The sequence below is a fragment of the Lactuca serriola genome, chromosome 8 (assembly GCF_051521515.1).
Source record: "Lactuca serriola cultivar US96UC23 chromosome 8, Lser_US96UC23_V15, whole genome shotgun sequence".
In the NCBI taxonomy this organism is placed as follows: domain Eukaryota; kingdom Viridiplantae; phylum Streptophyta; class Magnoliopsida; order Asterales; family Asteraceae; genus Lactuca; species Lactuca serriola.
In genome coordinates this window covers 142,737,559-142,809,647 of record NC_136415.1, presented here as the reverse complement: position 1 = coordinate 142,809,647, position 72,089 = coordinate 142,737,559, and positions in this window count along the sequence as shown.

The following is a 72,089-nucleotide window of genomic DNA, read 5'->3' as shown; positions in this document are numbered from 1 at the left end:
GCTATCCACCCTGTTTCATTTTCCTCGATTTGGATGTGGTCTGGTGGGATATCGGGTACTCTTCCGAAGGTCGTTTAAATATTAATTATATATCATATATACATATATAGCCATAAATGTTCCATCAGTTAATTCAGTTCCAACACTCTTGGGTAGCAAGGGTGTACAAACCTACTAGGACACTCATCAATTACATTCTAGTAAACTTTTATAGGAATAGTTTAGGGGATACAAAACATTATCCCTATTATAAGAAATTACACCAGAGTCAGTTCATTCATGAGTCTAGACTACATGCTATATGAAGGGATACTCTTAAAGAGATTCCTCTTACATGGATATACTTATAGGGATACTCTTACAGAGATCTCCGCTTACATGAATACGTTTACATAGATACGCTTACATGAATACGTTTACATAGATGCGTTTACCTGAATACATTTACGTAGATAATATATGATGAGTTACTATTACATATTATATGTGTAGATACTGTTATATAGTTATCCTTCTTATCTTTACCTTGTGATACAATCACATAATCGACGAGATAGATTGGACTTTATATCCTAGTACAAAAAGATACTTTGTGGGACTAACCATTCCTATAGCCACTGTTAGCTACAGAGGATAATGACACCACTCCTGATGTCTACGGTTAATACTTATACTAGGAAGACATTTAAGGAACTAACCATTCCTTCCACCTGCTGTTAGCTACAGAGGAAAATGAACATCTACGGATATTCACGGTGAGAACGTTTCGGCAGTCGTGATGTCATGTTTATCCTAATACAAAAGGATAATACTTATATGGCTATATTTTCCCTATTACTTTTATTTTGTGATACATTCACGTAAACGATGAAGTAGACTATACATATTGTTAATAGTAGTCATAAAGGGGAAAATCATATTTGTTACAACAAAACATACAGGTCTTGGTAGAAGACTACTTTCAAAACAGTTAGGTTTTTGGTTAAAGACTACTTTCAAAACATTCAGGTCTTGGTAGAAGACTACTTTCAAAACAGTTAGGTTTTGGTTAAAGACTACTTTCAAAACAATCAGGTTTTGGTTAAAGACTACTTTCAAAACATTCAGGTCTTGGTAGAAGACTACTTTCAAAACAGTTAGGTTTAGTTAAAGACTACTTTCAAAACAGTCAGGGTTTGGTTAAAGACTACTTTTAAAACATTCAGGTCTTGGTAGAAGACAACTTTTTATACTGGCAGAAAATATGGGATTTTCTAGGAGTTTTCAAAACATATACAAACAATTACATTGAACGATTTCAAATGTTATCATCAAACTTATACGAACAATGACATTAAATACTTATGAACTCACCAGCTTAAATGCTGACCTACACTTTCAAAATAACTTGTATTCTCAGGTCACCGGTATACAGGTACGATGACCAGGTTTTGCGAAGACGGAGCAGTCAAGACTCGCCTTTTATTTTTGATTACTTGTTGTAATATCTTATTACTATGAAAGAACACACATGTATTAAACTATTACTATTAATGCAATGGACGATGTTGTTGCTTGTTTACTACTTTACATTTGTTGTGATACATTACATGACGTCCTCCGCCCCAGAACGTTTCCGCCGTTCTCGGTTTTGGGGTGTGACAAATCTGGACTGACAGTGTGTGGAAAAGGGTGGCTTGATGTTAATAATAGATCAATGGAGTGTGTGTGGTTAACCGACACATTGATTAGGTGGTTGTAACATTGGGTGTACCAAGCTAATTTGCATGGTTATTCACACCTTGTTTGTGATCCTCAACATCACAGTCACAAAGTTGAAGGGCACACTCGAGATTTAAACATGTCATTGAATTGTTCAACGAATCTCAAAGGATCTAGGAGTTTCTATTCAATTAAAACCTAAAATTCTTTTTCGTTTTTCATGGTGGAAATTGGTAAATCGACATTTACCTACCTTCAAATATTTTGTAGTTTGGATTACGGCATCCCTCTTCCAAATTGTATAATATTGTGTTGGGTCCTAGCCTTAATATTTCATTTGGGTGTTATATTAAGGACTTAAATCAACTAACTTGAATTTCTCCCATTGTAGATGTCCAGTTCAGACAACTATGGTCTTCCCAAATCCTTTGGAACAAGCTTTCCTCTTCAAGATGATGTCCCTTGGTTGGATCGTGGAAGTCATACTTCACTTCCTCCACCTCCTCTAATAATTCTCCCTAACCCACAAGTTCAAAGACTTGAAAAATTCAAAGGTCACTCAAGCCCTACTTGCAATGAAACATTAAGATGGAAGGCTTGTGTGTACTCACGTCTTGGAGATGAAGTCACATATTGACAGGCCTGAGAGTACTTGGTGTTGTTGTCTCGAGGAAGTTGGTGGTTGAATGGGTTCTTCAATCACTTCCTGAGTCATATATTGAGTTTAATAAGGACTACTATATGACAGACCATGACATGACCCTTATTGATCTTACCTATTTGCTTGTTGCTGCTGAATCAGTAATGATTTGGCGCACTAGAAAAGCAAATTTGATTGGAAGATCTACTCTCCAAACTTCCATGGACATGACAATGGAAACATTGGAAGTCCAGAAAAGATTTCTCTTTCCAAGGGAAAGAGAAAGGCTAAGTCTGAGATTGTCCCGTGTACCAATCCCAAAGAGTCCATATGTTTATGTTGCTATGGGGAATTGGTTGCGAAGCTGCCCTAATTAACTGAAAGATCTGAGAAAAGGTAGAATCGAAAAGGTTGACTCTGCTTCAGGTAAGTCTACTATCCAACTCTATTAAGTTCCTAATTGTTAATTCTTAATACATGATGTAACTAGGTCGCATCTTGATCTTTTGTAGAATCGAAGCAAAGAGAAGGAAGCTTAAAGGAAGTGTATGTTGAATCTGGTCGTGAAGATGGATTTCGATCACATGGTTCTATGGTCGGATTTTTGAGCTACTACTTAGGAGTTACGATAGATTGCTAGGAAATATGTAATAACATAGTTTTCATTTGTAATTACATTGTAAGGAAAAGTTTTTTCCGCATTTCATAAATAAATAAAAATTTTGTTTTATTTTATTATATCTCCTTACAATGGCATTTATGAAAAATTGATGTTTGTATGTTTCTATTTTAGCAATATGAATTTGATTACTTTGTTTGTGGTAGTGTCGAGAATTTTCCAAATAAGGAAAGATTCTCATCACCCAAGTTTCAGTTGGATAGAAACTTGGAATCATGCAACTTGTTTTGTATGATGAATGAGAACTTTCATCTTTGGTAAATTAAGACTGATTCCTTGTTCACATGTATATGTGAGTCAAGTGAAGGACTAGGGGATCGGGTACATTGGGTGTGCGTTGGTCAAGATCCACCACAAGGATTGATAAGACTATTCTTCATGATTTACTAACGTTTAGTAAACATGGTTATGCTTACAAGTTTAAGTATAACTCTGAACATTGGAAAAGTTTCAATGTATGGCAGGATGAATAAGAAGAATCAAATTAGGCAGAAAGATAAAAGTTTCTCCAATCTGAAAGGATGGGAGAGTACTTTAGTATCGTGTTTTATGATCATCTTAATGTTTATGGAAAGCTATATCACAATTGATCCTCGAAATACATCTTAGTGCATTTGTATGGCTAAGAAGAGGAATCATGAATTGTTGAAATAGTTTAAATCAAAAAGATGAGTCATACTTCATTCCCAAAACAAGTATTAGAGTCATACTCCAAGATTGTAACCTTGAGTGACATAATCTTAAGAAAAGTTTTAAACACTTAACAAATGTAGAGTAAAAGTTTTCTACTCATGTACATTTGAAATTGGTAAGTTGTGATGTTTTTGGATAAAACAAATACCAACTAAGGCCAATTGTGTGAAGTGTTTGTCTTGATAAGAATCTCCACCAACTCTTGAATATTTGATTTTCTAAGGAATGATTCATGACAAGAGAATTTTATATGTCAAGAGGGCAGTGGGAGTCTTAAAGATCTTGACAAGTTTCAAGAACTAATCAAGAACAAACCTATTGTTTATCACTAGCACACGACTTGAGGTTTGTAACCTATCATGTTGACATATTCTTATTTATGTTCACATTCCAATTAAAGTTGACTATGGATGTGGTTCTATGAGTTCTCAGTTGTTGCATAACTACTTGGAAGCAATGGTAGGCCCTTGTGATGCCAGGTGGCAAGAAATTAAGATTGAACAAGTTTAGTCCACATGAGTTTGGATTTGTCACTAACATTGTCTTGTGATTATGGTTAGAACAAATTCACATGGATAGGAACACATACACCATAAAATCTAAGTGTCATAAGTTTTCTCTCTAATTCATGAAAAATGATAGTGAGGAAACGCTTTCACTAAGCAGATTTTAAGAAGATAGCAATTGTGATATTTGCATTCTCCAATTCAATTTTGATTACGACATCCCTCTTCATAATTTGAATTGTGAGAAATGGAAAAGGGTCTAAACATTTGAGACTAATTGTTGTAAGTTCTAAAATTGTTAAGACACACATGTGAGCTATCTAAGGAAACGTGTGTGAGTTTGAGAAGACTAGATAAATTCTTATCAAAACATCTTGTATCAGAAATCTGAACTTTGGTAAGAAAGTCAATAAGTATTGATTTCTAGAAGCCCAACTGATTTCTGAATACATGTCAAAGTTAGTGGGAGCATAAGTGTTTTGCTAGTAAGATAATAATTATAATGCTAGTGGGAGTATAATTATTAAGGAATGTGTTGCAAGTTGGCAATGTTAATTATAGAAAAAAAAAAGTTTCAATTTGCAAAGATGCAAGGTTTGAAAAGTTGTTTTGCTATAATTAATGGAGAGGAATTCATACTTCATTTCAAATCTAAAAGCCTAGATTGAGATTTTAATCAATTTTAGTCAAAAATATATATATGAATGTTATGGTGGAATGGTTCAACATAAGGAAATTCTATATGGAAAGGTTAATTGCATTCTCAAAATTTTGGTTATGATTATGGCATCCCTCTTCATAATCCAAAATTTTGAGAACATGGAAAATAAAAAATATTGTAGCAAAAGACTGATCAAGTATCATGTCTTTATGTTAGACATTATGAATCGTATCCCATATGCTTCGGGTATAGGATCAATTGCATATGCTATAATATTCTCGTGTTCTAAATTTTTCCAAATGCCTAGGGCATTAAGAGGGGAAAGGACTAGAACCGGTCATGACTAAAGTGGTTAAGAAACTGTTAAGGACAATCTAAGGGTCGCCAATGATTGGTCACTTAAGGACAGTTGGAAGTATAGTAATAAATGGACCATATTGACATTATTATGAATAGACTATAGACAACAGTATATTAATAATGAATTGTCGTATGAAAATATGGAATGTGTCCATATTGGGAGTTGAAGAATAGATGAGGAAGTTAGAAACTTTTATGCAAGAAGGATGTTCAAAGGAATGTACTTTGAATTTGAGACTTCATTTCCATGGAATTGTCTTGTAACAATCTCCAAAGGAATATTTTGTAATATCATTGGTCAAGTCTCTGTGACCTTTGGCACCTATACATTACAAAAGAATCATTGCATGATAGTTTAGAATCTAACACTTTCTAGCAGTGAAAAGAATTTGAAAATCTTAAACTTGCAATAAGGATTTGGAATTGTGAAATGAGCATCATTGAATGTTTTTCAATTGATCTATTTCACAAAGTAAGGACCATAGACAAACATAGTGTGCATGCTTGGAGCATGGCATAACTATTGTTTAGACAAACATAGTGTGCATGCTTGGAGCATGGGATAACTATTGTTTTAATTCAAGTATTAAGTTGATTATTTGAAACATTATACAATGAATAATGAGTTATCAATATGTCTCAAAAGTTTTTGGGCCATATAGGATTAGTATTATTCTTGTGTTTCACTTTGCATGTTTTGACTTCCCGAATAACTAGGTTATTCAAAACATCCACAGTCGATCATACTTTGGAAATAGGTATTGAGTCAAGACTGTCATGAATGGGTCTGTAGTTTGTCTATGACAAAGTGGCTGCAGTGTTCATGAGTGCTCTTGGAATAAGATTCGAGTATTGGATTCAACACATGCTCATTTGAATCACTTCATGGATTTTATCACTAGTGATCATGAGACGATAATATCTATATTCGTCAAACGGAGACGTGTGAGTTGTAGTTGCGAGTCGGTTGTACATTAACATATATAAACGCACCAGTAACTTGGATGTTATAAAACATATCGTTATGTGTAATTTGATGAGTAAGTACAAGCGAGCATTTGGGTCGAAGTTTATCCGTCCCTTTTACCCCATGTGGATAAAACCGATATCTGTGGGCCCCTCGATGATTTAGTGATGACATCAGGCCTGGACTGATTTGATTTGTTCAATTAGTCAGTCGTCATAAATCAGAATCGGGAAACAACAGATGGACAGAGAGAATGATTATAATCCATGTCTCAGTCCATATGATAAATGGAATGGAGGAATATATGATCCCTTATCTGATGGACGCGTCATTGACTAGGTCAGAGTTTGACAGTGGATTTTAAGAGCTATGATTGCTAGTCGGGTTGGAGTCATGCTTGCAAAAATAGTTAATAGACTTATCTAAGTGGGAGACTGTTGGATTAGGTGTCTAAGCCCATGACTATTATTGGTATGTACTTGACCAGAGAGTAGCATGGTCCATTTGGGTTGCATGCCATCGAAACAATTATGATAGTAAGAGGATATTTATGATTTATTAATATATTATAAGTTCTAATATATTAATATGAAATCATATTATTTAATTAGTATTGATCAAGAATTAGTTTGGAATTAATGTTGTGATCAAAAGAGACTAATTAAATAAATGGGGATTCATTTGGTAAATGATTCATTCTTATAAAGTGGGCTTATGATCCATAGTTCTTCACGTTGGGCTAAACCCATGTGGTGACCCATGGATACTCCATCGAGGTTAAAACCCATGGATCATGAGAAATATGGAAAGTCATGAGTTACATGTTGTAACCCTAATGTGCACACTATATAAGAAGCCTCATAGCTCATGAAATGGCACATTTTTAAGTGATAAGAAGTGAGGGCTAGCCGATTTGTGAAGCAAGTGTTCTTCTCTCAAGTTATTCCGATTGTTGGTGGTGTTGTGTGATTCCATTTGAGGTGGAACACTTGGGGCACTAAGTTCTTAAAGGTCAAAGGTTTCCAACTACAAGAAAAGGTATGGTATCTAACTTGTTTTATTATCCAAGTCTCAATGTTTTGTATGCTAGTTAGGGTAATACCTTGGAAAGTTCAAGTTTGCATGTATAATAGAGAAAACATAGATCCAAGGTATTTAGGGTTGCATGTACACCTTAGGAGTGTTAGAATGCTCAAAAACCAACATCACGTGCCTCCTATGCTGTCAGCTTGAAGGCCCTGCTCTTAGCTACTGACGCCTCTATTCGGCCTGATGGACATCGGTAATCCTCAATGTAGCAAGAGCGGGTGTTGCCACCTGTCCTGTTGCTGCTAAACTCGGGCACTGGGACCTCTTGTGTCCCCTATGATTTCATTGGAAGCAAATCAGATCAGATACCATGGTGGTGGTGGTAGCGGTACAATCCCTGCTGACATGACCAGTTCGATCACACTTAAAGCATCACGAACTACCCGCCCTACACACCCCCTCGTGCATCTTGCCGCACTTACCATAGCGGCTGCGACCCTGCTGGCTCATCGATCTATGATCCGATACCTTGGGCTTTTTGACCGAACTCCCTGTCTGAACGCCCTTTGATTTCCTCTTCCTCTCCATCTCTAAATCCAGCTCCCTTTCACAAGCTCTCACTATCATATCCTCCAGCGTCTTGCAGCTGGATCGGCTCACAAACTGTCGAATGTCACTCCTCAACATCTCATGGTATCGAGCCTTTTTCATCTCCTTTTCCACCACATGCTGCAGAAAAAGAAGGTCCCTCTCCCTGAACATGGTGGCAATCTAAGTCACTGTCTCATTCGTCTGTTGGAGATCCTAGAACTCCCGTGCAAGCTGCTGCACCTCGATCACAGGTGCGAACTTGGCCCTGAACCTGGTCTTGAAGTTGCTCTTGGTCATAGTATCAAGGGCAGCATCACCAATAGCATGTCCAATCTCCTCCCACCAATACCGTGCCCTGTCCTTTAGGAGGCAGGAAGTAATTCAGACCTTGTCCCCCTCGGGACAGCGACCGGTGCGAAAGGTATTGGCGACATCCGCCAACCACCTGCTGCTAGCAATGGGTCCCTATCCCCATGGTAGTCTGGAGCCCCACAAGATTAGAACTCCCAGAATGTCAACGTGCACGCCCCCATCATGGTCTCCATCTCAGTATGGAATGCACCCAGCCTCTCATCAAGAATCTCCAAAATGCCCTACTTAACCGTACCGAAGATCACAGGAGTCTGGTCAATGATATTGCGCATGATCTTAGATGAAATGAAATCCCTCATCTGATCATCGAGCTTCCCGACTCTAGAGCCCGAGCCTGATCCCTCGTCGGCGCCAAAAGTGCCAACTGGTCTAGTGCATAGCGTCACCGTACTGAAAATACACCATAACAATCATCAGAATACTCATCATAACTCAAGGGATATCACACACTACAATTTCCATGGGTTCATCTCATCCCTCCTTGACTCAAGTACGGATCCTCTACTTTCAGTAGTACGGGCCCATACTACCTTCCACATCTATCCGTACTTTCCTTAAGAATTGCATTGACTCCACCAAGTCCCTTTCACTACTACTGCTTTCCGCGCTAATCTCATCCTAGGCTTACCCTAGGGTAATCTCCGACCCACTCTCTGCATCAGCTGCATAAGAAGTCCATGCTACCTTTCCTTAACTAGCTCGTGAATACCATTACATATTACTACGAGCAGATAATTCTTTGAATGAGAGGTCTCTCCCTACAACGGTTGGACTCAAACAAGAGCTGCAAAATAAGGCTAAACCTAACCTTCTGAAATTATTCAGTCTTCGTAATATGTAACTTAGCGTATTCGTTTACTAGTTATTTAAAGATACCTAGAACTCCTAAAAGCACAAAGCAAGCAGCATTCAAGCATTAAGTAACCACAATCAAGCATATCCTAATCAGGTCATCATATCGCTGACTAATCATTACTAGCATGCAGTTCAATAAGCTCATATAGTAGGCATATAAGACATAATTCCTAGATCCTTAGCCCTAATGAAGCATGCAGTTCACATATTCACAATTCATATCATAATATAAACATGTATGGGTAATTTGGGAGAACTTACTAGAGCTTGACTGATTGTATGCACCACACCCTTTTCTCTTTTCAAAATTCTTTTTATAAAAATGGATTTCTTTTGAGAAATTTTATACCAAGTCCTCAGTTTGAGTTCAGACACACCCGAGAGTGTGCCCGAATCCCTCAAACCAAGGCTACGATACCAACTTGTAACATCCTAAAATTCATGACCAAAAATTTCATTTTTAATTATTAAATAAAACCATCGTTATCAAAACATCCGTCAAAACATATGTGAAAGTATTCAAAACATCCCAATCATATTATCCATATCAAAACATATGTCAAATATATCAGAGTAAACATCCCAGGCTAAAACATCATGGTGTGTGCAATGCAGTCATCCCGGGCTCTTTCCTTTGCTACCGGAAGTACCTGAAACCAAAATTGAAAATTGTAAGCACAAAGCTTAGTGAGTCTCCCCAAACTACCATATACCATACACATAATCACATAAAAACATATCGAGGGCCCCGCCCGACATCGGACAGTGTCCGACATCGGGCCCCGGCTGGCATCGAGCATAACTCGGTATACGTATAAACATATCAACAATACACATAGAATAATCACATAACATAAACATATAAACATTCCTCGGACCCCACCCGACATCCAACCGAAATCCGGAAACATACAAATACTGGCACATGAAAGAATCACGAAGACATCAAACATACAAACATTCCTCGGGCACCGCCCGACATTAGATTGTAATCCGGAAAACTTATAAACAAACATCAGGCACCGCCCGTGTGACAACCCGTTATTTCAGGTCAACAAAATTACCCACATATTTTCCCTAGTCCATGAGTTCTCACTTTAGAATTAATTTCGGGATGAAATTCCCTCTAACGGGGGGATGATGTGACAACTCGTTATTTCAGGTCAACAAAAGTCAATAAAAGTCAACAAAGGTTAAGGAATGTCAAACTATGGGAAAATAATTAGAACCATTTGATTTAAATATGTTAAATTATAATTATTTATGTATTTTGGTTAAGAAATCAAATACCTCAAAATCCGAGCAATCTCGCATAGGTCAAACCTTCAGACCGAAAACGGTTCTTAGCCTAGACCAAAAACCCTCGCAATGTCCACTTGCTTCAGACCGAAATTGGATTTCGGTCTACACCAGAATCTCGCAAATTCTATCCATTATCATGCAACTCTAGGTGATAATACAATTTCTATTGCAAACATCCCATCATATTTTCTTCCATACTCATATCTTGGGCCGAAAACACATCCTCTATTCTCACATATCTTAACCGAAAACAACAACCTTTTCTCTCAGAAACTCATGTGAAATCATCATCTTTTCTCTCAAGTGTCATCTGAAAAATCACTTGAATCTTCATAAGATCTTGCCAAAATCTTCAAGTGCTCTTAATACCAACCGAAATCACCATCCAATCTTCATATCACCAACCGAAAACACCCTAATCTCCTTATTTCCACCAAGAACACTCATCACATCTTCAAGCAACCAAAATCACTCAGGCACACCGAAAATGTCCTTCATACTCTTGGTTCATTTCTAAGACTCCTTTTTGTAAGTAATTCTTAGATAATTCATATTATATAACATATATTTAAAATTAATTCCACTAATTATACACATATTATGCGTTAAAAACTATTATGATACGAATATTCATACAGGTTCTAACTTGAGGATTTTCACTACTACACCGTATCCCCTCTCGAACACTCACTTACGGTGAGTTCATACCCCTATATTTTCAATACTTTTCAAGGGTTTAGTGGGGGAATATAAGTAAAACAAAAAGTAGTTTGTGTTAACAATTAAAAACAATTACAAATCCTTTTGATCTATTTAATGCCTTTATAAACTATGTCAAACCATTATAAACTGTTTTCAACTATTTGAATTACTTCTTCTATTAAACCATACCTATATATATATATATATATATATATATATATATATATATTTGTCTATAATTGAGATTTAACAGGCTTAGGATTAGTGTTACTGCCTTAACTCTTGTTCCTTGTTTGGTTGTGGGCTTAAGATAGGGTCACTTGTCTGACTGTCTTTTAAAATTTAATTGTATATACAACATATATACATAAGTATAATATTTATTTTAAATAAACAATTTCTATACCTTTTGTAACATGCCGAGCAAAAGGGGTATTTCCTTAATCATTTTCAGTACAGACATAACAACTTATAAACTATTATAGGTATAGTTTAGGGATCAATTCACACTATTTTCTAGATCAAGGGTACATCACATGAACGATTACATAAGTATAATTACTTTTCAATACGAGTACACTATTCATTTACAAGAACAAGAAAACATGTGCACACTATACGTAAACGAGTTAATAATAAAATGAGATCACGTCAAGTTTCAGCTTTCTCTACATGCATGGCCATTAGAAGCTCCAAAAGCCAAAATGATGGGCTAAAGATTGCATGGGACTTCCATGGCCATAAAGTTGGCACCTTTATGCCATGAAAACCCTTCAAGACCTTAGATCTGAAGTGTTAACCCATTTGGGACGTCCAACTCCCAAGGACCATGAAATTTGGACCAAAACCAAGCAAAATAACCCTAAAAGAAGATTTAAACAACTACAAGGCAAGGTTCAAGATTTATAACAGCAAAATGTAATGTATGAGGCAAGGGTTCTGGATCTATAAGCTCCTTCTTGTGTACTCAAGCTTTTCCTTCTTCCAATCGCTTCAACTACACACTAAAAACACTTAGAATGGCTCACAATCACTCACAATAGCTTTAGGTTTCGTATTTTAGGGTTAGGGGCTCGAAGGATGGAAATGAGGACAACCCCTTGGGGTTAAGGTGTTTAAATAGGTTGCAAGCCCCAGAAATTAGGGTTTCATATCTGCAAGCCTACTCACCGTGTTGAGACCTCCTAAATTGTCGAGTAGGTTACTTGAAATGCGCGACCCTTATGACCTCTACTCGACGAGTTTGGGGCTCCCAACTCATCAATTTTCTCTATAAAATAGAATAAATTATAAGTTAAATACATACCAGGAACCAAGTGTTACAAATTTCAAGGGTATCCATCAGGGTTTCAAGAGTGGAGTGATCATGAAGTTGTCTAGCAATGGAATGCTGGTATTGTTTAATGTAGGATATGGGCGGTTTATTCTGTTTGAGGGAGATGAGTTGGAGATCTATAAGGGTTAGAAGGCGATAGACCTTCGTCGAGTCCACATGGGGCGAATTAAGTGGTTGTTCAGATTAAGATTCTATTGGTAGGGGCGCAGGAAACTCTTGAGCGCAAGTCAGCATCTCCATTGTTATTCATATTAGGTCGTGGGATTCGAAAGCGTGACCCGAACTTGTGATTGGCCACAAGATTTAGCTCATGATGTGTGGTATTGTGATGGTTTGAGTATGGTAAGGCCATGAGTAGTAACCATGGTTGGTTGGAGGTGTTGTAAGACTGCGATGGGATCGTAGCATTCACTAGTTCGAGGTAAACTATTATTAGAAATGGTCGAGTGTGATGGGGAATCAGTTCGTGCCATGGGCACATTGGTCAGGGTTGTCGATGAGTATTCTTTATTTTGGGTTGAGGACCGTTGGGGTTCAGGTCAGAGTCAAGCCTATATAGCTTAAGATGAATAGGACACGTGGGCGAGGCCCATGTGATTATGGTAGATCATGCGGGTCCTAGTAGAGACCGTTGGGTCAAGGTATTGGGCTGTTAGTTGTAGGATCAGGTGGGGGATCAGTGTGTGTGACGTAGAGGGGTTTTAAGATGGGTAGCCTTGCTGTTTGGACTCTTGGGAACCTGGTGGTTGGACCAGGTGTGAGACTGGTATCTCAGAGATGGTTTGTGAGTAATTATTTAGCGGTCAAGTGAACGGTCGTCGGGAATTAGAAGGTTGTGGCGTGAAATGCAAGCATAGAATTGTGGATCACAGGTCATTAGTTGAGTATCAGATCGGTTGGGTGAGATCTCGAGTTTGGAAATCGTGTTTGTTTTTGTGTGAGGCTTTCTCGTCGAAAGGATATGGGTTAAGGACTAGGAATGACGAGGGTGTCAGTTGAAAGGTTCAGGACTAAGGGATAGTTTCAATTTTGTTGGCGGATCAGGCACTTGTGTTTTAGTTTTGTTTATTTGTATAGGGGTCAAGCAAGTATGGGAGTTCGGATTTTCAGATGGATTTCACTATATGATTGGTCATGGATTTCTTTAGATGTATTAGACCTGGGTGTTTCGGCTCGTATGGCTGTGGGAAGAACCACGACATGCATGGAATTAGTAAGTGGTAAGCGATGGAGATCAGTTGCGATTTAAGACTACAGTTGGTCTGGTGGCATTAGCTTTTGGCATTATATTTAGTGGCGTCAGGTTTGTCGGGCTGTTTTGATCGGTTAAAGCCATAAGTGGAGAGATAGCTTGGGAAATTATTATCAGATGAGGTTTTTCTTTCGAAAGTCAAGTGGGGTGACTGTGTTTTTGAGCGTCTTTTGGCTCAGCTATCGGGTAGGAGTACGATGTTTTTGATAGTTGGCAGACAAGTTAGGACCAGGGAGGTCTCGGTTGCCTTTGAGAAGCATCTAGGTGGCAGCAAGATGAGTCGAAGTGGTTTCATTGATTTGAGCTTCATGTGGGGAGTTTTGTATTTCGGGGTGTATGTCAAGTCACTTGTAGTTGGATTGAATAATCTCAGAGTGGATGATTGGACCCTGTTGCGCAGCTCTCGTTTAAGTCTAACCGTTGCAGGGAGGAATCTTCTACTCGAAGAATTATCTGAGCCCTCTGTCAAGTGTAAGTATTTTACAGTTGTATATGACCAGCGGTTTTGTTCCAATGGGAGCATCAAGATAATTAAGGCTGGAAGTATTTATTTAGTCTCGTATGATAGTGGTTCGGTGTGGGCAATTTGTCGAGAAGTCATATCAATTTGAGGTTTTAGATTTCAGGAAAGGTAGAGGTTGTTTTTTGCAAGGGTTTAAGGTTCATTCTTCTTTAGGTTTGTAGAACCATGAGAGGGTTGGTTTTTGTTTTCCTTGGGAAGGCAGGAGTATGATAGGGGTTGTGGTTGTGTTGCTCAAATTGTAAGCCGTACCGGAGGTGGCATGGAAGGATTTCGAGGATGAAATTTAATTTAAGTGGGGGAGAGTTGTAACACCCTGTTTCAGATCGATTCCATTTCTGGATGGTGATCAAGGACTTGGTATTATCAGGCTTAAGATCCTTGAAGTAGTTAGTTTTAAGACTAATTCGGAGGTAGATGATGTATATTGGATGATTCAAGTATTCGGTTTGTGTTTTGGAGTGAAAGGGTATTTTGGTTATTTGTCAGCTCAGGCTTTTATGGAAAGGGATGTTCGTTGGGGATATGGTAAGGCAGGTATGAGTTCATTAAAAGGTAGAGCTTCTTCTAGTTACCTCTTCGTGGATATAAAGATCGTCGGAATCAGGTTTATAACAAAGGAGTTATGATCTTCAGAGTAATTAGGGTTAAGGGGTTAAGCAGTACGCGAGGCGTACAACAAGGTACACTTAGCGTACAATCGGTGAAGCGAGTACACAGGGTGTACCAAGTGGTACGCTTAGCGTACTCATGCGAGGGTGTTAATCGGGCATCCGGAGCTGTACGATGGGCATACATAAGTTTACGCGAGGCGTACGTTAAGATCTTGAAAACCTTACTTTTCGGGGTTGGCCACTATTTAAGCATCTTTATGGACTTGAAACCCTTATTTTACCAGCCTCTTTTTCCTTCCTTACCCTACACTCAAACCCTAACTCCATGTTTGTGTGTTTTTGAGCTTAGAATGTCATCTTAAGGTGGATTTTGGTGCTTTGAAGGAAGGTGGTCATCGTTAAAGCTTCATTAGAGGGGTGAAGGCTTATAGATCCAGGACCCCATCATCATTTGGCTGTCATTTGAGGTATAAAGTCTTGATCTTGATGCTTCTTAACTTAGAACTCTTTTTGTTTGGGTTTATGAACCCTTTTAGTCCTATTGATGAGATCTTATGAGTTCATATCGTTTCTGAAGCTTAGAGTTTCCACTCTTGGTGTTATTTTAGTCCTTAAGTCATAAAGTTGCCATTTTTTAGGTCAAGATCCATCCATGCACGAGTTAGGGCCAGTTTATGAAAGTAGAAGGTTATATTTTGAGTTTGGGTTCTTTTGGGGCATGCAAAGTCACCAAGTCAGTGACTTTATGGGTCTAAACATTGTTTAGGACTCAGATCTGTGGTTTGGACCTTTGGGCTAGGTATTAAGTGCATAATGGCAAAAGTGAGATTAAGAGAGGAGTATGTTGGGCGTACAAGCCTGTATGTGCATCGTACAAGCCATCAAGCGAGTACGTGCAATGTACAGCTGAGTACGCCTTGCGTACTCAGTCAGAATGGACTTCGCAACTGTGGGCCTCGGGTTGGGCCATTTCGTAGACCTAGTGTTGAGATTAAATCCGAGATGACAAATGCAGAATATCAAGAACAATCAAGAATTAATCACTATAACATGCAAGTAATATGATAAAGGTTTTGTGTATATTGATTATGATATGAACGTACAAAGAAAACCCTAATTAGGAAAAAGCCTACATCAAAAGCTAACCTAATGATTATTTATAGGGAACATAAAATATTTACCAAAAATATAAAATCAATGTCTTAATATAAAGTCAATGCCTTAGAAGAGCTCGATGAAGAACTTATATTGTAAAGGCACCGTAGGGAATCATAAAACGATTAAGCCTAAAAAGAGTTCCCTATATAACCAAACATGTCAAATCAGTTTCAATATCTCAAATACTCAACAATCTCACCCTAGATGTTGAAACTGATGAAGATCACGATTTTCGATTTTCTTGGCATTTCTCCCCCTAAATTGTGAGACTCGTCAGCACATGGGGTCTTCAAAGCGAGAGAAATAAATATCATCTTCCAAATACGAACTCCCCCTTGAATAATCATCTCTCCCCCTTAAATCTTCAACAAATACCATGGAGAGAATCTGGAAAGTTAAGAAGAATCACCAATAATCGTCGCTATCTCATAGAGTAAGTCGTATAACCTGCTCTGCCATAAGGAGCAAGTTTGCCTAAATAGATCTTCAAAACCAGTCAGATTTGATGAAATAAATCCTTTTAGAATAATCGCAATACTCAAAAATCAAAACCGGAAAAATAACAAAAAATTAATTTCGTATTTTTCGATTTTTAAATATTAGACAAAAAGAATAGAATAAGAAGCAATTATTTAGAAGGGTTTGAACAGAATAAGACCAAAGAAAAGGATTATAAATGAAAATATTTTGGAAAAAATGGGTAAAAGTGGTAAAGCCCCAAAAGGTTGAAAGGATTAAGAATATGGGGTTCAAACTATCAAGCTGTGTAAAATCTGTGGACTGAATTTGAAACTTTAACCATCTTCTTCATGTAATCGGAATGAACGATTTTAAAGAAAATTCCGATCGCTGATGCCTTTTCTGATATACGATTCCAATTTCTGATAATTTCCGATTCCGAATTCTATGACATTAAATTCCATTGAAGAAAATTCCGATGCAAAATTGATTTCTGAATTTGATTTCTTTGAATTCCGATTGCTATGGGTTTTTAATTTTGGTTTCTGATTTCATGAAAATTTGATTGCTATGGAATTCGGATTTTGTTTGTTAATCCCATTTTCCATTTCGATTTTGTTTTTGAAATCCGATTGCGAATCGTTATTCCCTCTGATGATCAACTCCGAATGTAGTGATTGCGAATCTTTAATCCCAGAACTCCGATTCCAGAAATTCTCTATCCGATTTTGAAGGTGTTAAATTCCGATTCCGAGACCATTCGTTCCGAATCTATTGATTACACTTCCGATTCCGAGCCGACTGGAACTCCGAATCCAGGTTCGTTCCGATTCCCAGTTCCGATTTCACAGGCTAGAAGTCCCGATTGCAATATTTAACCACAGAACTCCGAATCAATTGCAATGTCCGAACATATGAACTCCGAAAGTATTGTAGTTGCGAAACCGATTTCTTCCGAGCCTAGAACTACGAATGCCTCAGAACATTCGGATAGATTCGGAGATGAACGATAAATTGTTGATTGCGAATCCAAAATTCCGAACGCTAAGTTTGTGCGACACCATAGCCGCGTTAAATTGCAAAATGGGAATATTACATCTAAGTTACGAATTTGGTCCCCAGAGTATCAGCGAAGTAGTGATTTTGACCCAATATTCCGAAAATAACATCATTCTGACAATAACTCCGAATCTGGCCCTCCTTTTGTAGTACACTGATAGTTTCAACCCACTTTTTGTTGTAATGGCAGATTGCAGCCACCTTTTTTGCAGAAAAAGTACTTTTTAGCCCATCTTTTCAACTTATCACAATTTTTTCATTTCCAACTATTAAAAATCAATAAAAATTGATTTCTTCAACAAAGTTTTAACTTTTTTTTTTGCATTTTCGCCATATTTTATCCCCTTTCTCATTTTTTTTTTTGATAAAGAACAAAACTTTTATGAAACTTTTGGTACCCATTTAAGATTCAAGATTGAAGTTGGTTTCTTGCACACCATTTATTTGAAGAAAATCGATCATGTTCTGAAAATAACACCCGTTTTTTAGTTGGAAAACAAAATTTTCCATAAATTTCATTAAACCAACCAAATACTCTTTTCTCTTTCCTCCAACTTCTAACATATTTATTTGAAGAAAAATTGAATTTTCTTTAAATATTCTTGACTTCAACTTTCTGAATCTTTTCACATGCATGAGGAACTTGTACCTTGGGCATCCGAACCATCTTCATTTTACTCTTGTTCTTCTTGTTCTTCTTTCTTTTCTGATTTCTAGGCTTCAGAAACAAATTTTGGATCTGAACAACCTTTTCATCTTTCTGAATCTAAACATTTGAAGACTTTTAAACACAATCCTTAGGAGTTTGATAAATCTGAACATCTTGAATTTTTGGCTTTGTGTAAGGAACCAATCCTTCAAAAACATCATCAGAACACAAAAAATCATCTGTTGTTGTTCCAATAGAACTAAACACCTTCACGCTAACGATTTCTGAATTTTTGCATTTAGATTTGTCTTCAACACTACTAGATTCGGATTGTGAAGCTTCTGAAAAACTTGGAACACGTGACTCCCCCTCAACAAGAACATCTAGAGTCGCTCTTTCTTCAGAAACTTAAAGAACATAATGAACTTCTCCAAGATATAAGGATCGTCGGAATCAGGTTTATAACAAAGGAGAGCTTCTAGTTACCTCTTCATGGATATAAGGATCGTCAGAATCAAGTTTATAAAAAGGAGGTATGATCTTCGGGGTATTTAGGGTTAAGGGATTAAGTAGTACATGGGGTGTACAACAAGGTACGCTTAGCGTATAAGCGCTGAAGCGGGTATGCGGGGTGTACCAAGTGGTACGCTTATCGTACTCATGCAAGGGTGTTGATCGGGAATCCAAAGTTGTATGATGGGTGTACATAACTTTATGAAGGGCGTACGTTAAGATCTTGAAAACCCTAACTTTCGGGGTTGGCCACTATTTAAGCATCCTTATGGAATTGAAACCCTCATTTTACCAGCCTCTTTGTCCTTCCTTACACTACACTCGAACCCTAATTCCATGTTTGTGTGTTTTTGATCTTAAAACTTCATCTTAAGGTGGATTTTGGTGCTTTGAAGGAAGGCGGTCATCGTTGAAGCTTCATTAGAGGAGTGAAGGCTTATAGATCCAGGACCCCATCATCATTTGGCACTTATTTGAGGTATTAAGTCTTGATCTTGATGCTTCTTAGCTTAGATCTCTTTTTGGTTTGGGTTTATGAACCCTTTTGGTCCTATTGATGAGATCTTATGAGTTCATATCGTTTTTGAAGCTTAGAGTTGCCACTCTTGGTGTTATTTTGGTCCTTGAGTCATAAACTTTCCATTTTTGAGGTCAAGATCCATCCATGCACGAGTTAGGGCCATTTTATGAAAGTAGAAGATTATGTTTTGAGTTTGGGTTCTTTTGGGGCGTGCAAAGTCACCAAGTCAGTGACTTTATGGGTCTAGACATTGTTTAGGAATCAGATATGTGGTTTTGACCTTTGGGCTAGGAATTAAGTGCTTAATGGAAAAAGTGGGATTAAAAGAGGAGTACGTTAGGCTTACAAGCATGTACGCGCAAAGTACATGTAACGCCCGCGTTTCCAGGCTAGGCATTTTCGTTGATGTAATAGTCTAGGTTAACCTTTGCAACCCAATTTGAAATAATATTAATGTATTATTTGTGAGTTATGTGAATTATGTGTTTACTTTCTTAATTATTATAATTTAATGAATTAAGAATAAAATAAGCGTCAAAATTAAAGTATGAGATAAGAAATATATCTTTGCATAAAGATGTAGTGGTCAAAACAAGGATTCCGAAGATATAAATAATGCCGAAATCCGAGTTATAACGAAGAAGTTATGACCTGTCGAAGTTTCGCGACAGAACCGGCAACGCTGAATGACGTAAAAAGTGAAATTTACGTTAGAGCGATATTTAGCCTTAGTGATCTAAAAGAAAGTCGTAGAGTTCGTTAAACCGAGAGCGTGCATGAAAAGAACGCCCAAATCTGACTTCGTATGAGGAAGTTATGATTTTTCGAATTTTCGACTTAGCAGTATGCAGCCCGAATACTCGATTTGAGATCGAGCGGTTTTTAGCCGAAACAATCTAACCGAGAATTGAAGATCTCGTAATTGTAGTGAAACGATTAAAAGATAGGCGAAAACGGACGTCGGATGAAGAAGTTATGATTTTATAACGGAGTTTTCCTGTCCCGACCTACTAAAAATAAATAAAAAATAATAAATTCAAAATTAGCCGATGGAGTCTAAACGAAAGTTGTAGAGCGTAGTCTCACCTACGCGGGGATATAAAGAACGTAGAAAACGGAGTTCGTATGAGGAAGATTTGAATTTTTGAAGTTTATTAAATATTTTCGATATTTAATTTAAATATAAATTATCCGATATTATCCAAGGGGGGGGGGACTCAGCGAGCTGATCCTCATTACGCCCAGCGTAATTTCAGATTACGCCCAACGTAAATCGAAGTTCCATCCCTTATAAAAAGATGTCGAGGGCAGCCGATTCTTTTGCTCATTTCTTCCCTTTCTCTCGCGTTTTTGCATCGTTTTTCGTGGAGGAATTGTCCCGAAGCCCCGGTATCATTCCCGAGCCCCGAAGCAAGTCTCGAAGCCCCGAAGATCCTGATAAGTGCAATTCCCGAGCTGAAGCTCTGCCCGCGAGGAGTCCGGTTTTTGTGAAGATCTTCCAGATCTACCGAAGAATACTACTTCTATAAGCCGTAGTGCTGTCCGATCATCTTCTGATCAAGTGAGTGTGTAGTTACTTTCTTCTAACGCATAATTATGAAGTATTTTATATAAAATACGTGTTATGTGTATATTTTGTTGTTATATGTGTGAATGTATATTTACTTTCTTTTATCTCATAGATTTGATTTATTCTCTATGAAATATGTGTTATGTGGGTGTGCCTCATATGTTATGTGGAATATGTATCGAATGAGAATGATATACAGTTTTTAAAATATGTATAAAAATATATATTTTTATCAACTAATATGTTGGGTAGAACATGGGTAGATAGTTGACGTGTGATAAACAGATGAGAGGCCTCGATGTTGTTTTTGATTAAGTCATCTAGCGAAGTTTAGATGATGACCACATACTTTTCTAGACAGTCCTGTAGAACGCTTGCAGGCTCGCCACCTGTAGGTGTTAATGAACTTGGGTGTTCATTCGTTGTATTCCATCCCCCTCATGGTTGCCTTATTGACTTATATTGCTGAGGAACCCCCGAAGCTTGTGTTGTCGCCCCGATGAAATATTCTTAGACTAGGTCCCTTATGTTAGTTGTCTTAGGGATGTAAAGTGAGAATAACGGGAATGGGTAATTGGGTTATTGTTGGTTGGTGGAAATTAAATATAATTATTTATTGTGGGTTGAAAACCCTATATGCTCACCAGGCTCCTAAGCCTGACCCACTCAGTTTTATTTGTATTACAGGAAGTGGTGGAAGGGCATAAGATGGATGAATCATCAATTTGTTTTGTTTACAAGTCTGTATATGTATATATTTGTTGAACGACTTGTAATGTTATCGTTTATGCTTTATGATCTGTATCGGAACATGACATCCCGAGTTTTGATTATATAATGAAAATACATTTCTTTATGAAATGCTTTGGTAAATATTATTTTATCATACTTTGTTTTTGGGAACAAATTCCGCAACTCTTTCAAATCAAAAGGATTTACTCTGAAATTATTTTAAAAGCATAAATGAAAATCGATCTTTTCTGGCCGAGATTTTGGGGATGTCACAGTACTATCCATTAAGCGAGTACGCGCAGCGTACAACTGAGTATGCATTGCCTACTCAGCCAGAATGGACTTCGCAATTGCGGGCCTCGGGTTGGGCCATTTCTTAGACCTAGTTGTTGTGGGCCTTGGTGAGCCATCTGAAAGCAGGCTTTTGGACTAAGGAAATTATTAGGCTTTAGGGTAATGCCCGTTGGAGAGGTTTGGGCTCAATTTGGAAAATTGGGCCATGGTTTCGGCCACGAGTAGTTTTTCTATTTTGGGCTTAAGTGTTTAAGTATTATGGGCCATCAGAATGCAAAGGGTTTTGGAGTAGAAAGAATGGTTGGATCTTAAGATAAGGCCCATGTAAGGGGTTTGGGCTCGATTTAGAAAATTAGGCCATTAGTTGATTAATTGGCCTTTGGGCTTTTCAGATTATGGTTTGGGCCATAGTTTTGGAAAAGACATGGTGAGGGGTAAAATGGTCTTTTTACCCCAGGTATGGTGTGTGATTATGGTTTAGAACCCAACTATTAATTGGGCATTGTTTTGTTATTGGTAGTTTGAGGATCTGTCAGCCAATAGCTGTGACATCCCCAAAATCTCGGCCAGAAAAGACAGATTTCATTTATGCTTTTTAAAATAATTTCAGAGTAAATCCTTTTGATTTAAAAGTGTTGCGGAATTTGTTCCCAAAACAAAACATGATAAATAATATTTATCAAAGCATTTCATCAAGAGATTCATTTTCATTATATAATCAAAACTCGGGATGTCATGTTCCGATACAGACCATAAAGCATAAACGATAACATTACAAGTCATTCAACAAATATATACATATATAGACTTGTAAACAAAACAACTCGATGATTCATCCATCTTACGCCCTTGCGCCACTTCCTGTAATACAAATAAAACTGAATGGGTCAGGCTAGGGAGCCTGGTGGGCATATAGGGTTTTCAACCCACAGTAAATAAATTATATTTAATTTCACCAACCAATCACTATCCCAATTACCCATTCCCGTTATCCTCACTTTACGTCCCTAAAATAACATCTATCTCAAGGGACCTAATCTAGGATTTTCATCGGGACGGACATTACTACTAAGGGGTTTCCTCAACAATAGATGTCCTAAAGGCAACCATGAGGGGGATAGAGTATACCGGTGAACACATCGTTCACAACACCTACAGGTTATGAACCTGCTAGCATTCCACAGGACTGTCTAGAAAGAGTCTGTGGTCGTTATCCATACTCCGCTGAATAACTAGATCAACAACAACAACAACAACAACAACATCGAGGCCTCTCATCTATTTATTACACACCAACTATCTACCCATGTTCTACCCAACATATTAGTAGATAAAAATATATATTTTCATACATAGTTTAAAACCTGTATATCATTTTCATTCAATATATATTCCACATAACAAATGAGGCACACCCACATAACACGTATTTCATAGAAAGTAAATCAGATCTATGAGATAGAAGAGAATGAATATACATTCACACTTATAACAAGAAAATTATACACATAAACAACAATATACTTAATACACTCAAACCATACTTGTATTATTATCGTGTTTATGAAAGGTAGTATACACTCACTTGATCAGAAGACGATCATACAGCACTACGGCTTGTAGAAGTAGTATCTCTCCGCAGATCTGGAAGATCTTCACAAAAATCGAACTTCTCGCGGGCAGAGATTCGGCTCGGGAATCTTACTTCTCGGGATCTTCAGGACCTCGGGACTTGCTTCGGGGCTTCGGGGTACTTCTGGCACGCAAATCGATGCAAAACGGGAGAGACAAGAGAGAAAAATAGCAATTGAGTCGGCTGCCCTCGCATCCTATTTATAGGAGGCTGGAGCCTCGGAGTACGCGGGGCGTACTCGTCCGAAATCGTCATTGCGTTCGTCATCCGAAGAACTCGAGCGCGAAGGTCGTCATGCTTCGCTGTACGCGGGGCGTACAGCAGTACGCTGGGCGTACTTCGGATATGCCCGGTGACTCCCCCTTCGGATAATACCGGGTTTTATAATTAAATTTAAATATTAATTATTTAATAAACTTCGGAAATTCATATCTTCTTCATACGAACTCCGTTTTCGACGTTCTTTATATCCACGCGTAGGTGAGACTACGCTCTACAACTTTCGTTTAGCCTTCGTCGGCTAATTTTGACTTTATTTTTATTATTTATTTTTAGTAGGCCGGGACAGAAAAACTTCGTTATAAATTCATAACTTCTTCGTTTGACGTCCGTTCTCGCCTAACTTTTCATCGCTTCGATACCAATAACGAGACCGTCGATCCTCGTTTAGATTGCTTCAGCTAAAAGCCGCTCGATCTCAAATCGAGTATTTCAGGCTGCATACCGCTAAGTCGAAACTTCAATAAATCATAACTTCCTCATACGAAGTCAGATTTGGGCGTTCTATATATATTCGGAAACCTCGTTTCAACTACCATAACATTATCCAAAGATATCAAGTTTATTTTACACTTAAATTTTGATGCTTATTTTTTATTCTTAATTAACCGAACCACATAATTAAGCAATTAAGCACAAAACACATAATACTCAAATAATATACTTCTATTATTTCAAAACGGGTTACAAAGGTTAACCTAGACTATTACATCAAAGCTAATGCCTAGCCTAGAAACGCGGGCGTTACAATTCTCTCCACCTTAGAATGATTCTGTCCTCGGAATCACGCATCAACAAACAAATGCGGATAGCGACCCATCATGTCACTCTCCGTCTCCCAGGTGAGATTCGTCCCATTCGTGTGTTTCCATCGGACAAGCACTAACTCGACCATCTTGCGTCGCAACTTCTTAGTCTTTCGGTCAACGATTGCCTCTGGTTCTTCAATCAACCTTTTTTTCTCATCGATTCTCAACTCCGAAAGTGGAATCGTGTCGGGAACTTCTCCCGTGAACTTCCTCAAATAACACACATGAAAAGTGTTATGAATTCCATTCAGTTCTTCTGGTAGTTCGAGCTTGTAAGCTTGGTTCCCAATCCTCTGAAGAATTTTAAACAATCCAATAAACCTTGGACTCAACTTTCCCCTTTTACCAAATCTTATAAGTCCCTTCCACGGCGAGACTTTAAGCAAAACCGAATCTCCAATTTCAAAAGTCATCGGTCTTCGCTTTTTGTCAGCATAGCTCTTTTGACGATCCTGAGCTGCTAACATTCTTCCCCTAATTATTTTCAACTTTTTAGCAGTTTGATGAACCATCTCCGGTCCCATAAACTGCTCTTCCCCAGCCTCAAGCCAACAAGACGGCGTACGAAACTTCTGTCCATACAAAGCTTGGTAAGGTGCCATCTTAATGCTCGAGTGAAAACTATTATTATAGGAAAATTCTACCAAAGGTAAATGTTCATCCCAATTACCTAGGAATTCCAAGGTACATGCTCTCAGCATATCTTCAAGCGTTTGTATCGTTCGTTCGCTCTGACCATCAGTCTGCGGATGGTAAGCTGTACTTAAACACAACTTGGTACCAAATTCCTCTTGTAGACTTTTCCAAAATCGCGAGGTGAAACGACTATCACGATCCGACACAATCGTTAACGGAACACCGTGAAGCCTCACAATTTCCTTCACGTAAGAATTTGCAAGCTTCTCCATAGACCATTTCTCCTTGGCTGCTATGAAATGCGCACTCTTAGTGAATCGATCAACGACCACCCAAATCATGTCATGACCATTCTTTGTTCTGGGCAGTTTAGTGACAAAATCCATAGCAATGTCTTCCCACTTACCCATAGGCATAGGCAATGGTTCTAAACTCCCGTACGGTTTTTGATGTTGTGTCTTTACTCTCGCACAAGTCACACACTCAGCCACATACTCTACAACATCAAGCTTCATCGTCGGCCACCAGTAGCAGGGTTTTAGGTCCCTATACATTTTAGTGCTACCGGGATGAATTGAGTACATGGTTTTGTGAGCTTCTTCCATCAGAAGATCTCTGACTCCTCCTGTCTTAGGTATCCAAATCCGATCTTGGAACACCTTCAGTCCATGACTGTTTACACCGAACACCAACGTTTTGCCCAAACGTTCCTCCTTTCGGTCATTCTTCTCAGAAGCTTCCTCTTGAGCTTTCTTTATACTTTCCACAATGGTCGAGACAACTTCAATTCTCAACGCTCTTGGCCTTTTCCTTTCAAGATTGACTTTCTGACTGAGAGCATCAACAACAACATTAGCCTTACCGGGGTGGTAAAGTATCTCGGAGTCGTAGTCCTTGAGTAACTCCAGCCAGCGTCGTTGCCTCATATTCAATTCTTTCTGATTAAAGAGATATTGGAGACTCTTATGATCAGTGAAAAGTTTGCACTTCGTTCCATAGTGGTAATGCCTCCATATTTTCAAAGCGAAAACTACAGCTGCCAACTCCAAATCATGAGCCGGGTAATTCTTTTCATGCTCCTTCAGCTGTCGAGACGCATATGCTATCACCTTTTCTCTTTGGGTCAAAACACAACCCAATCCAACCCCAGACGCATCTCTATAAACAGCGAAGTCTTCAAATCCATCGGGTAGAGAAAGTATCGGTGCCTCGCATAGCTTCTTCTTTAGCTTCTCGAATGCTTCTTTATGCTTATCACTCCAAGCATAAGTAGCTCCTTTGTGGGTCAAAGCTGTCAACGGAGTAGCGATCGAAGAAAAGCCTTGGATAAACCTGCGGTAATATCCGGCTAATCCTAAAAAGCTTCGGATCTCCGTGGGACTTTTCGGTTGTTCCCATTTCATTACAGCTTCAATCTTTGCTGGATCAACCATTATCTCTTCTTGGTTGACCACGTGACCCAAGAATTGGACTTCACGAATCCAAAAATCACATTTGGAGAACTTAGCATACAGCTTCTCCTTCATCAAGACTTCTAACACTTCTCGCAAGTGGCTGCCATGCTCCTCTTGGTTTTTCGAATAAATCAGAATGTCATCTATGAACACTATCACAGATTTATCTAGGAACGGATTACAAACTCTGTTCATTAAATCCATGAATGCTGTCGGAGCATTGGTTAGTCCAAACGACATAACCAAGAACTCGTAGTGTCCATATCTAGTTCTGAATGCAGTCTTCTCTATATCCTGCTCTCTTACTTTCAGCTGATGATATCCTGACCTTAGATCGATCTTCGAGAAATAGCTCGAACCTTGCAATTGATCAAACAGGTCATCAATCCTTGGCAACGAATATCTATTTTTTATTGTTGCCTTGTTCAACTCTCTGTAATCAATGCACATTCTCATACTTCCATCTTTCTTCTTCATAAATAACGCCGGAGCTCCCCAGGGTGATGAACAAGGTCTAATGAAACCTTTGTCCAATAACTCCTGAAGTTGCATCATGAGCTCCTTCATCTCCGTCGGTGCTAATCGGTAAGGTGCTTTTGCTATTGGCGTCGTCCCTGGAAACAAGTCTATTCTAAACTCCACTTGTCTATCAGGCGGTAATCCAGGAAGATCTTCGAGAAATACTTCCGGATAATCACACACAACAGGAATATTCTGCATCACCTTCTTTTCCTTCTTAGCATCGATCACGAATGCTAAGTATGATGTACACCCTTTGGTTAAATATTTTCTGGCTTTCATTAGGGAAATGATTCCAGAATTCACTCTGCGTTTGTCCCCATACACCATAAACGAATCTTTCCCAGGCGGGTTTACTTTAACTATCTTCTTCTTGCATAAAATTTCGGCATCATTGGCGCTAAGCCAATCCATTCCAAGCACGATGTCGAAACCATTAAGTTTGATAGGCAATAATTCCTCGTGGAACTTATTCCCATTCAGATCAATTAAGATGTTTTTCATACGATGGCTAACAGGTACAAACTTGCCACTAGCAACTTCGACTAATAAGGCATTATCTAGTCTAGCAACAGGCAATGCTAGTTTTCTACCAAATTCATGCGATATAAAGGAGTAGTTGGCTCCAGAATCAAATAAAATTTGGGCAGGCAATTCGTTAACGAGAAAGGTACCTGAAGCGACATCATCTTCATCTTTAGCAGCTTCCAGTGTCATCTGGAATGCTCTCGCCTTTGGCTTTGGCGGAATGTTGGGTCTAGTTGCCTCCTTCTTCTTCGGGCAGTCCCTCGACATGTGTCCCTCCTCACCACAACCATAGCAAACCTTCTTTGAGAGGGTACATTCATTGGCATAGTGCCCTGGCTTTCCACATTTGTAGCATGTGGCCGCTACCTCACATTTTCCATGATGCTACTTCTTACATTTGTTGCACCATTTCGCTTCACCTCCTCCTCCTCTCGAACTAGACTTTGAGAACTTGTTTTTCTTGTTGGACCCTGAAGTTCCATCGAACTTTCTCTTTTCACCAACATCTATCCTTTCCAGACCCTTTTCCATCTGCTGGGCCTCCACATTCTTAGCTGCACGAACAGCTGTTTTCAGAGTAGTTGCCATCTTGACTGTCGGACCAAAGTCGGCAGGAAGTCCATTAGCAAACCTCTCAATCTTGGAGAGTTCCATTGGCACTAGGTATGGAAATAACTTCAGTTTCTCAGTGAATGCAGTAGCATAGTCATCTATGCTCATCCTCCCATTCTTCAAGTTTTGGAACTCATTGTTCAGATCAATCAGGTCTATCTCTGAACAATACTGCACCCTTAGTTGTTCCAAGAACTCCTCCCATGACATTTTCAGGGCTTCTCCTTGTGGCATAGTATCTGCCAACAACTTCCACCAACTCAAGACTCCAGTCTTCAGTTGTCTGACTGCAAAGACAGTCTTCTGTTTGTTGCTACAGTCGCAACTTTCAAATACCATCTCCATTTCGGAGATCCAATCCATTATCCCAACAGGCTTTGGGCTCCCAGAAAGACTTGGCGGCTTGGCTCCCAAGAAGTTCTTGTACATTCGCCCATCCTTGTTGTTTCTCCTTTCCGGATCGTTCCTTCGTTCTCCTTGAGTCCCAACTTGACTCATAATGCGACTATTGTTCCCTTCCTCCGATTGCTCGGGAATCAATTCAGGTTCCTCAATAGGTATGATAGGTTCGTCCCTGTTATCATGCAACATATGTCGCATCTCATCCCTTTGTTCGGCTAACATAGCCCGAATCATGGCTTGCACCCCAGCCATTGTTATTGGTTCTGGTGCTGCTGCTACAACAGGTATTTGCTCAATCACTGGCGGTTGATTCCTGTTTTCATCTGCATTTCCAACGCCACTCCTTGTTCTCACTATTTTTGATCTACACACCGAATAAGGTGAAATTTAGATCTTCATTCACGATAGATTTCAAATCATCCTTATCACCCCGAAACGATTACATGCTAGTTCTAATATCGTCTACGTACGCTTAGAATCCTACACACATAAGGTTTCCAGATCCGGTCGGCAACAGACCGTAGATCCGAACAATTAATATCATATATGGCAACTTATAACATTTAGCACATAAAAGCATTTTAGGCAACTTTCCTAAAATAAACTAGTGCTCATGTCTATAATATATCAGACACACTTCTCACAATCTCCACTTAGCATTCTAAGTTTAAGTCTAGAAATCCTACAAATTCCTAGTTCGCTTAAACTAATGCTCTGATACCAACTGTGACATCCCCAAAATCTCGGCCAGAAAAGACCGATTTCATTTATGCTTTTTAAAATAATTTCAGAGTAAATCCTTTAGATTTAAAAGTGTTGCGGAATTTGTTCCCAAAACAAAACATGATAAAATAATATTTATCAAAGCATTTCATCAAGAGTTGCATTTTCATTATATAATCAAAACTCGGGATGTCATGTTCCGATACAGACCATAAAGCATAAACGATAACATTACAAGTCATTCAACAAATATATACATATACAGACTTGTAAACAAAACAACTCGATGATTCATCCATCTTACGCCCTTGCACCATTTCCTGTAATACAAATAAAACTGAGTGGGCCAGGCTTGGGAGCCTGGTGAGCATATAGGGTTTTCAACCCACAATAAATAAATTATATTTAATTTCACCAACCAATCACTATCCCGATTACCCATTCCCGTTATCCTCACTTTACGTCCCTAAAATAACATCTATCTCAAGGGACCTAATCTAGGATTTTCATCGGGACGGACATTACTGCTAAGGGGTTTCCTCAATAATAGATGTCCTAAAGGCAACCATGAGGGGGATAGAGTACACCGGTGAACACATCGTTCACAACACCTACAGGTTATGAACCTGCTAGCGTTCCACAGGACTGTCTAGAAAGAGTCTGTGGTCGTTATCCATACTCCGCTGAATAACTGGATCAACAACAACAACAACAACAACAACATTGAGGCCTCTCATCTGTTTATTACACACCAACTATCTACCCATGTTCTACCCAACATATTAGTAGATAAAAATATATATTTTCATACATAGTTTAAAACCTGTATATCATTTTCATTCAATATATGTTCCACATAACAGATGAGGCACACCCACATAACACGTATTTCATAGAAAGTAAATCAGATCTATGAGATAGAAGAGAATGAATATACATTCAGACTTATAACAACAAAATGATACACATAAACAACAATATACTTAATACACTCAAACCATACTTGTATTATTATTGTGTTTATGAAAGGTAGTATACACTCACTTGATCAGAAGACGATCAGACAACACTACAGCTTGTAGAAGTAGTATCTCTCCGCAGATCTGGAAGATCTTCACAAAAATCGAACTTCTCGCGGGTAGAGCTTCGGCTCGGGAATCTTACTTCTCGGGATCTTCAGGACCTCGGGACTTGCTTCGAGGCTCGGGAATGATACCGGGGTTTCGGGGTACTTCTGGCACGCGAATCGATGCAAAACGGCAGAGAGAAGAGAGAAAAATAGCAATTGAGTCGGATGCCCTCGCATCCTATTTATAGGAGGCTGGAGCCTCGGAATACGCGGGGCGTACGCCTGTATGCGGGGCGTACTCGTCCGAAATCGTCATTGCGTTCGTCATCCGAAGAACTCGAGTGTAAAGGTCGTCATGCTTCGTTGTACGCGGGGCGTACAGCAGTACGCTGGGCGTACTTCGGATATGCCCGGTGACTCCCCCTTCGGATAATACCGGGTTTTATAATTAAATTTAAATATTAATCATTTAATAAACTTCGGAAATTCATATCTTCTTCATACGAACTCCGTTTTCGACGTTCTTTATATCCACGCGTAGGTGAGACTACGCTCTACAACTTTCGTTTAGCCTTCGTCGGCTAATTTTGACTTTATTTTTATTATTTATTTTTAGTAGGCCGGGACAGAAAAACTTCGTTATAAATTCATAACTTCTTCGTTTGACGTCCGTTCTCGCCTAACTTTTCATCGCTTCGATACCAACAACGAGACCTTCGATCCTCGTTTAGATTGCTTCGGCTAAAAACCGCTCGATCTCAAATCGAGTATTTCAGGCTGCATACCGCTAAGTCGAAACTTCAATAAATCATAACTCCTCATACGAAGTCAGATTTAGGCGTTCTATATATATTCGGAAACCTCGTTTCAACTACCACAACATTATCCAAAGATATCAAGTTTATTTTACACTTAAATTTTGACGATTATTTTTTATTCTTAATTAATCAAACCACATAATTAAGCAATTAAGCACAAAACACATAATACTCAAATAATATACTTCTATTATTTCAAAACGGGTTACAAAGGTTAACCTAGACTATTACATCAAAGATAATGCCTAGCCTGGAAACGCGGGCGTTACAACAGCCAATGGTTTTCTGTATGATTCAGCAGTGTGAGGTAAGTCTTCTCATTATATCCATGGGTCCCTCATTTGAGAAAATTACTTAAGGCTCTCAAATGAACACACACAAGATCAAGAATGAGGATTAGGGTTTAAGAGGATTTATTGACTGAGGATGGTGGTCAGGAATGAGGCCATCTCATTACTTATATATGGACACCCCTCAATTAGGGTTTCTGATTCTAAGCCTAGTACGCCCAGCGTACCCTCTGGTACGCCCAACATACTAGGTGGCTCTGCTTAAAAGCCATGCACATGAGTACGCTAAGCATACACACACGTACACCCATCGTACTCAGCTACCACCTTTCTCGAATGAGGGATTTATCCTGATAACTCCTCACGGAAACCTCACACTAACTTCCTCGATCTAACTCCGATTCCAATGAACCTCATACTCACGGAAAGGTGTCGAGATGCCCTATGCTTCTAGCAACTCGTCGCAACCCCGATACTTCCTCAAGCCCGGGTTGCAGCCCGCAAACCTTAATCTCAGACGATCCGAAACAGTATGTTACAATTCTCCCCCACTTGAATTAGATTTCGCCCTCGAAATCGCTCCTTATCAACACATAGATCGAACCCAATAACCCGAGAAGAACCACCGAAAGGACCTCATATCTGTGACAACTGTCAATTTCCGGTCAAGTCAAAGTCAAATAAAGTCAACAAGTCAAACCAGTCAACTCAATTAACCCTAGGGTATTAGGTTTTACATCGTGTTTACTATTGTACAACACACTATCTTTATGCAAAGTATCACTTTGAGTCCTCACGTGTTCAAAAAATGTAAACCCTAATCAGTGTAACTGATTGATCAACTCAATAAAAAATTAATACATACCCTTCGGGGGCGTATAACGCGCATAACAAGGCTTAACGAGGTTTACACACCTTGTGTAGCAAAGCTAAACATCCAAAAAGGTCTCAAAAGAAGTCTCCCTTAAATCTCTCTCGCTCTATCTCTTACTATCCCAAATCTCTCCAAGTATGTGAAATCTCTCCCAAATCTCTCCAAGTATGTGAAATCTCTCCAAGTATGTGAAATCTCTCCCAAATCTCTCCAAGTATATGAAATCTCTCCCAAATTTATCCAAGTATGTGAAATCTCTCCAAGTATATGAAATCTCTCCCAAATCTCTCTAAGTATGTGAAATCTCTCCCAAATATCTCTAAGTATGTGAAATCTCTCGCAAATCTCTCCAAGTATGCGAAATCTCTCCCAAATCTCTCTCAAAATCTCTCTCAACTTTTTATAATCACTCGGGTCATCCTGACCCTTGATTTAGTCAAAAAAACCGCTCGAAAACGGAAGGTTATGCGAAAAACAGCCTTAAGGAGCCGAACCCTCTTAAGGAGTCGAACCTCCTCCTAGAACCGAAGTCACCTTCGGGTTCGGTCCATCTCGCTCTCGGTTCCTCCTCGCCCAACTTCGCTTCCGACAAGTTTGCTCTTGACAACTTCACCTTCGGTTCCTCCTTGCCCAAGAATAAAATCTATTAAGTTAGATTTTATGATAGAGTGCTGATTTTGTTGAATCATAAAGTGACCCTCTTGAACTTTGTCTCCGCAGCCCAAAAGCATCTGCAGTCAAGCCCCAATCAGCAGCCTCATCCGAAGTCATCTATCCAACCGCAATCTTACTTACTTCACTTAGTTTAATTTTATTTACTTTTCTGTAATACTCTCTATTGTCCAGTATGCCTTGCATGGCTACTCTTAAAGATGTGATCCAATGTAACTCTTGAGTCTCTATATATAGAGCTCATTCTTTCTTATGTAAAACAGCGAACACATTGAATATATCAAGTATCTAAACAATCTTCAAGTCAATCTATTACGCATCTCATATTTCTTCTTAGTCTCAAAATCCTCTCGAACATAACTGAATATTAGTTCTCTTCGGAGCAAGTCATTCGTGACTTTATCACTAAGCTTGATCTCACTCACTAACTTGGTTTGAATGCATTCCATGTTATGAATCAACTTATGTGTATACTTGATATATTACCTGCTGCCATTTATATTTCCTTACATTTCCGCAACTAACTCTCTAACTATCTAACTCATTAACTTATTATTGTTGAGCTTTTAGATCCTTTGAGATTAACTATTCTGCAACTATACTTGTTCTAACGTTTGTTCAAGTGTGTCTCAATTTTTTTTCTCAAAAATTGGTATCAGAGCCATAGTGGTTGCTTTTTGAAAAACAAAACTCTGATTTTCAAAGGGCCTTCTATACCACTAAAGCTCATTTCTTAAAAAAAACAAAAAAAAACAAGGAAAAATGGCACAAGCACTACCTCTGAATGTTTACAACAATGTTGGTGGTTCAAATCGAGCTCCAATTTTGGTGACAAATGAATACCATCACTGGTCTTAAAGAATGGAAAGGTACTTAAGGAGACTTGGTAGAGATGTATGGTGGCCCGTAGAAAAAGGACCACATGTCCCCGTTCTTACACCCGTTGAAATTGATGGAGCCACAGCCAGACTAGGAGGAGGACAACCAGTCGTGAACCGTCCCACCAAAGATGATCTTGATAAAATGGAAAATGATGATGTTGCCTTTTATGAAATCTCTTGTGGAGTTGCCTCTGACAACTTCGACATTATCATAAACTGCAAATCAGCAAAAGAGATCTGGGATGTTCTCAAGAACTTGTACGAAGACTCAGAACAAGATCAAGATAAGAAGCTCACTACTGCACTCAATGAATTCAACAACTCCAAAGCTCATATTGGCAAAAGTCTAGAAGACTCCTTCAAAAGGTTCAACCTGATAGTCACCAAGTTATCGAATGCTGGCACCATCCGTAGTAACCATGAAACAAACCTTCAATTTCTCAACGGTTTGGGAAGACATTGGACTACTGCTAAGATGATACTTCAAGGGGATATAAAGATTCATTCATTGTCTCTCTACAAGCTCTACGGGGAACTGCAAGCACAAGAATCCACTATACTCAAAGACTATGCTGACTTCGGAGGACCACTTGCTCTTGTAGCACAAGCTCCACATAATCAATCTTACTCTCCCTCGTATGACACTACACCGCAGTCGTACGAAGCCGACTCAAAATATGATGATGAAGAAGAATTCCATAAGGCTATCGCTCTTGTTAGTCAACAGTTCAACCGGCTTCCACCTTCTTCTTTTCGGAAAAATCAGCAATTCAACAAACCTCCTTTCAACTGTAACTTCAACCCACAGAATAATCACTCTCGTTACCCCAAAAGTTCTCACCACCACCGCAATCTCAAAATACTCAACCAAAGGAGGCACCACAGTCCATTCAAATCTCTGACTCCGGTACTCCCTCAGAAGACAAAAGTGATGTTGTAATATGTCACAAGTGCAACAAAGAGAATCACTTTGCAAAAGATTGCAAAGAAAATGTGGTAAAAGACAGAGCATTCTACCTTAGAATGGATCAAGAATTGGAGGAAAAGGAAAAGTCTAGGGCATACACGGCCCATGTCAAAAGAGACCATCAAGTTTGGTCATTCAAAGATGAAGAAGAAACCATCAGCAATATCAAAGGAAAAGGCAAAATCTGCATGCTAGCAACTGCTGTTGATGATGAGTCTACAAAGCTGGAAAAGAACTAATGCTACATGGCAAAAGATGGAACTCTAAGCATCGTCGAATAGGTCAAACTCATGATTCAAATGCATGACTGTCAACCCTTCATAGACAATCTTAATGACACATGTGTTGCCGTCCTTACAGACTACAACAAAGCCTTAGATGAGAAGAACATAGCGTCGCAATAGATGTTTCTAGTGAGAGGACGACTGGTGTCACACCCCAAAACCGGAACGACAGAAACGTTTGGGGGTGGAGGACGTCATGTCAAGTATCACGAGATATGTATATGGTAAGAAAGTAATGAACAACCATTTCATTTAGAAAGAAAGTGTTTACAATGTATGTGTTCATAAAACATAGAAGTCATAAACAAATAACAAAACATGACTTAAAGCTATAATGCTCCATCTTCTGAAGTCCCAGCACGAGTACCTATCTAATAGTCTCATGAGAATACAAGTTATTTGAAAGAGTTGATCAACAATTAAGCTGGTGAGTTCATAAGATTTTAGTGATGTGAGTAAGCTATAAAAATGTGGTTGAAAATGTATATGTAAATTACTGTAAGCTGTAAGGTGTTGTTTTGTAAAGTTTGCTTGTTCCTCTAGAAAATCATATATTTCCTACTTAAAATGGGAGTTGAGTAAAATGACACTACAAGCCTTTCTATGCGTAATAAGTGGGTACAAGTTATATATACTTGGAGTAAACAAACAATCGATTATGCGCATCTGCCCTCAACCTACAACCCGACGGGGTACAGTAAGTAAGGCGGATAGCACATATTCCATTGGTTGTTAGATCGTTGTCATATATAACCTTGGTGTATTCACTTGTTACTCATGGAGTTATTTGTAATGGTTCCTTTATGTCTAATGGAGAGTTCCTTTTAAGAAAACCTATATTTCTTATAATAAAATATTGACTATGGTGATTACTTTTATAATAGCTTTGTTTATACTGATATATATAATTTGATATCGGGTAGATAGTAGATTGGGTGACCTCGGTGTAAGCCCACATCCAACGGGAACAGGACGTACAGCGAAGAGCACACATCCTACTAGCTGTCGGATACTTGTTTTATATATAAACATGGTGTATAAACTAAGGTATTATAGAGTTAACTCACTTAAAGTTTTTAAAACTGTACTGGCTTAATAAAATGGATTAAGCCCTTAACTGGGAAATCGCTAGTTTTGTATATCAAAAGTACTGACTTTGAAATGAAAGTTTTGTACTAGAAAAACTGTGCATTGACTCTAGTGTCCTATGACCTGATCCATACCTGGTACCCTTATGATGACTTAATGTATACTAAGCATAAATATATATAGATTCGGGTAGATAATAGATTGGGTGACCTTGGTGTAAACCCACATCCAACGGGAACAAGACGTACAGCGAAGAACACACATCCTATTAGCTGTCGGAATCTACTTAGCATATATGTATCCTATAGTGTATACACTACGGAATCATAAGGTTAGCATCATGGTTCTTACTTTTTAAAAGTAGCCTTCTACCAAGAGTCGATTGTTTTGAATGCAGTCTTCTACCAAGACCCTACTGTTTTGAAAGCAGTCTTCTACCAAGACTCTACTGTTATGAAAGCAGTCTTCTACCAACACTCTACTGTTATGAAAGCAGTCTTCCACCAAGACTCTACTGTTATGAAAGCAGTCTTCTACCAAGACTCTACTATTCCTTTGTCAACTGTAAAGTACATTCTCCCTAGTTTATAACCTATCTCGAATAGAGAATATATTAACCTTCAAGTGTTACCGACACTTTATGAAAGTAATGGGAAAAATGAGTAACCTGATGTCGTTTATAATGACATACGGAGGTACTATCAACCTAAAAACATATATTTTTTATTACGGTCATAATGTGAAAGCTGGAACCCCTACTAACCGCTCTCATGTATGGAGATTGAGGGAACCAAACGCGACCCGAGCAAATCCATGCAAGCCGTGTAATTCACATTAAAGTTAGATCTTGTCTGCGTGTCGTCATGCTATAGCAAATTAACTTGTTAGTTATGTTCTGTTCTGACTCTTTGTGTGATTCATTGTACTAGAAGTAATGAATAGTATTCTCCTAAACTATACCTATAATAGTTTACTAATGCTCTAACTGGACTGTTACTGAAAAGACTCATTTATCTACAAAGTTATGCTTATACTTTAAAATGGAGTTTTGTATAACTATAAAGTAACATAACCTTTAGAAGAGTTTTGAAATGTTTTAACAACTTATAAATAACATAAGTAACATTTTGAAAGATGTTTATAACAAACATTTACACAATTATCATTGTGTTCAAATTGTATTCCCCCCCTTAAACAATTAAAATAGTTAAAAGATTCATTATGGGGTATGAACTCACCTGATGTGGGTGATTCAAACGGGTATGTGCGTACGGATGAGAAGTTCCACGAATGAAGTTCCGAGACACAATAAGTCCTAAATGATATTTAAGGACACATAATGACATGAATATAGTGTTTATAAACAACTATATGAAAGATAACACCTTCCGAGACTAGGAAACACCTTGGCCAAGTGTTGGAATCACATGTGATTCAACATAGGAAGGTATAAGGCACACATATGAGTTTACTACCATGAGTTCACGGCCCAAGGGAATTTACGGCCGTAAACTCATGGCTACACATGTGGGAATGCAAGTTTGAAAGCTAGGGAATGTTTTGGGGACATTAGCTTTAACCTAGGATGAGAAAGACCACCTTCTTTGGATTTTTTGAGGAGTTCACGGCCCAAATGAGTTTACTACTGTAAACTCGTGGCCAATTACACTTATGAGGGTCCTAAAGGTCATAAGGAAGCATTCTAAATTCATGCCTAAGCCTTAGGAAGTGTTTGTGGCATCAAAACACTCTTATCTTGAGTTTTCGGCCCTTGGACCATTTTGGCTTGAGCTTGCGGCCGTAATCACCTAGGGGTGATGATATTTTGATTGTTTTGAGTCCTAAACACATCTTGGTAAAGTTCTATGCTTGTCTCTTGGCTTATGGAAGGCATTTAGGGCATTTTTGCACCCTAAAATGGAGTTCACGACCCAAGAACTTCCTTGGCCGTGAACTTACTTCTTGCCTTGTTTCTTAATGTTTTGGGGGTCTAAAACAAGTAATGGTAGTCCCTAGGTTTAGTCCCAAGGCTTGGAGGGACATTGGGCACACTTTGGCCCTTATAAAGGAGTTTACTCTCCAAGATGTTCTTGGGCGGTAAACTCCCAAATCTTGTTGTTTTGACTTGATTTTCATGTTATTAAGGCATATAACACACTTATATACACTCTAGGTTGAAGTACTCACAGTTGGGGATGATCGGGTGAAGATCCTTGAGAGAGAAAATCGACTTTTCTCTAGCTAGAAATGTAACAAATAAATCCAAAATGGCTAAATTTTCTTTATATAGCCTTGAGGGTTTTTGGTCCGAATACCATTTTTGGACTGTAATATTCCAAACTCTTGAAGGTTTGGGAACTTATTGCAACATATTAAACCCTAGTGTATCCTCTCTCCTGATATCCTCTGGAGCACTAACCTTAAAACACTCAAACTTATCCCAAAAGTTTGATAGTTAGTTGATACATATTTGACTTCAACTATAGTGGATGGTTTTACCGAATGGAAATTTTTGGGTTGTCACAACTGGACTGTTGGATTAGTGTCTAAGGCTGTAACTATATTTGGTAAGTACTTGACCCGGTTGTGCATGGTCCTTTTGGGTTGCATTCACCATAGCAACTTGATAGGGTGATTTGTAAAGAGAGAAGAGATATTATTGTTAATATATTATGAGAGTAATATATTAAAGGAATAATAATATTATTTGGTTGATATAAGTCATAAATTAATTGAGAATTAATTTGGTGACTTAAAGAGGTTAATTAAATAAAGGGGCATAAATTGTCAAATGTATGATAGTTGTGTTTTGGGCTATGTATCCTTATGGGTATTTGGGTGGACGGATTTTAGGTTTTGGATATCTTAAAGTCGTCCAAGCCTTATATCTAGAAGGATCTTTGGATTGCTTAGGGCCTAAGTTATTCAATTAGGGTTAAGGGTGAAACCCTAGTAGCTCATAATATAAATAGACCCCTTGGGTGAGGGAAATCGGCCATACTAGCAAGGAAGAAACCCTAAAGCCGATTTCCTCGCCTCCTCTCTCTCTCAAGATCATCCTCTTGCTAGTTAGTGTTTGTAAGCCATTAGAGGAGTGACAATTGTGATTCTAAGCTCCAAGAACAAGAAGTTTCAAGCAAGCAACTTAAGGTATTCTTCTAGATCTGATTTCATATGATATGATTAAATTGTTTACACCAGATCTAGAATTGTAAGCCTTGGATACATTGCATGTTCAATTAGAGAAACCTAGATCCAAGCATTAGGGTTTGCATGTGCACATAGGAAAGTTCTTATGGCTCAAACCCATCAGTGGTATCAAAGGTTTGATTGATTTCTATTGAATTGATGCTTTGGTTGATTGCTTTTGCTTGAAAAATTCGTTTTTTGTGATTCTGACTGGTGAACTCGGCGAGTTCCATTGTGGACTCAGCGAGTTCACAGTGGAACTCGGCGAGTTCTAGTGCCAATTAGACTTATTTTCGAGATTTCTTGCTGTTTTGCTTGAGGATACTTGCCTTAATTGTTTTGGGACATTAAAATCTGAATTTTATGATATATTGGAGTATATTCTTGACCAAACAAAAGATAATTACCATTTAATTGAATAATAATTTCCTTATACGATAATAGTTGATTATTTGAATTAAATTGGTGAATTGTCTTGTAAGTAATATTGATTAGATCAAATTTAAATAATCTAATTAGTTGATTTATATTATTTTCTATTTGATCCTTATGTTTTGAAAAGTTTAAAGCTTGTCCTCAAGTTTTGAAATTTAAGTTTTGTGATTAAAAGTTTAATTTGAATAATTGAAATTTCAAACCCTAGAATTTTACAAGTTTAAAATTCAACACTATACTAATATATTATTACAAGCTTAATATATATATGTATAATTTAAAATGATAGTCTTACCGTTAGTAGGCCTCATTCACGAAGCCAGTCTATAAGGTGGGTATAAGGTTGATGCCTATAAAATGGCGCTTAATGGGTGTACACTCACACCCACTGCTTGCTTGACTGGTGGAGGGTCGTTAGCCGAACGGGTAGGATAGGGAAATCCTCTCCTCATTAATAAGTATAATGAATCTATATAAAGAAACTAAACGTGTTTCATAAAATTCCTAATCTTAGTTACTTTAGGAAAAGTGAATTGATGAAATCCCATGAAATTACACTTTACACCCTTGCTGAGAAGTTAGTGGAGCGTGTGTGGTTAACCGGCACACTAATTGGTTCTAAGCAAAGGTGGAAAAGGGTGACTCATTGTTTGTCATAGTTCGATGGAGCGTGTGTGGTTAACCGGCACATCGAATAGGTGACTGTAATAATGAGGGCACCATGTACATTTGCATTGTTATTCACACCCGCTTTGTGATCCTCGGCATCCCAGCCACAAATTAGAGGGGCATATCGAGATTTAAACATGCCATTGAAATGTTCAATGAATCTCAATGAAATCTAGGAATTCTCAATACATTTAAAACTTAAGCTTATGTTTTCATGGTGAAGAATTAGAGAATCGTCATTCACTTACCTCCAAATTATTTGCATGTTGGATTACGACATCCCTTTTCTAATGTGTAAATAATGTTGTTGGGTCCTAGCCCTAATTTTTCATTTTGGGTGTTAAATTAGGGAATTAACTCTAATCAAACTTTGTTCCTTTCTATTTGTAGATGTCTAACGCGAACAACGCTGCTGCTAGCTCATTCACGCTAATGACCCTTTGTCAAAAAGTGACTTTTGACAGATCGAACTTTAGTGAATGGATAAGATACATTCACACGATTTCACGCTACGAGGACAAAGAGTATGTCCTCGATGAGAAGCTCGAAAAGATTAATCCAGAAATTGCTACTCCCGAAGACATGGCTATCTTTGAGACCCATGGGCGTGATGCAACGAAAGTCCATTGCATCATGCTAGCCACAATGAACCCCGAATTCCAAAAGTCCCATGAGGACATGTATCCTTATGAGATGCATTAATACTTAATGGAGAGATACCACCAAAGCGCGAGGCAAGAGCGCTATGAGATCATAACGAATATGATCACTGCTAAAATGGGAAGTGGAGGGTCTCTAACCGTGCACTTGCAAAAGATGCAAAGATATGTTGATCGTCTTTGGAAGTTGAATGTCAACTTTGGGGAAGATTTGGCTATCGACATTGTTCTTCACTCCTTGCCCTCGTGCTACAACCAATTTAGGATGACCTATGTGACAACCCAAAGTTTATTCCGTTACATTACCCCGTTTTCGTTAACGGAATATTCCACTGTATAAAAGTTCCGTTAATAAGAGGTCGTCAAATAAATAAATGTTTTATTTATTTATGTTTTATATCGTTATGTCGTAATAAAGTAAATGAAAACACTTAAATTACATTTCCATAGTAATTTGGAAAAAGTTAGTTTTTATTATTACGACCACTAAATCGGGTGCGACCAAAAGCCCCGTTTAGCGTCAGTATCGGGTAGATTCCCACTGAGCTCCAACTCCAACCCATATATAAGGGGGAATGGACTTCATTCCACCCCTTTTCACTCTCTCTCTATACTCTCTCTCATACAAGCCCGATTTCGCCTCAAATCCGCAACCAAACGCCTCCAAATCGTGAGTCTCCTTACCCTAACTTATCCTAAACATTATTGGCTGTGACTTTACCCCAAAAATTCGACCATATAAGCTGTCAAAGAGGCGTTTACGGCCCAAGAACACTCTAGGGCCGTAAACCCCTTAAATGAGGCCAAAATGACCAAAATTTGTCCCTTTGAGCCTAGGAACCAATTAAGGATTTAGCCTAGGAGTGTTTGCACCTTAAAACAATCAATTTTGGGGCATAAAAGAGGGTTTACGGCCCAAGCACATGCTTAGGCCGTAAACACCCTCTAAACTTGTTAAATCAAGTCTAAAACACTCCCAAACCACCCTTAGGCTTAATACATAAATTAGGGGCTTGCTATTTCGGGTTTAGAACAATTAAACACAAAGAAATGAGGGGTAAAAAGGAGTTTACGGCCCAAGCACATGCTTAGGCCGTAAACACCTCCAAACCATGTCAAATGGTAGTTTTAATCCCCCCAAATGGCCTTATACTTCATTATAAATTACTAGGAGTGTAATAAGGGCTTAAAACTTCAATAAAATCAAGGTATAGGAGTTCACGGCCGTGAACTCCCATAGGGGTGGTTCATGGGCCGTAAACTCCCATTAGGTGTCCAAATGGTGCCCTAAACTGTGACATCCCCATATTTCTCGGCCAGAAAAGACCGATTTAATTTATGCTTTTTAAAATAAAATCAAAGAAATCTTTTTATAAGATATTGCGGAATGGGTCCCCAAACAATATATGATAAAAGTTTTATCAAAATCCTTCATTAAGAAGGTATATATTTTCCATATATATATCAAAACCTCGGGATGTCATGTTCCGATACAGATCAAAAGCATAAACAAGACATTATAAGCCTTTCAACAGTTATTTACAACTACTGGCCTATAATCCAAAAATCTCTCGTCATCCTCCGACTATGCTCGGGGTCCACTACCTGTAATCATAAAACTGAGTGGGTCAGGCTTGGGAGCCTGGTGAGCATATAGGGTTTTCAACCCACAATAATAATATACTTATTAAGTTCACCAATCAACAATAACCCTGATTACCCATTCCCGTTGTCCTCACTTTACGTCCCTAAACACCTATCACAAGGGACCTAGCCTAAGGATTATCATCGGGATGGACACTACTGCTAAGGGGTTTCCTCAGCCATACATGTCCTTAAGGCAACCATGAGGGGGATGAAGTACGCCAATGAACATTTAATTCATCAACACCTACAAGTTGCGAACCTGCTAGTGTTCCACTGGACTATCTAGAAAGTCTGTGGTCGTCATCTATACTTCGCTAGATGACTACAACAACAACAACAACATCGACATCGAGGCCTCTCACCATTTTAACACACATCAACTATTTCATCTACCCATGTTCTACCCAACATATTTTGTAGATAAAAATCATATATAGTTTAAAACTTGTATAAAACATCAATTCAACAGTCACCTCGAATAAACAATTAGCATATTTACACATAACACGTATTTCAAGGTAAATACTTCATATCTATGTGTAAATTGAAAGTAACTACATACTCACGTATTTTGGTGAAAATCAGGCAGCAATTCGTTTCCTAAAACGATCGTTTCTAGTAAAACCGGGAGTTTTATTGAGAAACCGGGCTCTGCAAAAGTCGGGCTTCGAAACCGAAAAGATAAATTTTCCGGGCTTCTCGAGCACTTCGTGGGGTATTTCGGGCTTTACAATCGATACCGGGGCTTTGCGGGATGTTAAGATGAAGAAAATATGGAGAAAGGGGTTTAAAATGGCTAAATTCCAAAAGTAACCGGAAACCCTCGCATGTACCCTTCTATTTATAGGGTCCGAAGTTTGATCCAACGGCTGAGAAGTCTCCTGATCCGACGGCTAAGAGGCTTCGCAGAGGGGGTCTCGCACATGGCTCGCATGGCTCGCACATGCGAGGGCTTGCTGTCGGCTTCTAAGTGGACCGCGGCTTGCTGGCGCACCTGCGAGGCTCGGAGCTAGGCTATGCGAGGCTCGAATACACGCGGCAGCTGGGCGAAGCTTCGGTTGGGGAGCTGGCTGCTTTGGATTGGGCCTCCTCCTCGGTCGAATCAGAAGAGGACACGTGGCTCGCATGACTCAGCAGCCTCGGTGACTCAGCAGCCTAATGACTCAGCAGGCAGGTGACTCAGCAGGACACGTGTCACTTTCTAAGCGAGGGTGACGTGGCAATTGTGACTATGCGAAATTTCTCGGTTTTCGCGCCAAAACTTCTAAAATCCATAACTTTCCCATACGAGCTCCGTTTTTGACGTTCTTTATATGCACGCGTAGCTAAAATTACGATCTACAACTTCCGTTTAGACTTCGTCGGCTAATTTTGACTTTAATTTTTATATTATTATTATTTTTAATAGACCGGGACAGGGAATCCGTTAAAAAATCATAACTTCTTCATCCGATGTCCGTTTTCGTCAGACTTTTTACCGTTGTGCTCCTAATGACGAGACCTTCAATTCTCGTTTAGGTTGTATCGGCTAAAAATCGCTCGATCTAAAATTCGAGTTTTTTTAGCTGTCTACTGCTACGCTGAAACTTCGAAAAATCATAACTTCCTCATACGAAGTCAGATTTGGGCGTTCTTTTTATCGAACTTCTCGGTTTAACGAATACTAGGACTTTCGTTTAGATTAATAAGGCTAAAAAGTAGTTTATCAAAAACTCACTTTTTACGACATTCAGCACCGTGTCGGTTTTGTCACGAAACTTCGACAGGTCATAACTTCTTCGTTATAACTCGGATTTTGGTATTCTTTATATCCCCGAAATCCTTGTTTCGACCACTACAACTTTATGTAAAGATATCGGGCTTATCTCACACTTTGATTTTGACGCTTATTTTTAATTTTAAATAATTAAGCCCTAATAATTAAGCCTAAAACACATAATTCACATAATATTCACATAATTCCTTTTCATTTCTTCAAAATGAGTTACAAAGGTTAACCTAGACTATCAACTCAATATAAATGCCTAGGCTAGAAACACGAGTGTTACAATTCTCTCCCCCTTAGGATGATTCCGGCCCCGGAATCACATATCACCAAACAACTGCGGGTAGCGACTCATCATGTCACTCTCCGTTTCCCAAGTGAGATTTGGTCCATTCGTATGTTTCCAGCGCACAAGCACTAAATCGACCATCTTGCGTCGTAACTTCATAGTCTTACGGTCAACGATTGCCTCAGGTTCTTCGATCAACCTCTTGTTTTCATCCAACCTTAACTCATAAATCAGAATTATGTCGGGCACATCTCCTGTGAACTTTCTCAAATAACACACATGAAAGGTGTTATGAATACCTTCTAGTTCTTCCGGTAACTCTAGCTTGTAAGCTTGATTCCCGATCCTCTGAAGAACTTTAAATGGTCCAATAAACCTTGGACTCAACTTCCCTCATTTCCCAAATCTTATAAGTCCCTTCCACGGTGAGACTTTAAGTAAAACCGAATCTCCAACATCGAAGGATATCGGTTGTCTTTTCTTGTCAGCATAACTCTTTTGTCGATCTTGAGCAGCTAACATCCTTTCCCTTATCACTTTCAACTTTTCAACAGTCTCATGGACTATTTCAGGTCCCATAAACTGCTTTTCCCCAGCTTCCAGCCAACATGATGGCGTTCGACACTTCTCCCCATACAAAGCGTGATAAGGTGCCATCTTAATGCTTGAGTGGAAACTATTATTATAGGAGAATTCTACTAAAGGTAAGTGTTCATCCCAGTTACCTTGGAATTCTAGGGTACATGCTCTCAGCATATCCTCCAATGTTTGAATCGTTCGCTCGCTCTGACCATCGGTTTGCGGATGGTAAGCTGTACTCAAACACAACTTGGTACCCAATTCCTCTTGTAGACTCCTCCAAAAACTTGAGGTAAAACGGCTGTCACGATCGGACACAATCGTTAGCGGAACACCGTGAAGCCTCACAATTTCCTTCACGTAAGAATTCGCAAGTTTATCCATAGACCATTTCTCTTTGGCCGCTATGAAATGCGCACTCTTAGTGAAGCGATCAACGACCACCCAAATCATGTCGTGACCATTCCTTGTTCTGGGCAGTTTAGTCACAAAATCCATGGTGACGTCTTCCCATTTACCCATGGGTACGGATAAAGGTTCTAAACTCCCATATGGTTTCTGATGTTGTGCCTTAACCCTAGCACAAGTTACACACTCGGCCACATACTTAGCAACATCGAGCTTCATCGTCGGCCACCAATAATAGGGTTTTAGATCCCTATACATTTTCGTACTGCCGGGATGAATTGAGTACATGGTCTTGTGAGCTTCTTCCATCAGAAGATCTCTTATTCCGCCCGTCTTAGGTACCCAAATTCTATCTTGAAATACCTTCAACCCTTGGTTGTTTGTACCGAACACTAACGTTTTTCCCAAATGTTCTTCCTTTCGGTCATTTTTCTTTAAAGCTTCCTCTTGATCTTTCTTTATACTTTCCACAATTGTCGAGACAACTTCAATTCTCAACGCTCTTGGCCTTTTCTTTTCAAGGTTTACCTTCCGACTGAGAGCATCAGCAACAACATTTGCTTTACCAGGGTGGTAAAGTATCTCGCAGTCGTAGTCCTTGAGTAACTCTAGCCAGCGTCGTTGCCTCATGTTCAATTCCTTCTGATTAAAGAGATATTGGAGACTCTTATGATCAGTGAAAAGTTTACACTTGGTGCCATAAAGATAATGCCTCCATATCTTCAAGGCAAATACTACCGCTGCCAACTCCAGATCATGAGTGGGGTAGTTCTTTTCATGTTCCTTCAATTGCCTCGATGCATACGCGATCACTTTATCCCTTTGGGTCAGAACACAACCTAACCCAACTCCGGATGCATCGCTATAAACTGCAAAGTCATCAACTCTTTCGGGCAATGAAAGAATCGGTGCTTCACACAATCTCTTATTCAACTTCTCAAAGGCTTCCTTATGCTTCTCATTCCAAGCATAAGTGGCTCCTTTGTGGGTCAAAGCTGTTAATGGAGTAGCAATCGAAGAAAAGCCTTGGATAAACCTTCGGTAATATCCAGCTAATCCTAAAAAGCTTCGAATCTCCGTAGGACTTTTTGGTTGTTCCCACTTCATTACAGCTTCAATCTTTGCTGGGTCGACCATTATCCCTTCTTGGTTAACCACATGACCTAAAAATTGGACTTCTTGAATCCAAAATTCACACTTGGAGAACTTTGCATACAGCTTCTCCTTTTTCAGGACTTCTAGCACTTCACGCAGATGCTTTTCATGCTCCTGCTTGCTTTTCGAATAAATCAAGATATCATCTATGAATATTATCACAGATTTATCTAAGAATGGTTTACAAACCCTATTCATCAAATCCATGAAAGCTGCTGGGGCATTGGTTAGTCCGAACGACATAACCAAAAATGCATAGTGTCCATATCTCGTTCTAAAAGCAATCTTTTCGATGTCCTGCTCTCTCACCTTTAGTTGATGGTATCCTGACCTAAGATCGATCTTCGAGAAATAGCTCGAGCCCTGCAACTGGTCGAACAAGTCATCGATCCTTGGCAACGGGTACTTGTTCTTTATCGTCACTTTGTTCAGCTCTCTGTAATCGATGCACATTCTCATGCTTCCGTCTTTCTTCTTTACAAATAACACAGGGGCTCCCCAGGGTGATGAACTAGGTCGAATAAAACCTTTGTCCAATAACTCCTGAAGTTGTGTCATAAGTTCTTTCATTTCGGTTGGCGCTAGTCGATAAGGTGCTTTCGCTATCGGCGTCGTTCCTGGTAACAAGTCGATACGAAATTCTACTTGTCGATCAGAGGGAAATCCGGGAAGATCTTCGGGAAAGACTTCCGGATAATCACATACCACCGGAATATTCTGCACCTCCTTCTTTTCCATCTTGGCATCGATCACGAATGCTAGATATGATGTACATCCCTTGGCCAAACACTTTCTGGCTTTCATTAGGGAAATGATTCCAGAGTTTACTCTGCGTTTGTCTCCGTACACCATAAACGACTCTTTCCCTGGCGGGTTTACTTTTACTATCTTCTTTCTACATAGTATTTCTGCGTCGTTGGTGCTAAGCCAATCCATTCCTAAAACTATGTCGAATCCATTTAACTCGATAGGCAATAATTCCTCTTGGAACTTATTCCCATCCAAGTCAATGAGGATGTTTTTCATACGATGGCTAATAGGTACAAACTTGCCACTAGCAATCTCGACTATTATAGCATTAACTAGCATATCTACAGGCAAAACTAGCTTTCTACCAAATTCATGCGATATAAAGGAGTAATTGGCTCCAGAATCAAACAAAATTTGGGCAGGCAATTCGTTTACGAGAAAGGTACCTGAAGCGACATCGGCTTCTTCTTTCGCAGCTTCGAGCGTCATCTGGAAGGCTCTCGCCTTCAGCTTTGGTAGTAGATTGGGTTTTGCTGCATCCTTCTTCTTCGGGCAGTCCCTCAAAATATGCCCTTCTTCATTGCACCCAAAACATACGTTCTTATTGAAGGTGCATTCATTGGTATAATGCCCTGGCTTTCCACATTTGTAACAAGTGAGTTCCACACTGCACTTCCCAACATGTTTCTTCCTACACTTGTCACACCACTTGGCTTCACTTCCTCCTCCAAACTTTCTCGAACCAGTCTTCGAGAATTTGTTCTTTTTATTGGAACCTGAAGTTCCTTCAAACTTTCTCTTTTCGCCAACTTCAACCTTGCTGGTGGCTCTCCCTTTTATCATATCTTCAACAGACTTGGCAGCCCAGATAGCTGCCTCCAAAGTAAGTGCCTGACGTACTGGCACTGCATACTCCCATGGAAGTCCCTTTGCGTACCTGTCTATTTTTGCCAACTCATCTGGGACAATACGCAAAGCAAACTCCATTTTGTCTGTGAAGTTATTTGTATATTCGTCAACGATCATACTCCCCATCTGCAACTTTAGAAATTGGTTTTCTAACTCAAGTACGTTTTGGGCCGAGCAGTACTTGCTCTTGAAGTGCACCAAGAACTCTGCCCAAGTTAATTGCAGTGGCTCATTAGGGCTTAGGGTTTTCCCTAAAGTGCTCCACCAACGGGCAGCACTACCCCTGAACTGACGTACTGCAAACGTAGTTTCTAACTTGCCTTGGCAATCACAAGTCATGAAAGCCAATTCCATTTACGAGATCCAGTCCATTACTCCGACAGGATCTTCTTTTCCATTGAAGGTCGATGGCTTGCAAGTCATAAAGTCCTTATACTTGCACCCATTTCTCTCCACTCTACCCTTGTGGTTATTCCTCCCAACCACAAGCGGTTCACTATGACTAACCGATCTGCTATTGTTCCCTTCTTCAGATCGATCGTCATTTAGTTCACGTTGTTCAACAGGAACTGAAGGTTCATCCCTGTCGTTCAGCAACATTTGCCTCAATTCCTCCCTCTATTCAGCCAACATGGCCTGAATCATAGTTCGTACTCCAGCCACAGTGATGGGTTCGGGTGCAGCTCCTACTATAGGCACCTGTTCCACCGCTGGAGGTTGAGGTTGTTGGTTTCTGTTTGCATTTCCAGCTCCACTCCGAGTTCTTGCCATTACAATCTATACACCGAATATGGCGAAATTTAGGTCTTTATCCTTGTTAGACATGTCAATTCCCTTATCACTCCGAAACGTTTACATGTTAGTTCTAATCTCGTATTCATATGCTTAGTATCCTACACACATAAGGTTTCCAGATCCGGTCGGCAACAGACCATAGATCCGAACAAATAATGGCACACATGGCAAACACATAGCATTTAGCACATAAGGGCATTTTAGGCATCTTCCCTAAAATAAACTAGTGCTTGTGTCTAAAATATGGTAGACACTCATCACACAATCATCACTTAGCATTCTAAGTTCAAGTCTAGAAATTCTACAATTTCTTAGTTCGCTTAAACTAATGCTCTAATACCAACTGTGACATCCCCATATTTCTCGGCCAGAAAAGACCGATTTAATTTATGCATTTTCAAATAAAATCAGAGAAATCTTTTTATAAGATATTGCGGAATTGGTCCCCAAACAATATATGATAAAAGTTTTATCAAAATCCTTCATTAAGAAGGTATATATTTTCCATATATATATCAAAACCTCGGGATGTCATGTTCCGATACAGATCAAAAGCATAAACAAGACATTATAAGCCTTTCAACAGTTATTTACAACTACTGGCCTATAATCCAAAAATATCTCGTCATCCTCCGACTATGCTCGGGGTCCACTACCTGTAATCATAAAACTGAGTGGGTCAGGCTTGGGAGCCTGGTGAGCATATAGGGTTTTCAACCCACAATAATAATATACTTATTAAGTTCACCAATCAACAATAACCCTGATTACCCATTCCCGTTGTCCTCACTTTACGTCCCTAAACACCTATCACAAGGGACCTAGCCTAAGGATTATCATCGGGATGGACACTACTGCTAAGGGGTTTCCTCAGCCATACATGTCCTTAAGGCAACCATGAGGGGGATGAAGTACGCCAATGAACATTTAATTCATCAACACCTACAAGTTGCGAACCTGCTAGTGTTCCACTGGACTATCTAGAAAGTCTGTGGTCGTCATCTATACTTCGCTAGATGACTACAACAACAACAACATCGACATCGAGGCCTCTCACCATTTTAACACACATCAACTATTTCATCTACCCATGTTCTACCCAACATATTTTGTAGATAAAAATCATATATAGTTTAAAACTTGTATAAAACATCAATTCAACAGTCACCTCGAATAAACAATTAGCATATTTACACATAACACGTATTTCAAGGTAAATACTTCATATCTATGTGTAAATTGAAAGTAACTACATACTCACGTATTTTGGTGAAAATCAGGCAGCAATTCGTTTCCTAAAACGATTGTTTCTAGTAAAACCGGGAGTTTTATTTAGAAACCGGGCTCTGCAAAAGTCGGGCTTCGAAACCGAAAAGATAAATTTTCCGGGCTTCTCGAGCACTTCGTGGGGTATTCCGGGCTTTACAATCGATACCGGGGCTTTGCGGGATGTTAAGATGAAGAAAATATGGAGAAAGGGGCTAAAAATGGCTAAATTCCAAAAGTAACCGGAAACCCTCGCATGTACCCTTCTATTTATAGGGTCCGAAGTTTGATCCAAGGGCTGAGAAGTCTCCTGATCCGACGGCTAAGAGGCTTCGCAGGGGGGGTCTCGCACATGGCTCGCATGGCTCGCACATGCGAGCGCTTGCTGTCGGCTTCTAAGTGGACCGTGGCTTGCTGGCGCACCTGCGAGGCTCGGAGCTAGGCTATGCGAGGCTCGAACACACGCGGCAGCTGAGCGAAGCTTCGGTTGGGGAGCTGGCTGCTTCGGATTGGGCCTCCTCCTCGGTCGAATCAGAAGAGGACACGTGGCTCGCATGACTCAGCAGCCTCGGTGACTCAGCAGCCTAATGACTCAGCAGCCAGGTGACTCAGCAGGACACGTGTCACTTTCTAAGCGAGGGTGACGTGGCAATTGTGACTATGCGAAATTTCTCGGTTTTCGCGCCAAAACTTCTAAAATCCATAACTTTCGCATACGAGCTCCGTTTTTGACGTTCTTTATATGCACGCGTAGCTAAAATTACGATCTACAACTTCCGTTTAGACTTCGTCGGCTAATTTTGACTTTAATTTTTATATTATTATTTTTATATTATTATTTTTAATAGACCGGGACAGGAAATCCGTTAAAAAATCATAACTTCTTCATCCGATGTCCGTTTTCGTCAGACTTTTTACCGTTGTGCTCCTAATGACGAGACCTTCAATTCTTGTTTAGGTTGTATCGGCTAAAAATCGCTCGATCTAAAATTCGAGTTTTTTTAGCTGTCTACTACTACGCTGAAACTTCGAAAAATCATAACTTCCTCATACGAAGTCAGATTTGGGCGTTCTTTTTATCAAACTTCTCGGTTTAACGAATACTACGACTTTCGGTTAGATTAATAAGGATAAAAAGTAGTTTATCAAAAACTCACTTTTTACGACATTCAGCACCGTGTCGGTTTTGTCGCGAAACTTCGACAGGTCATAACTTCTTCGTTATAACTCGGATTTTGGTATTCTTTATATCCCCGAAATCCTTGTTTCGACCACTACAATTTTATGTAAAGATATCGGGCTTATCTCACACTTTAATTTTGACGCTTATTTTTAATTTTAATTAATTAAGCCCTAATAATTAAGCCTAAAACACATAATTCACATAATATTCACATAATTCCTTTTCATTTCTTCAAAATGAGTTACAAAGGTTAACCTAGACTATCAACTCAATATAAATGCCTAGGCTAGAAACACGAGTGTTACATAAACTCCCCATTTGACTTGGAAAAATACATAGGATTAATTCTCAATCACTTAAGCCCTTAAAACACCCAAGAAAGATGTCCTTGGGAGCTTACGGCCGTAAACTCCCTTGGTTAGGGCCGTAAACTCCCATTTGGTCCCTTTAAATGACTTAAACCCATTCATACCTTCTAGATTTGGACCTAGCAAAATTCCACGATCAATATAAAGCCTTTAAACATCCTAGAACACCCTCACCATGAGTTTACGGCCGTAAACTCATGGGAAGTTGTCCCAGGGCCGTAAAAACTATGTATAGAGTTTACTCTTGGAGAGTAAACTCCATTCCTAAGTGATTCAAGCCCTTAAATGTTACCCGGGACACCCCAAACACTTAACCAAAGTGTTTTCCGCTCCTTAGAGTGCGTATACTTGTTAATTAGTATTAAATGTACTAATTGTATGTGAACATATGTTATCATATGTTAAATAGGTCACTAAGTGTGTCCAAGTCTTTACTTGACACCGAGCACCCAACCGGCACCTTCGTCGGATCCACTTACATCAGGTGAGTTCATACCCCTGAATGAACCTTTTATATGTTTTATAGGGGGGAATACAAGTTAAACATGCCAGTTATCTTATCAATCACATGTGATTGATAACCCGCATGCACAAGGATTTACCACACTGTTAACTGTTTTACCGAGTTTGATACTGTAAATGGTTTTTCTAAAATGTTTCCACTAGTTCAAATCTCTTACTTATATTGTTTTATCAAAGCTTCTTTAAAACTGATCTTTGAAAGGTTTCTAATGAAATTCTAAAGGTTTTCAAACTTATTTTACAAAGGAATACCCAGTCGTGATTTTCTTAAGTATAAAGTTTTCTTCCATGTTTTCATACCCCACTCGTTATATACCACTGCCTTGTTATACTTTTACTTAGTGGATACTTCTACTTAGTTAAATGCTTATACTTGTTTACACTCTTACTTAGTGATACGCTTCTACTTCACTTATACTTGATATCGCTTCTACTTCACTTATACACGATACGCTCCTACTTCACTTGTTGTCGCTTCTACTTCGTGATACACTTAAATTTGGTAACACTTATACTTCACGATTCGGTTATTCCACACTATACGCTTATACTTCACAATTCGGTTATTCCACACTATACACTTATACTTCACGATTCGGTTATTACATACGATTCGGTTATACTTCACGATTTGGTTATACTTCATGATATGATTCCACTTGTTACACACTCAAATGTAGTTAGATGTATGTCTGTGCTTGTATAGATGCATATAAATAATGATTGAAGGACTTAGGAAGGCTTGTCCGCCCTATTTCCTTTTCTTCGTTGAGATGTGGTCTGGTGGGATCGGATGTCCCTCCGAAGGTCGTTTGATTCATTAGTTATATATTATGTATACGAGCATAGCCATATAGGTTTACTCTAGTCAGTTCAGTTATGAGTCTACCTCTAGTTCAACACTTATATTGCCACACCCCAAAACCACGAACGGCGGAAACGTTCAGGGGTGGAGGACGTCATGTACAGTATCACAACAGTGTAATATAATAAACAAGCAACAACATCATCCATTGCATTATAAGTAAAGTTTTAATACATGTGTGTTCTTTATGTTGTAATAAGACACCAAAAATATACAATCAAAATAAAAGACGAGACTTGTCTGCTCCGTCTTCTCAAAACCTGGCCATCGTACCTGTCTACTGTTGACCTGAGAATACAATTTATTTTGAAAGAGAGTATCAGCTTTAAAGCTGGTGAATTCATAAGTAATTAAGTGTCATTGTCTTGCTTATGAAAATCTGTTATGAAGGCCATGTAAACCTTTAAATGAAAATGTTGATGTAAGTATGAAAACCCTAGAAAATCCCTTATTTTCTATCAGTTTGAGATGTAGTCTTCTACCAAGACCCGAATGTTTTGTTATGACAATGTAGTCTTCTACCAAGACCCGAATGTTTTGTAAGTAAATGATAGTTTTTCCTTTAATTGTTTAGTACTAAAGTACTTAGTCTAACTCATCGTTTATGTGAAAGTATCACAAAATAAAGTAAACAGGAAAATGTACTACTTTAAGTGTTGTCACTGGGTACTAGGACTAACACAACATCTCATTAAGTGAAATATGTAACCTAATGAACATCCGAAGATTGTCCAGAAAAGTAATCATGTAAGTGTCATCGCTGGGTATTAGGAGTAACACAACATCGCAATAAGCGAAAACTATAACCTTATGAACAATCGAAGATTGTCCACTTGTCCTCTGTAGCAGCAGCAGGTGGGTAGAGGGGTTAGCCCCGGTTATCGATCTACCTAGTATATGTAGTAACCTTAGACCTCCGTAGATGGTCATCGACCACTGGTGCTAATCAATGGGGTTCGGAATGGTAAGTCCCGCCGAGATATCCCATTGAACCGGGATAGGAAAGATAATTTACACAGAAAGTACTAATAAATCATCCTCGTAGTTCTATGTACAAGTATCCAGGTAAGTGAATACAGGATAATCCACCTATGTAAAAGTGTTCCTGTATGGTATTCATGTATGTGTGTTCATGTAACAGGTAAGTATATGTAAACATATTCATGTATCAGGTAAGCATCTGTGTATGTACTCATGTATCAGGTAATGTACTAGTATAGACTCATGAATGAACTGACTCTTGTGTGATTCCTTGTAATAGGAATAATGTTTGAGATCTTAAACTTATCCCTATGATAATTTACTGAATGGTAATTAGTTGTTCAAGTAGGTTTATATACTCTTACTACTCAAGGGTGTGAGAAACTAAATGAAATATGTAAACTATAACATCAATACATATATAAGAATATAAGTGTATATGCATAGTTTAGTTCAAGAATGTAAAATGGTTTTGTAAGACATCTTATGGGTTTTGAACAATAATTAACAATGACTTGATGTCATTTTAATTAAACATTTCAAAAGTAAAACATTTGATAACAAATTATTTTTAAGAGTTAAAACCGTTTCATGCATCACATTTTGTAGTATGTGAAATCAGTTAAATGACAAACACAGTTATAAATACATATCAATGATTTAATAACATGTTTGTTTCTACTTGTATCCCCCCCTCCATTTAAGCATTTAAAATCATTTAAAACATTGATTAGGGGTATGAACTCACCTGTAGTTGGTGGTTCGGATGAACTGGACGGTGTAGGATTGCTAGGTGTCAAGTGAGGACTTGTACACACACTACGATCCTAATGAACATATAATCACACATATATGCACTCATTTAATCTCAAATTACTAATTGATAATGTTAAGACATCCTAGGCATAATAAACACTTTATATAAGTGTTTTAAAGCCCTAAGGATTGCATCCAAGCTATTGTGGGACAAGGCACTTGTGTTTAGGGTTCCAAAGGACCCCATATATGAGTTTACTCCCCATATACCATCACACATGGAGTTTACGGTTGTAAACTCTTGAGTTTACGGCCATAAACTCCCAACCATGGGTGCATTGTGTGTTTTGAAGTTCCAAATGATTCCTAAAATTATTCCATCTTGGTGGTTAAATTCTTGGAAGGGTTTAAGACATAGAAACACTCCATTGAGGAGTTTACGGCCCTAAGGCCATTTCCCTTAGAGTTTGCGGCCGTAAACTCTTAAGTATGGGTGTTTTTGATGCTTTCAAGTCTCTTGCACATGTGGTATAGGTTCTAGGCTTTTATTCCAAGCATATGAAGACCCTTGACACACTTTGGTGTCCTTAAATCATGTTTACGGCCCATGAACCATGTCATGGCCGTAAACTCATCTTTAAATGTGTTATTTATGTGATTAAGGCCTTAGATTAAATGGGAACATGTCTAGTTAAAAGTCTAAGGCTTTAGGTGCCTTAAAAGCACCATTTTGAGCTTGAATTTGGAGTTCACGGCCTAAGATACTCTTAGGCCATAAACTCCCAAACTTGGGTGATTCTTGCTTGATTTCATGTCCCTAATACACATATAAATTAGTCTAAGGCAGTAGCATAACACAAGGGTCGGTCTCGGCTTTGTTTCGGGAGTTTACCGCCCAAGAACACCTTGGGGAGTAAACTCCTAAATCTAGTGATTTAGCCATCTAAATCATATTATAACTACATAAAAAGCTTTCTAACACTACTAGAAAGAGTTACTCACGTTTTGGTATAAAAACCCGAAGATCCGTGAGAGAGAAAATGGCTTTTCTCTAGTTGGAAATGCGAATAATGAATGAATTTGGTTCAGAATTCTATTTATAGTCCTGAGATATTTTTGGCAGAAAATATATTTATTCCCAAAATGATCTCTAATATAATAGAGTGTTGGAATAACAGTGTTGCACAAAACCCTAGTGCACCCACTCTCCTAATATTTCCTGAAGTGTAAACCCTGAATTACTCAAACTTACACTAAAAAGTATGAAAATTAACTGTGACTACTATAACTTTTATTGAAGTGATATAGTTTGTACAGAATGGAAATTTCGGGTTGTCACATATATTGAAAAACCCACTACCCACTATTTGGGATGCATCTTCGGGACACAGCCTTCTCCATCGTCTAGTTGGTAACCAGAGTCTCCTGTAGGCAGAGCGGACATTGTGTGTATAGATCTATACGGGATTGACACCCCCGCACCCTGACTGCTAGCTACAGTCCACGGCCTACCAAGCCAAGGGGTGACAAATGTCATATTTTATATAGACGCTTGTAGGGCGTCAGGTACTCTAGTTTCGGTTAGTATGGTTATGAGTATCCCAGGTTACCTTATAATTCATGGATTTATGGTAATGGTATTTCACCAGCAATTTACACTGTATGCTGGAAACCCACTCTCAGAGTCACACTGTTTTTTTGACCTTGCTAGTTGTATCTTTCATTTGATACTGTCTGGGGTCTGTATTCTCTATTTTTAGAACTTGCTAGCTGTATCTTTCATTTGATACTGTCTGGGGTCTGTATTCTCCGTTTTTAGACCTTGCTAGTTGTATCTTTCATTTGATACTGTCTGGGGTCTGTATTCTCTGTTTTTAGACCTTACTAGTTGTATCTTTCATTTGATACTGTCTGGGGTCTGTATTCTCTGTTTAGACCTTGCCAGCTGTACCTTTCATTTGGTACCGTCTGGGGTCTGTGTCTCTCTTTGTTAGACTAATCCAGGCATGTTGTTTGTTCGATACTCTCCTAGAGTCTATGATTCCTCTCGCCTTAGTCAGCAGTCTTCACTGCTGAGGCATATGTTAGTTTCCCTGATTTCTCCTGCTTTCTGTAACAATCAAATTCTGTATTTTGATAGTGATAGCGATTAAGGCAAAACTACTTTTTACCACATAACTCCACCCAGTCTTGGTAGAAGACTACTTTTATTAAAGAAAATATAGGATTTTCTGGTAAAGACACTAATGTAATGGATACTCTAAAACTACCACTTTTATTAAAGTTATTTGGATAAAATGCCATTAAATACTTATGAACTCACCAGCATTTGTAAAAATGTTGATACTCGCTTTTTAAATAACTTGTATTCTCAGGTCAGCATTAGACAGGTACATCCCGGAGCTGTTGATGAAGATAGCTTAGTACCATGCTGTACTTAATATATTTACTTGTATTACGTTGATGTACTGTAATGTAAACCATGTAAAACTATTACTATTAATGCAATGTTTTGTTGTACTTTGATTACTATAATGCATGTGTTGTGATACTTGACATCACGTCATCCACCCTAGAACGTTTCCGCCGTTCCGATTTTGGGGTGTGACAGATTGGTATCAGAGCATTGTTTATAGTGAGCTAAGTAAATCAATTCATAAAAGATATACAACCTATAAATACATAGGGATAAAACACTGTGACCAAGAATTATACTTTAAAATATAACCATATTTTACCAAACTATAAGATCATCCAGAATCTAAACTATCGAACAAAAGTGTCACAAGAAGAACAATAATAAAATCTTCGGATGTTGAGCATTATCGTCAAACCTGGGCGGTTATGTAATCGTAAGCTGGAATAAATGTAACCTGATCAACTACATTTATTCGAGATGCGATGAACATGTGCTTGGGAGTGATAGTGGTGTTGCAACGGGTCTGAAACTTACCAACTAGGAATGCTAGATCCAAACATAAAGTCAAAATACTATAGGAGTATTTTGGAACACTAAAAGATTCACTAATCCCAGAACCATATTCAGAAGATAAGAACCAAACAAGAAATTAAAATACCATAGGGTTATTTTAGGATACATAAACAACCTTGTGTGAAGAAAAAGATCCTTATTAGTATACCTACAACTACAGAGGGTATACTCCCAAGGTTATATATAATAAGGATCCCATAGGCTAAGAATGTGTGGTTTCGCCCTACTTCCTTTTCCTTGTTTGGATGTGGATATAGGGTAGTATCACATATTCGAAGGCCTATCGGATCTAAGCTATATATGATTTGTATACCCTGTGTAATCGTAGCAAGACTCTATATGGATCATCCAGTGATATGTTAATAATCTCTTAGGATTCTTTAGACATTTCCATTTTCGCACGAACCCTGTAGAAAACCCTATCCACTTCAGTGCTTGACAGAAGAGTTGATGCAGACCCAGAAGAGGTTCATTGAGAAGATTTCATGTTCGGAAATAAATGAACTGGGTTGAGACTATTGAATTCACCAAGTGCCTATATCTTTTTAGGGACATCGTTCAAAAACTCGCCTAAACTTCCGAGATTTCCAGTCATCCATCATGAAGTGATGACACCCAGAGACAGATTCGGAAGTGAGGCAGAGTAGAAATTCAATATGTCTTCACAAGAGAAGAACCCTAGGTAACTACCCGAAGGAAACCAACACCGATTCCAATCAAAGATACGAGGCAGACAGAGGGAGCCAGTACATGAAACCCAAGAAGTGTCTTACCCTCGTGTTCGACATGCTAATACACCCTTAAAATAATACAATTTAGTGAGTTAGTGGTTACACTACTCACGCTATGTGTTAGGTAAATCGTTGTTTCCCGTTGCCAGTAACACGATTAGAGCGGATCCCCGCACCTCTATTGAGAGTATTTAGCCATAAGCCTTCATGAGCCTCTCTTTCTGCGGTTTCGTTCCGAACTGTTCTCAAATCTTTCCAGACCGGAAAGTGGAACCTTTCCCAGTATAAAGTTAACATAGTAGGAACGACTCGCATCTTATGGCTCTTTCCGATACTCATACTCCTACCTTGTACACCAGGACTACATCATAGGGATGTAGGTCGACACTCAGACAACCAGTACCCGAGGCACGGGAAAATTTTATGCCTAATACAGTCGGGACAGATATTTACAGGGTTAGCCATCGTCTCTCATTATCTTGTATTCCTTTCCGCGTAGGAAAAGCCATGCCTGCGAAGAAGCGTAACTAGTCCACAAGCAAGAAACCTACTCTCTTATTCGATGAAGCTATGTTCCAAGCTGCAGTCTCGGCAGCCGTAGCAGCTGTCATGGATCACCTGAATGCTAACAATGCCAATGTTAGCAAGGGCCCTATCGGAAATTCCGATCCTAGCAATGGACAGCAGCAACCAACCCCTACATACCTAGCCACCCAAGAACCTCAACTAAATCCACTGAAGAGAAAACTCAAGATCGAGGAGGGACGTACCTCGGCTCAAGGACCTTCCGAAGGGCAACGAGCTGAGGCAGTCAATACCCCTATCAATCCTTCCCTCCTGACTTCAAGAAGACCATACCTAGGAAACCTTCCCCACTGCAGCAAGTGCAGTTACCACCATCATGGTGGCTGTTGGGAACTCATATGTGCTAGGTGCAACATGAAGGGGCATATTGCTCGCGTATGCAGAACTCCGGTGGAGCGTATTGCATCAATCACCAATGTGACGACCAATCCAGTCTGTCGTCTATGTGGTGAGATTGGACACTTCAAATGAGATTGCCCAACTGAAGGAAACAACAAAGACACAGGAGGAGCCTAACTCTACTGCTTAAGGAGAAGCATCAAGGAACCCGGTAGATTTTGGTACGTCTCTCGATCTCAGATAACTAACACAAAACATCAAAAGGCTAATTCAAATGTAAATACTTCCCCATTAAGGCGAAAGTCACAGCACTGTTGTAACGCCTGTGTTTCTGGGCCTGTCATTAATGTTGATATAATAGTCTAGGTTAACCTTTGTAACCCGTTTTGAAATAATAAGAGTGTATTATTTGAGTATTATGTGTTTTGTGCTTAATTGCTTAATTATGTGGTTTGATTAATTAAGAATAAAAATAAGCGTCAAAATTTAAGTGTAAAATAAACTTGATATCTTTGGATAATGTTGTAGTAGTTGAAACGAGGTTTCCGAATATATAAAGAACGCCCAAATCTGACTTCGTATGAGGAAGTTATGATTTACCGAAGTTTCGGCTTAGCGGTATGCAGCCTGAAATACTCGATTTGAGATTGAGCGGTTTTTAGCCGAAGCAATCTAAACGACGATCGAAGATCTCGTTGTTGGTATCGAAGCGATAAAAAGTTAGGCGAGAACGGACGTCAAACGAAGAAGTTATGAATTTATAACGAAGTTTTTCTGTCCCGGCCTATTAAAAATAAATAATAAAAATAAAGTCAAAATTAGCCGATGCAGTCTAAACGAAAGTTGTATAGCGTAGTCTCACCTACGCGTGGATATAAAGAACGTCGAAAACGGAGTTTGTATGAAGAAGATATGAATTTTCGAAGTTTATTAAATAATTAATAATTAAATTTAATTATTAAACCCGATATAATTCGAAGGGGAGTCACCGGGCATATCCGAAGTACGCCCAGCATACTGCTGTACGCCCCGCATACAGCGAAGCATGACTACCTTCGCATTCGAGTTCTTCGGATGACGAACGCCATGACGATTTCGGACGAGTACGCCCCGCGTACAGGCATACACCCCGCGTACTCCGAGGCTCCAGCCTCCTATAAATAGGATGCGAGGGCAGCCGAGTTCCTTTGCTCTTTTCTCTCTTCTCTCTCCCGTTTTGCATCGATTTGCGTGCCAGAAATACCCCGAAGCCCCGGTATTATTCTCAAGCCCCGAAGCAAGTCCCGAGATCCCGAGAGGTGCGATTTCCGAGCCGAAGCTCTGCCCGCGAGAAGTTCGATTTTTGTAGAGATCTTCCAGATCTGCTGAGGATTACTACTTCTACAAGTCGTAGTGCTGTCTGGTCGTCTTCTGATCAAGTGAGTGTATACTACCTTTCATAAACACGATAATAATACAAGTATGGTTTTATTGTATTAAGTATATTGTTGTTTATGTGTATAATTTTTTTGTTATAAGTGTGAATGTATATTCATTCTCTTCTATCTCATAGATCTGATTTACTTTCTATGAAATAAGTGTTATGTGGGTGTGCCTTATCTGTTATGTGGAATATGTATTAAATGAAAATGATATACAGGTTTTAAACTATGTATGAAAATATATATTTTTATCTACTAATATGTTGGGTAGAACATGGGTAGATAGTTGGTGTGCAATAAACAGATGAGAGGCCTCGATGTTGTTGATCTAGTTATTCAGCGGAGTATGGATAACGACCACGGACTCTTTCTAGACAGTCCAGTGGAACGCTAGCAGGTTCATAACCTGTAGGTGTTGTGAACGATGTGTTCACCGGTGTACTCTATCCCCCTCATGGTTGCCTTTAGGATATCTATTGTTGAGGAAACCCCTTAGCAGTAATGTCCATCCCGATGAAAATCCTAGATCAGGTCCCTTGAGATAGATGTTATTTTAGGGACGTAAAGTGAGGATAACGGGAATGAGTAATCAGGATAGTGATTGGTTAGTGAAATTAAATATAATTTATTTATTGTAGGTTGAAAACCCTATATGCTCACCAGGATCCCAAGCCTGACCCACTCAGTTTTATTTGTATTACAGGAAGTGGCGCAAGGGCGTAAGATGGATGAATCATCGAGTTGTTTTGTTTACAAGTCTGTATATGTATATATTTGTTGAATGACTTGTAATGTTATCATTTATGCTTTATGGTCTGTATCGGAACATGACATCCCGAGTTTTTATTATATAATGAAAATGCATCTCTTGATGAAATGCTTTGATAAATATTATTTTATCATGTTTTGTTTTGGGAACAAATTCCGCAACTCTTTTAAATCAAAAGGATTTACTCTAAAATTATTTAGAAAGCATAAATGAAATCGGTCTTTTCTGGCCGAAATTTTGGGGATGTCACAACTGTTATAAAATTTAAAATTCATTAGGTAAAACTATAATGGCTAAACATATACGTTACGGCCATGTATAGTTAAGATGGATAGACCTAGAGTGAGTGAATGCCGCCTAATTTCCTGTTCCTCGTTTGGTTGTGGATTTAGGGCGGAGTCTCTCAGTCAACAGTCCTCCCCACCTTAATTATACATGACTAGTATATGTTAGGCGATTATAGAAATGACTTGTGAGAATCCATTCATGAAAAGATACTCTACTCAGAAACACTTAGAACACTTCATAGTTCCGCGTCGACTCTATCGGTCCAAGTATCCGCGACAGTGATACACAGGACGAAACCCTAGACGCCTAGAACTTGTGTGCCTATTCAGCACATGACTCTATCGATCCTCATTTTATACCATGTCGAAGTGTGCCAACTTCGACGACTCTATCGATCATGGTTTGACATAGTGCAACCATGTGTACACCCCTAGTGTTGTGTAAAAAGAACTTTCTCCGTAGCCATGTTGGCAAATAAAGGTTCTTCCGAACCTAAACACAATACTAATAATCAAACCTAATGCGATCCGTCAGTCGTCCCTCTTATCTCAAACCTTCCGAAGTACCCAACAGAAGGATACCGCGCGTTGTTGACCGACCCCTCTTAGTCATATGGAAACCGAAGCGAAAGACACTGCAAGATACTCCAGAAGACAATGACCATCCGAAGCATACTTCGTAGATTCCCCAGAAAGACCCTTCGCACCTCGCACATCAGGTTCGTGAATCCAGAGGATAGAACTCATGGGACTAACCACTATAACTGAGTATATGCGTAAAAGTGGTATATAATTGAGATCAAAAAGATTTAAGATGTGTGCTTCCTCCCCACTCCCTGTTCCTCGTTGGGTTGTGGGTCTAGGGTGGAGTCGCACAACTGAACATCCTGCCGACCTCAATTATATACGGCCTGCATACACCAAGTATTAGTGGTTAAGCCAAGTATGAGCTCTACCACGAGCCTCATAGTAAAGCCCTTCATCCTATTCCATAAGATAGGAGCTGGAGTCAAGAGAACCATTGCGGGTTGAGCTACTATAATGACACAAATCCGAAATTTTTTGTCATACTGGTTAAGCTCACATGATAACTAAGACCCTCAGTTAGTGAAGAGATTAAAGTTCCGAATAATGGAACCCTATACTCACTAGATTTGACCTAGACCGGGAAAACTCAGAACCTTCGGAAGAGTAGTTGCAGTAGATGCTCGCACTACTCAGGCACTTCGTCCACCCCGTTACTGACGAGTAGTGCCTAAGATCCTCCGCCCTCTCGCATGGAGGAAGTCACCGTCGCCTTGTAGACGATAGACTACACTCTCCAAAGTGAACACTAGGATACCGAGAACCACAGGATAACCTCCGCAGCCAAGAATACTTGATCAAAGTCCGAATGTAGTTGCGTCAAGCCTCATGACCCAGATCCCGAAGAGATTTTAGACTTGACACCAGCCTTGGTGTTAGTCTAGGGGTTATACAGGAGCATGCACTTTCCGCAATAGAATAAACCAAAGTCTTAGAGATTCATTGGACTATTAGGTGTCCCACAAATACTATCTCACGCAGAAATAGTAGAACCACCTCCCGAGATATTCCAACACTCATTTGGTGAAACCCTATCTCCCTGACCCTGAGGGTTTCCGTTAGGGATATCTCAAGATTCATTAGTGCAGGTTCATTTTGCACAAGATTGAGATAGCCACTCTACAACGAAAAGATACCGTAGACACACAACCCATTCAATGATCTAGAAAGCCTCTAAAAGCCAATTGACAGGAAACGCGAAACCAAAGACAACCCGAGCTTCCTAAGAACCAACCTGAAGGACTACACTACCAGTATGAGAGAGAATGTTAGGAACTTTGGAATGGCGATCACGCCAGTGATGATCTTGCCATAGAAGTACACTATGTTCTAAGTACTGAAAAGCTCTACCCTTCCGAGAGCTTAGGACCATCTGAGAATCCTCATGGAGAATTGGTCCAACCCTTGTCAGACCACTACTACTTTAGGATATTCCACAAGTTTCACACCCGATCGAACCACCTCCTAGACTTGATCAGTGTTGCCCAATGTCACTTTTCGTATCCCACTCATCTTGATAGAAACCATTGAGAACCCTAACCTCGTAAGTACACCAGTCGAAACTCACTAACTACACGAGACAGAATCCGCATCCCGTAGGTGAAGGTTTGTTGGAATGACAAACACAGACCAGATTTCACTTAGGAATGCGAGGACAAACCGAATAGGAAGTACCCTCCTGCCTCTATCATTCATACCTGCTTCCTTGCCTAGACCTGAATTTCGGGACGAAATTCCCTCTAACGGGGGGATGATGTGACAACCCAAAGTTTATTCCGTTACATTACCCAGTTTCCGTTAACGGAATATTCCATTGTATAAAAGTTCTGTTAATAAGAGGTCGTCAAATAAATAAATGTTTTATTTATTTATGTTTTATGTCGTTATAGTCGTAATAAAGTAAATGAAAACACTTAAATTACATTTCCATAGTAATTTGGAAAAAGTTAGTTTTTATTATTACGACCACTAAATCGGGTGTGACCAAAAGCCCCGTTTAGCGACAGTATCGGGTAGATTCCCACTGAGCTCCAACTCTAACCCAGATATAAGGGGGAATGGACTTCATTCCACCTCTTTTCACTCTCTCTCTATACTCTCTCTCATACAAGCTCGATTTCGCCTCAAATCCGCAACCAAACGCCTCCAAATCGTGAGTCTCCTTACCCTAACTTATCCTAAACATTATTGGCTGTGACTTTACCCCAAAAATTCGACCATATAAGCTGTCGAAGAGGCGTTTACGGCCCAAGAACAATCTAGGGCCGTAAACCTCTTAAATGAGGCCAAAATGACCAAAATTTGTCCCTTTGAGCCTAGGAACCAATTAAGGATTTAGCCTAGGAGTGTTTGCACCTTAAAACAATCAATTTTGGGGCATAAAAGAGGGTTTACGGCCCAAGCACATGCTTAGGCCGTAAACACCCTCTAAACTTGTTAAATCAAGTCTAAAACACTCCCAAACCACCCTTAGGCTTAATACATAAATTAGGGGCTTGCTATTTCGGGTTTAGAACAATTAAACACAAAGAAATGAGGGGTAAAAAGGAGTTTACGGCCCAAGCACATGCTTAGGCCGTAAACACCTCCAAACCATGTCAAATGGTAGTTTTAATCCCCCCCAAATGGCCTTATACTTCATTATAAATTACTAGGAGTGTAATAAGGGCTTAAAACTTCAATAAAATCAAGGTATAGGAGTTCACGGCCGTGAACTCCCATAGGGGTGGTTCATGGGCCGTAAACTCCCATTAGGTGTCCAAATGGTGCCCTAAACTCCCCATTTGACTTGGAAAAATACATAGGATTTATTCTCAATCACTTAAGCCCTTAAAACACCCAAGAAAGATGTCCTTGGGAGCTTACGGTCGTAAAATCCCTTGGTTAGGGCCGTAAACTCCCATTTGGTCCCTTTAAATGACTTAAACCCATTCATACCTTCTAGATTTGGACCTAGCAAAATTCCACGATCAATATAAAGCCTTTAAACATCCTAGAACACCCTCACCATGAGTTTATGGTCGTAAACTCATGGGAAGTTGTCCCAGGGCCGTAAACACTATCTATAGAGTTTACTCTTGGAGAGTAAACTCCATTCCTAAGTCATTCAAGCCCTTAAATGTTACCCGGGACACCCTAAACACTTAACCAAAGTGTTTTACGCTCCTTAGAGTGCCTATACATGTTAATTAGTATTAAATCTACTAATTGTATGTGAACATATGTTATCATATGTTAAATAGGTCACTAAGTGTGTCCAAGTCTTTACTTCACACCGAGCACCCAACCGGCACCTTCATCGGATCCACTTACATCAGGTGAGTTCATACCCCTGAATGAACCTTTTATATGTTTTTACATGTTTTATGGGGGGGAGTACAAGTTAAACATGCCAGTTATCATATCAATCACATGTGATTGATAACCCGCATGCACAAGGATTTACCACACTGTTAACTGTTTTACCGAGTTTGATATTGTAAATGGTTTTTCTAAAATGTTTCCACTGGTTCAAATCTCTTACTTATATTGTTTTATCAAAGTTTCATTTAAAACTAATTTATGAAAGGTTTCCAAAGAAATTCTAAAGGTTTTCAAACTTATTTTACAAAGGAATACCCAGTCGTGATTTTCTTAAGTATAAAGTTTTCTTCCATGTTTTCATACCCCATTCGTTATATACCACTGCCTTGTTATACTTTTACTTAGTGGATACTTCTACTTAGTTAAATTCTTATACTTGTTTACACTCTTACTTAGTGATACGCTTCTACTTCACTTATACTTGATATCGCTTCTACTTCACTTATACTCGATACGCTCCTACTTCACTTGTTGTCGCTTCTACTTCGTGATACACTTAAATTTGGTAACACTTATACTTCACGATTCGGTTATTCCACACTATACACTTATACTTCACAATTCGGTTATTCCACACTGTACACTTATACTTCACGATTCGGTTATTACATACGATTCGGTTATACTTCACAATTTGGTTATACTTCATGATATGATTCCACTTGTTACACACTCAAACGTAGATAGATGTATGTCTGTGCTTGTATAGATGCATATAAATAATGATTGAAGGACTTAGGAAGGCTTGTCCGCCCTATTTCCTTTTCTTCGTTGAGATGTGGTCTGGTGGGATCGGATGTCCATCCGAAGGTCGTTTGATTCATTAGTTATATATTATGTATACGAGCATAGCCATATAGGTTTACTCTAGTCAGTTTAGTTATGAGTTTCTACCTCTAGTTCAGCAATTATATTGGAAAACCCACTACCCACTATTTGGGATGCATCTTCGGGACACGGCCTTCTCCGTCGTCTAGTTGGTAACCAGAGTTTCTTGTAGGGAGATCGGACATTGTGTGTATAGATCTATACGGGATTGACACCCCCGCACCTTGACTGCTAGGTACAGTCCACGGCCTACCAAGCCAAGGGGTGACAAATGTCATATTTTATATAGACGCTTTCAGGGCGTCAGGTACTCTAGTTTCAGTTAGTATGGTTACGAGTATCCCAGGTTACCTTATAATTCATGGCTTTAAGATAATGGTATTTCACCAGCAATTTACACTGTATGCTGGAAACCCACTCTCAGAGTCACACTGTTTTTTTTACCTTGCTAGCTGTATCTTTCATTTGATACTGTCTGGGGTCTGTATTCTCTGTTTTTAGACCTTGTTAGTTATATCTTTCATTTGATACTGTCTGGGGTCTATATTCTCCGTTTTTAGACCTTGCTAGCTGTATCTTTCATTTGATACTGTCTGGGGTCTGTATTCTTTGTTTTTAGACCTTACTAGTTGTATCTTTCATTTGATACTGTCTGGGGTCTGTATTCTCTGTTTAGACCTTGGCAGCTGTACCTTTCATTTGGTACCATCTGGGGTCTGTGTCTCTCTTTGTTAGACTAATCCAGGCGTGTTGTTTGTTCGATACTCTCCTGGAGTCTATGATTCCTCTCGCCTTAGTCAGCAGTCTTCACTGCTGAGGCATATGTTGGTTTCCCTAATTTCTCCTGCTTTCTGTAATAATCAAATTCTGTATTTTGATAGTGATAGAGATTAAGGGAAAACTACTTTTTACCACATAACTTTGCCCAGTCTTGGTAGAAGACTACTTTTATTAAAGAAAATATAGGATTTTCTGGAAAAGACACTAATGTAATGGATACTCTAAAACTACCACTTTTATTAAAGTTATTTGGATAAAATGCCACTAAATACTTATGAACTCACCAACATTTGTAAAAATGCTGATACTCGCTTTTCAAATAACCTGTATTCTCAGGTCAGCATTAGACAGTTACATCTCGGAGTTGTTGATGAAGATAGCTTAGTACCATGTTGTACGTAATATATTTACTTGTATTACTTTGATGTACTCTAATGTAAACCATGTAAAACTATTACTATTAATTCAATGTTTTGTTGTACTTTGATTACTATAATGCATGTGTTGTGATACTTGACATGACGTCATCCACCCCAGAACTTTTCTGCCGTTCCGGTTTTGGGGTGTGACAACCTACCACATGAACAAGGAAGAGGTCACCCTAAGCAAACTCCAAGGGCTCCTAAGGACTGCTAAGAGCATCCTCAAGGACAAGTCTGTTGCACTAACTCCCAATCCACCCGCTGCTCCTGTTTTGGATATTGGGCAGGGAAGGGGCAAGAAGAGGAAGGCTTCTTCAAAGAACCACCGTAAGGGAAAGTTCCAAGATGGTTGCTCTTCTAGTGGGACCAAGGTTGACCCTGCTAAGCCCAACCCAAACCCAAAGGAGGCAGAGTGCCACCATTGCCACAAAATAGGGCATTGGAAGAGAAGCTACCCGGAATATCTGCAAGCCATCAAGGATGGGAAGATCAAGCCATCTTTCGCAGGTATTTACACAATTAAATCTAATGATTCATCTCATGCTATTTCTTGGGTTCTTAATACAGGATTTGGTTATCACATATGTTCTGATTTGCAGGGACTAGGAAGAAATAGGGATGTGGAGCGTGGAAGAATAAATCTAATCATGGGGAACAGAAGATCGTCGCCTGTGACCAAGATTGGAATGTATTCTCTAGTGCTTAGTAATGGATTGAATTTAGATTTAAATAATTGTTGCAACTCGCCAGATATGGCAAGAAACATCATTTATTTTCATGGTTTATTTAGAAAAGGATTTACATATTCGTTTAATAATGAGAATGGTTTGATTTATGCTTATCTAAATGGTGTTTTATATTTTGAAGCAATGCCATGTAATGGAATTTATGAAACTGTTGTGGTTGTAGATAACCTAGGAAATGATCTGTTGTGTATGGATTCTTCCAATAGTATGGATAAAGCATGCTTGTGGCATTGTCGTCTTGGACATGTCAACAAGAAGCGCATAGCCCAACTCCAAAAGGATGGAGTGTTGCAGTCATTCGACCTTATGGAAGATGACACATGTGAATCTTGTTTACTTGGAAAGATGACCAAGTCACCCTTCAATGGCACTTGTGAGAGGGGTGAGGGTTTATTGGATCTCTTACACACAGACGTGTGTGGGCCCTTTAGATCCACCACAAAGGATGGGAACCGCTTCTACGTGACTTTCACCGATGATTATAGTAGATATGGTTATATTTACTTAATCAAGCACAAGTCAGAAAAGTTTGAAAAGTTCAAAGAGTTCAAACATGAAGTGGAGAATCAATTGGGCAGGAAAATCAAGATGCTTCGATCCGATCGAGGAGGAGAGTACCTAAGTCTTGAATTCCACGACTATCTCAAGGAATGCGGAATAGTTTCGCAATTGACGCCACCTAGGACACCGCAGTTAAATGGTGTGGCAGAAAGGCGTAATCGAACCTTGTTAGACATGGTTCGTTCTATGATGAGTCGTGATTCACTACCTATCTCATTCTGGGGGAATGTGCACACATATAAGGCACGATTGGTTGCGAAGGGCTTTACTCCAACTCCAAGAGTTGACTATGATGAGACCTTCTTGCCAGTTGCTAAAATAAAGTCTATTAGGGTGATGCTAGCCATTGTTGCATTTCATGATTATGAGATATGGCAGATGGATGTCAAGACCACTTTCCTTAATGGGAAGTTGGCTGAGGATGTTTACATGGCTCAGCCAGAGGGTTTTGTTGATCCGAAGCATCCCAATAGAGTGTACAAGCTTGAGAAGTCCATTTATGGACTTAAGCAAGCATCTCGCACATGGAATCTTTGCTTCGATGAGAAAGTCAAAGAGTTTGGATTTGTACGAAGTGAAGATGAATCATGTATATATGTCAAGGCCAGTGGGAGTATAGTTAGCTTCCTCGTTTTGTATGTCGATGACATACTGCTCATAGGAAACGACATCCCGACGCTGCAAGAGGTTAATTCCTGGCTCAGGAAGTGCTTCGCTATGAAGAATAAGGATAATGGGAGAACGAAGTAAGAGACTAGTAGGACTTAGTCAGAATACTTACTTGGATAAGGTACTAAAACGTTTTAGTATGGAAAAGTCGAAGAAGGGAGAACTACCGATACAGAATAATGCCAAATTGAGTAAGACTCAAAGTCCGAGTACAGAAGCCGAGATAGCTGAGATGAGCCGAGTACCTTACACTTCCGCAATTGGCTCAATCATGTTTGCTATGACTTGTACTCGCCCTGATGTAGCCTTTTCTTTGAGCATGGTCAGTAGAAATCAAGGGAACCCTAGCAGAGCTCATTGGATTGCGGTCAAGAATATCCTTAAGTACCTTCGGAGGACCAAGGAATGGTTTTTAGTCCTCGGAGGGAGTGATGACTTAAAGGTGCGAGGGTATAGTGACGCCAGCTTCCAGACCGACAGGGACAGCTACCGTTCGCAGTCGGGCTGGGTATTTACCCTTAATGGAGGAGCAATGACTTGGAAAAGTTCCAAGCAAGAGACCGTAGTTGATTCAATGTGCGAATCAGAGTACATTGCAGTGAGCAAAGCGTCAAAGGAGGGGATGTGGTTGAAGAACTTCATTGGTGACCTTGTAGTTGTGCCTGCCATAAAGGAGCCTATGGAAACTTTCTGTGACAATGAAGGAGCGGTTGCCTTGACCAAGGAACCAAGGGATCATGGTAGGTCTCGGCATATCGACAGAAAATATCACTTTATTAGACATCGAGTAGAAGAAGGACACCTCGTAGTAAAGAGGGTAGCATCAGAGGATAACCCAGTAGATCCACTTATGAAGGGACTGAGTAGGGTTCATCACTTGCAGCACGCTAGGAGCATTGGGCAGAAAGACGATATTAGTTTAGATTAGATAGTTTAGAAACATGTAATAGATAAATGTAATTGACATTTGATGATTAAATAAAGTAGTATTATTTATAAGTAAAGCTACTGTCTTATGTTAATTGTTTAACAATTGTTTCACTTTGCATGTTTTGACTTCCTGAATAATTGAGTTTTTAAGAATAATCGAATTATTCGATTGGTCCACAATCGTTCATATGTTGGAAGTAGGTATGAATGAAGATTGTCATGAATTGGTGTGTAGATTGTATAAAAGGTATTAGACACAGCAAAGGTTTGCTACAACGTTCATGAGTGCATATGAACAAGTTTTGAGCATTGGAATAAACCCGTGCTTGCTGGAGTCACTTTATGGAATGTACTGCAAATGATCGCAAGACGATAATATCATATGGTCTTAAAACCAAGATATATGGTTTATTGTTTATTAATTGGTTGTACATTGACAATGCGAAACCGCATCAGTAAATTGATGTCATAAAATGCATTGTTGTGTATAGTTGATTAGTAAATAGTAAATACATATAAGTCAAAGTTTATCTGTTACTTTTATCCTAAGAGGGTAAAAGCGATATCAGGGCCCCTCGATGATTTGATTTGACTTATGTGTCGGGCCCGGTCAGGACT